At 39.9% G+C, this 71,848-nt stretch overlaps 4 protein-coding genes and 1 long non-coding RNA gene across 10 annotated transcripts; 3 read left to right on the top strand and 2 right to left on the bottom strand.

The window, feature by feature from the left end:
* The first annotated feature begins 7,058 nt into the window (after positions 1 to 7,058).
* Positions 7,059 to 11,702, top strand: slc35c1 (solute carrier family 35 member C1). Of its 2 annotated transcripts, XM_058089703.1 has the most exons (3): positions 7,059 to 7,110; positions 8,041 to 8,546; positions 10,043 to 11,702. In XM_058089703.1, exons 2-3 carry the CDS (start codon positions 8,072 to 8,074, stop codon positions 10,615 to 10,617), a joined length of 1,050 nt encoding a protein of 349 aa, XP_057945686.1. In that variant the 5' UTR covers positions 7,059 to 7,110; positions 8,041 to 8,071; the 3' UTR covers positions 10,618 to 11,702. The 2 variants fall into 2 exon arrangements, with proteins under 2 accessions (XP_057945686.1, XP_057945685.1); XM_058089702.1 differs by lacking the exon at positions 7,059 to 7,110 and having other exon boundaries at positions 7,138 to 8,546.
* A 3,289-nt stretch (positions 11,703 to 14,991) lies between these two features.
* Positions 14,992 to 19,382, bottom strand: LOC131139805 (uncharacterized). Its single transcript, XR_009132300.1, has 5 exons — positions 19,013 to 19,382; positions 18,882 to 18,938; positions 15,781 to 15,840; positions 15,510 to 15,564; positions 14,992 to 15,399 (listed from the first exon to the last, which is right to left on the bottom strand). It is a non-coding gene; the product is annotated as an uncharacterized LOC131139805 (long non-coding RNA).
* A 6,001-nt stretch (positions 19,383 to 25,383) lies between these two features.
* Positions 25,384 to 47,342, top strand: LOC131139799 (excitatory amino acid transporter 2-like). Of its 2 annotated transcripts, none has more exons than XM_058089699.1 (11): positions 25,384 to 25,395; positions 38,737 to 38,876; positions 38,993 to 39,145; positions 40,083 to 40,333; positions 40,424 to 40,532; positions 40,636 to 40,762; positions 40,865 to 41,098; positions 42,223 to 42,417; positions 42,498 to 42,632; positions 43,263 to 43,473; positions 44,299 to 47,342. In XM_058089699.1, exons 2-11 carry the CDS (start codon positions 38,747 to 38,749, stop codon positions 44,368 to 44,370), a joined length of 1,617 nt encoding a protein of 538 aa, XP_057945682.1. In that variant the 5' UTR covers positions 25,384 to 25,395; positions 38,737 to 38,746; the 3' UTR covers positions 44,371 to 47,342. The 2 variants fall into 2 exon arrangements, with proteins under 2 accessions (XP_057945682.1, XP_057945680.1); XM_058089697.1 differs by lacking the exon at positions 25,384 to 25,395 and adding an exon at positions 36,031 to 36,289.
* Positions 47,343 to 47,843: 501 nt separating this feature from the next.
* Positions 47,844 to 51,582, bottom strand: LOC131139802 (uncharacterized). Its single transcript, XM_058089704.1, has 5 exons — positions 51,386 to 51,582; positions 49,683 to 50,069; positions 49,528 to 49,602; positions 49,358 to 49,436; positions 47,844 to 49,279 (listed from the first exon to the last, which is right to left on the bottom strand). Exons 1-5 carry the CDS (start codon positions 51,468 to 51,470, stop codon positions 49,111 to 49,113), a joined length of 795 nt encoding a protein of 264 aa, XP_057945687.1. The 5' UTR covers positions 51,471 to 51,582; the 3' UTR covers positions 47,844 to 49,110.
* Positions 51,583 to 54,519: 2,937 nt separating this feature from the next.
* Positions 54,520 to 69,510, top strand: apip (APAF1 interacting protein). Of its 4 annotated transcripts, none has more exons than XM_058089706.1 (8): positions 54,526 to 54,584; positions 55,949 to 56,014; positions 59,096 to 59,196; positions 61,766 to 61,814; positions 61,897 to 62,014; positions 63,524 to 63,659; positions 64,556 to 64,723; positions 64,809 to 69,510. In XM_058089706.1, exons 2-8 carry the CDS (start codon positions 55,952 to 55,954, stop codon positions 64,906 to 64,908), a joined length of 735 nt encoding a protein of 244 aa, XP_057945689.1. In that variant the 5' UTR covers positions 54,526 to 54,584; positions 55,949 to 55,951; the 3' UTR covers positions 64,909 to 69,510. The 4 variants fall into 4 exon arrangements, with proteins under 4 accessions (XP_057945691.1, XP_057945689.1, XP_057945688.1 ...); XM_058089705.1 differs by having other exon boundaries at positions 54,555 to 54,637; XM_058089708.1 differs by lacking the exon at positions 61,766 to 61,814 and having other exon boundaries at positions 54,520 to 54,584.
* The last annotated feature ends 2,338 nt before the right edge of the window (positions 69,511 to 71,848 follow it).

Here is a 71,848-nt window from a genome sequence, read left to right as displayed (position 1 = left end):
TGCTGCTGTATGTGTTCCATCAACAAAGATGTCTGCTGTTTGTCACTGGGACATCATGTGGACTGGCGCATGTCTCCACTGTCCTCATCATCATCCATCCGGTGGGTGTGCAAGGATGTTCTCTACTGCCATGTCACTAAGCTATTTCAAAGAAAATACTCTTTCTTAATTATGTCGACAGAAAAGAACTCCACCATACACTTTAAGAACACAAATAGAATTGTTTTAATTTACTAAAAATAATCATGATCAAGATGCAGCTGCAGGACTGCCGCAGGTATGTGGTACCACCTTGGAACATCACTGATGGCCTCCAAACCTTCACCTCCTTTGGCTTCCTGCACCTCATCATTATTTCACCTGCCCGCCAACTTGATACAGTGCAGGATGCTGCATTGTTATACTAAATCATATAAGTCATATATGGCATCAAATCATACATATACTCAAACGTGTGTTGTTGCTGATCAGAGTGTTGTACAAATGAACAAAGTAGCTAAAAAGTAATAATAGTAGGATTCAGACTCCGAATTCAAACACAGCCATAGTCTCTCCAAAGTGTCCTGGGTCTTCCTCGAGGCCTTCTGCTGGTTGGACGTGCCCTAAACACCTCCCAGGGAGGCGTCCGGGAGGCATCTTTACCAGATGCCCAAGCCACCTTATCTGGCTCCTGTCAATGCGTAGGAATAGCGGTTCCACTCCGAGTCTCTCACGGATGATAATGCTTCTCATCTTATCTCTAACGGAGAGCCCAGCCACCCTGTGAAGAAGACTCATTTCGTCCCCTTGTACCCGTGATATTGTCCTTCCGGTCACTACCCAAAGCTCTTGACCATAGGTGAGGGTAGGAACGTCGATGCACCGGTAAATTGAGAGCTTTGCCTTTCGGCTTAGCTCGCTCCTTACCACAGTAGACTGATGTAGAGTCCGCATTACTGCAGATGCCACGCCAATTCGCCTGTCGATCTCGTGTTCCATCCTTCCCTTACTTGTGAACAAAACCCCAAGGCACTTAAACTCCTCCACTTGGTCAAGTTTTGCTGAGCAAATTCTTAATACTCCCCATTTTCCTCTGCAAAAGTCAAAAAGAAAGTTTAACCTGAACTTCAGTGGACCTTTAGTCTGTAGCAGAGAGACGAAAAGTCAAAGACAGAAGAGAGTCAAAGTAAGTGAACTGAAGAGAAGCAGCATGGGATGTTGAATAGAAAAAAGGGAAATACTGGAGGACATGAAGAGAGACAGTAGGATTTTCTTTACCACTTTGCACGAATCCTGATATTGATCAAGCACAAAGTATTCATTCAGCCCTCTAACAGCACATTCAAGGTTGATTTGAGCACAATTTTGAACAAAAGAGATAATTAACCAAGCTCTCACGCAGTGGTGCAGGGGAATGGAAGCGTGTGCAGAACACACCACTTAGGCTTCATTAGCAGTGTTGCACTCAGTGAGTCACCCAGAAAACTAGTCTGCTGGCAACCTTTTTAGTGCATTCAAACACATAATGTCCTGTGTGTCGCTTCACAGACTTTACCTACACATGGGCAAACAACCATTCACACTCATGTTCACACCTACAGAATATTTGTGGTGGTTGAGGCTCAGGGGGTAGAGCAAGTCATCCAGAAATCCAAAGGTTGGTGGTTTGATTCTCGCTCTTCCCACCCAGTCATTGTCGTTGTGCCCCTGGACAAGACACTTCACCCACCCTGCCTCCAGTGGTGTGTTCACTGGTGTATGAATGTCAATGAATGTTTGGTGGTGGTCGGAGAAGTCGTAGGCGTGAATAGGCAACCACGTTTCTGTCGGACTATTCATTTTTTTTATTCTATAGTTTTGGTGTCACAAGGTTCTATCTGAGTGTCTGTTTACTCGGGATGACCTGGATACTCCTTATAAACGAGTATCCGTTACGGATAAAGCAGTTTTGTCGATACAGGTATGAAATGAATACATTTCGTCATTATTCGTATTTGTGTTTAAAGCAAATGCTCATGATGTATTTATTCATCACGCTCTGTCTCTTGTTGGTTTCTGACCATCTGCACACAAATAGGAACATATTAGGAAAGGATGGATTGAAAGCATCGCTAAGGATAATGACAGCAGTATTGTTTGCATATTTCTACACAGTAAAACTGCAACTCTTTGCTGTGAGATGAGTCTTCTGACTCAACTTGGTCTCTGATGACAGCAGCCTGCCAGCCAACTGAACAAAGGCAGCCATCATCGGTATGTGATAAGTAGGCCATTCGACATACTGTATGTCGTGCAACTGCATTTGGTTTTACCAAGCTAAAAGAAGACCAACTTATACCAGATAACTAACTATGTATTTATATGGCCCATCATCTACAATCCTGATGTGAAACATGAACACACATCTTTCTCTTTTCTGTGTTTTAAATATGGAAAAACTGGTAGCATGAGGCAGCTAATAATGCATGTAATGGGATTCCCCCATTCCATCTTTAAATCCTCATAAATCCTTCTTAACAACTAAAAACATGGCAACAATGTTTTATTGTTGTATATACATGCTGTATATACATGTACTAACAGCCAATCATAGGGCACACATATTAAATGATTGTACATTCATAAATTAGATTAGATTAGATTAGATTAGATTAGATTCAACTTTATTGTTATTGCTCATGTCACTGGTACAGGGCAACAAAATGCAGTTAGCATCCAACCAGAAGTGCAATTTTATAAGTACCTTAGTAGTAAGTAAATGTAGGGGAAGAAAATGGACAGATCTATGTAAAAAAACTATACAGGCTATGACTATAATACAGTGAGGATATGTACAGGGATATAAATGACTATAATATGGCTATTGTAGATTATACAGATTATAAACAGTATGGATGTGACAATATATAATAACAGTAATATGTACAGTATTGCAATGGAGTGACTAGAGTATGGCTATTTCAGATTATATAAATTATAAACAGTATCTATGAATGCAACAAGATATTACAGTAATATGTACAATAGTGCAATCTGTACAATAGTGCAATGAAGTAGTGCAATGAAGTGATGGGGGAGGCATAGATCAGCGGGGGGATGTAAGTAGTGGAAGGGGTGGACAGTGGGGGGCAGAGTTCAACAAGGAGACAGCTGTTGGGAAAAAAGCTGTTCCTGAACCTGGTGGTCCTTGTCCGTAAACTCCTATAGCGCCTCCCTGAGGGTAGGAGGGCAAACAGTCTGTGCGCTGGGTGGTATGAGTCTTTAGCAATTTGTGATGCCCTCCTGAGACAACGCTTCCTGTAAAATTATACGTAAATACTGTAAATTATATGTACACTGAGAGCTAATTTTACCAAAGTCAAATTCCTTCTTTGTGTAAATTATACTTGCCTTTTTCTACCACTAATCATGACTTTGGCAGACTTTGTGAAAGCCGCCACCGATGACCACTTTGGGGAGCACAAGACTTGTGCTCCCCATTAAGCTGGTAAATTCAAATCAAACTCACAGGCGATGCAGCAATTCCAGTAGTTTTAAGTTACCTCTTGATAGTGACGTGAGATGCTGTGTCACATTCTCAGAAATGGGATGTCGGTGTCATGACAGAATTAAACAATCTTTTAAATGGAATACTGGTACCTTTTTATTTGAGGACTTGAGACGGTGATCATTTTAACCATTGTGATAGTAAAGTGAAAAAGCACGAGAAATTGGATAAAGCAATTCCTCAGTCCTTTTAAATGAATGAATTCATCAGTTAATTTGTTGAAAGTGTTTCACAGTTGGTAAAAGTGTTTTCCACTACCTGGCCACCGTAACATCTGGTATTTATCTACCTTTGCCATTCACTCAGATCCATGCAAAGGTCAATAGATTTATGCACATCTTCAATTTCACATCCCAGTCCCACCGTTACTGTATTCCTTGAGACCCATCCTAACTGGTACAGCTCTGATATTACCTCGAAAGGCAGTATACGGTGTCTATTTATGTCAGTGCCACTTATGCATTGCAGTGACCTGGAAAAAAGGCATCTTGAACCACTCGTTACTGAAGGCAGTGGTTATATTTACATGCTCTAATGCATTTTCTGCTGGGTCTTTTTATGCCACTTTTGGCTGTGCATGCATAATGTAGAAACTTTGTCTACACTATTTTTTTGTAACTCTACCTTTTTTTATTGTGTGCACACCTGCATTGGAGCGAGCCTAAAAAAACACAATCACCTTATTTCAGCTCTAACATGCAACTAGCCACTGGCATGGCAAAAAATGTCTGCTTTTGTTTATGAATAGCTTTAGTGTTATTTATAAGTTGCCACTTTCCAAGTGAGTAATAGACTCTAAACTCTCACAATTCAGAAATCTAACAATTCAATTCAGACAGGATGAGGAAAGTGGGTCCCGACCGGTGTGTTTTGATTAGCAGGATCTGCCTCACAGAGCGGAGATGTGGGTTCGAACCCTCGTGGCAACATCTCTGTTGTGTATTGGCATGTTCTCCCAGTACTTGTGTGTTTTTCCTGGGTTCTCCAGCTTCCCACCACATCCCCAAAACATGCATTTAAGGCCCATTGGAGCCCCTACATTGTCCTTAGGTGAGAGTAATTATTATCTACATTAGACTTTAAGCAAGAATGCAGCTATTAAACTCAAGATCTACTAAACTTTCCTATATGGGTGATATTAACTACATAGTGCATAGTAAAGGTGTTTCAAAGCCAGTGACCCAGGGTGCCACCTTCTGAATATTCTCTCAATTTTTTGTCCCTACTAATAAAGAGTTGAAATTGCTCCAACTGGGAGAGGTCAAGGAAGTGGAGCATCAAATGAATATCAAACTCTGCTTCAGCCAAACTTTTCTCTCTTCCAAAAGCCTCACTAAAAGAAGGAAACTCGCTCTGCATTTCTGGGAGGTAGATTTTCCTCCCTGCTGCAGGCAGAAATCTGACTTTGAGCTGACTTGCTCACCAATGCCAATATTCTGTCCATCAGTAAAGTGACTGTGCTGTAGCGGGAAATGTGACATCAAACATGCATTTGTGGAAAATTCAACTGTAAGGCGGGCACGAGCAAAAGAGCAGAGGTGACAAAATGAAAGCAATTGTCATAATTTATTGCAAACTAAATGCCATGTGTCTGTGTTATTGGCAATTCAGCCACTGCAAAATGATGTTAGTGATGTGATTCTGTTCTCCACATTGGCTGTTCTCACAGGCTTTCTTTCCAATCTGATACGGAGTACAATTTAGGCTGGTATCGCAATACCAACCCTATACCGACGCTTGTAAATCCACCTCATGTCTTCTTCTTCTTTCAGCTTTTCCCTTCAGGGGTCGCCACAGCCAATCAATCCTCTCCATCCAACCCTGTCTTTCTGCATCTGTCTCTCTCACACCATATCCTCCTTCACTACATCCATAAACCTCCTCTTTGGTCTTCCTCTACGCCTCCTACCTGGCAGCATCCTTCTACCAATATATTCACTATCTCTCCTCTGGACATGTCCCAACCATCTCAGTCTGGCCGATAACTGACTTTATCTCCAAGGCCTCTAACATGTAATGTCCCTCTGATGTACTCGTTCCTGATCCTATCCATCCTGGTCACTCCCAATGAGAACCTCAGCATCCTCATCTCTGCTCCCTCCAGTTCTGCTTCCTGTCTTTTCCTCAGTGGCACTGAGGTCTTTAGACCAAACAACATACATAGCTGGTCTCACCACTTTGTATACCTTTCCTTTCATTTCAGCTGAAACTCTTCTATCACACATCACGCTTTTGCAGCGTTCACACTTTTCTCCACCCCTTCCATCCTGCCTGCACACCTTTTCACAATCTCCATTGTTCTGAACTGTTGACCCCAGGTACTTAAAATTCTCCACTTTCTGTATCTCTTCTCCCTGTAACCTCACTCTTCCACTTGGGTCCCTCTCATTCACACATATACTCCGTCTTGCTGCGGCTAATCTTCATTTCTCTCCTTTCCAAGGCAAACCTCCACTCTTCTAGCATCTCCTCCACCCGTTCCTTACTCTTGCTTCAAATCACAACGCCCACCTAATGTGTCTGAACATTTAAATACAAGTACTGTATTTCATATACAAATAACATGAAGAATACCATCAATCCACCCATTTTTACAAGAGATTTAATTAATAATTAATTTATTAATTCAATACATTATTATTTTTAAAGTTTGTTTAAGTATTTTATTTTATTTTTTTATTTTAAATCCTGATGGTAGCAGGGGCCTCCCGGCCTGTGAGGTATACCGGGCGTATGAGGCATATGGACTAGATGCCCAAAACACTTCAACTGGCTCCTCTCGATGTGAAGGAGCAGTGGTTCCACTCTGAGAAACTCCCGGATGAGTTTCTCCTCACCCTATCTCTTAGGGTGAGTGCAGCCACCCTATGGAGGAAACTCATTTCAGCCGCTTGTATCCGCAATCTTGGTCACGACCGACAGCTCATGACCATCGGTGAACTAGATGTACCAATCGATTTGGAGCTTTGCCTTCTGGCTCAGTGTGCAAAAATTCCAAAGTTTTGAGGTCACACAAATTGACCGTATAGTCATTTTACCTAAATTGTGAATGTCCCTTACTTTTTATGAGTAGTTTATGTTTTTATTTTATTTTTAATAGTGAGGTAAACAAGGAAGTGGTGGGGTCAAAATGAGAAAGCTTGATGCATAAAAGTGCAAATACCACTTCATTTCCCAGCTGTGCTTTCAATTCATATGCTATACACTTCAACCATTTAACGACAACCCTGACATGAGGATCACCCTTGAATCCTGTGGGGGTTTTTGAAGAAACAATCATTTGCTGCCACCTGCTGTCCTGATGCTGTGTTACAATTAAGTTGAACTTCATTCGTGTTTCAAATACATTGATTGCATTTAAAAATACCTAAAATTCGGTTTAGTGAGTTCAAATAAACAATATTTCTTTAATAAAACTCAACAATAATGGAAAATAAAAATCATAGTGTTCGTGGATGTGTTTGTTGTTCTTTTAAGCAACGCACTGGCCCTTTAAATAAAAAGCAAAAATGTCAACAGGAAGTAAAGTACATTCCGGAGACTGGTTTGCCCATACATAAATTGTACACGAAATTACATCACTGGTAAGTACAAACAGTTTTTCTTTCCATGTTAAAATTATGTTAAAAGGACGCTGAGGCTTCTTTAGAACAATATTGTGAAAGTGCCGGGACTGTCACTGAGACCATGATTGACACGCTGAAAAACGAAACGCGATCTCAGCATGATAGCAATGCTACCTATGTCCAATCAAAGCCGTTTTTTAACGTTCCAGTTACATGAGAGAGAAGAGGGCAAACTTACCTCCAGTGCAGAGCTAATCCAGATATAGTTTATTTCTTGTGATTTACTTCGTTCATTTATACATGATCACTTAAAATCGTAGGACGTTTACTTTGTACACATTGTGTGCTCATGAGCCCAGGCATTATCACCGATGTGTGTGGTTTTAAGACCGTGGTACAGAACAAATATGTATTCAAAAGATGAGCGTTGTTTCGCGCTTCAGGGAAATTACGTTTTGTACACTTCCGGTTGACGTTATACCTCCAAGATAAAATACCCGACAACCCTTAAAGTTGAAACAACAATTTGCACTTATTTAATGAACAGAACCCTACGTGAATTTTTGTGTTACTATACAGCTGTCCTCACTGTTCCCTCGTTTTAATTATGACAAAATTCACATTACAGGGACCGTGAACAAGATAAGCCGTACAAAATGAATAAAAGGAAGATCACATAAATATGACAGCATTTTCATTAATAAGCGCCACAAACTAATTTATTTAAATAATCAGAATAATAAATTTACATATATTACAGCATAGTGAAAAATAATGCTTACTTTCTGCAAACCGTCAGTCTTATTTTTGCAACCTGAATTTACACCGGATGTTGAAACAAGGATAGGCGGAAAAGATGTTGCAGCTGGGATAACAGTCGCGTCTGGTTTGGTCTGTTTCGATTTGTAACTAATTTATACGTTTAACGTTCCATTCAACCATGAATAGAACGCAGCTGAAGCGGTCCAGCATTTTAAGGATGGCCGGCACGGAAATTGTGGACCAAGACGGACTCGAGGAGACCTTCACTTTCCGGGCTCTGAGGATAGCAGCTGTGGTAGCTTTGTATTGGTTCGTCTCCATAACAATGGTGTTCCTCAATAATCACCTTCTGGACAACCGAGACCTGGATGCACCGCTTTTTGTGACGTTCTATCAGTGTGTGGTGTCTGTGGGACTCTGCTGGATTATGCAGTTGCTGTCTGGTCTGTGCCCGTCGTTGATTGACTTCCCGTCGGTCAAATTCGACGTGAAGACTTCTCGGGAAGTTCTGCCTCTGTCGGTAGTCTTCATCGGCATGATCATCTTCAACAACCTGTGCCTGAAACATGTCGGGGTGGCCTTCTACACCGTGGGACGCTCCCTCACCACAGTCTTTAATGTATTGATGACGTACGTGATCCTGAAACAGACCACTTCCTTCAATGCCATACTGTGTTGTGGAATCATTCTTGGTATGTATGTGGTACTTGCCACACTCATCTCCTGCATATTACTTTATTGTGTCATTAAGGTTCATACATTTTTTTTTACTGGGAAGTGTAGGCATATCTCCTGTAGCCTCATAACACTTTCTTTTTCTTAGCATTACAGCATTTTGTTTACAAAGTAGCTCTGCACAAAATATTGTAAAATAATTGTTATCTCAATGACACCCATACATTTACAATCGAGTTACTCGACAAGCCAGAGTTGTTTATTTAGGCCTGCTTCCTCAGGATAAGCGGAGAAAATGAATGAATGAATGAATGTTCAAAGTATTTTTGAGTTGCTGCTCACATTTAAAACGGAGCATATTTTTTCATATTTTGTGCTTTTAGTATTAGCTGACGTTTTGAGCATAGCTAAAGCATTCATTCATTTTTGGGGGTGCTGGAGCCTATCCCAGCTGTCTTCGGGCGAGAGGCGGGGTACACCCTGGACTGGTCGCCAGCCAATCACAGGGCACATATAGACAAACAACCATTCACACTCACATTCATACCTATGGACAATTTGGAGTCGCCAATTAACCTAGCATGTTTTTGGAACGTGGGAGGAAACCGGAGTACCCGGAGAAAACCCACGCATGCACGGGGAGAACATGCAAACTCCACATAGAGATGGCCGAGGGTGGAATTGAACCCTGGTCTCCTAGCTGTGAGGTCTGCATGCTAACCACTCGATCGCTGTGCAGCCTAAAGCAGAATTATGATTATATTTTGTTTTTTTGTATATATACAAAATATATTGTATATGCAGCAATTTTGTATACTTTTTTATACTTATTTTATTTTAAAACTTTGCACGCTTTGAATTTTTGTAAAAATACTGTGATATATATTGCATATCGATATTCAACATCAATATGTCAGGGTGTGAGTTTCAGTCCATATGACCCAGTCCTACACTGTATTGAATGTTGTGTGTCTGGTATTTCAGGTATCACTTCTGGCAGATCTCGTTGCTTTTCCATTCATGGATTTTACCTTAATTACCTCAACCAAAAGTGGTGGAGCAAGTCCGTTTAAACCTTATCCACTCAGCAGGCTAGTTAAAATTTTCTAAAATTCTCCAAACTGACAATATTGCATTTCTATATGACATACATTTAAAACCTTTTTAAGTGAAGCTAAGATAGCTTTAATTTTGGAGTAAATCGGTGCCATCTCTGTGTGGAGTTTGCATGTTCTCCCCATACGTGGGTTTTTCTGGGTACTCCGGTTTCCTCCCACATTCCAACAACATGTGAGGCTAATTGTCGATTCTAAATGGTAATCAGTTATAATCAGTGAACTGATTATGTGATGCCCTCAATTCTAATCTGATGCATGTTCAAATGAAATTAAACCATTACCATAAATTGTCCATAGTGTGTACCCTGAATTTACCCTGATGAACCCTGCCTCTTGAAAAAAAAAAAGCTCTACAATGCTATCTCACTCACTCTCTCTTCCTCTCACTCTCTCAGGTGGATTCTGGCTCGGAGTGGACCAGGAGGGCATAGCAGGATCCCTGTCCTTGTCGGGTGTTTTCTTTGGAGTGCTCGCCAGTGCCTGCGTATCTCTCAATGCCATCTATACTAAAAAGACAATGCCCGCGGTGGATGAAAATATCTGGAAACTGTCCTACTACAACAATGTCAACGCTTGCATCCTCTTCCTCCCACTCATTCTTCTTTCCGGAGAGATGGGCCGTGTCGCCAGCTTTAGTCGTCTCACTGACATGGGTTTTTGGGGCATGATGACACTTGGTGGAGTGTTCGGTTTTGCCATCGGTTATGTCACAGGCCTGGAGATCAAGTATACGAGTCCACTGACACATAATGTCTCAGGCACAGCAAAGGCCTGTGCTCAGACTGTTATAGCCGTGGTGTACAACTCTTCTAGTAAAAGCCTGCTGTGGTGGACCAGTAACATGTTGGTTCTTGGCGGTTCTTCAGCCTACACATGGGTGAAAAGTCAAGAAATGAAGAGGACTCCTAAGCAACCTCAGGATTCCACCAAAGAGAAACTTATTGGGGAGAAAAGCAACATGGGCGTGTAAAACTCCCCATTTAGAAAATAGTTTTAATGTAAATTACTTGAATTTTTGCGGTGATCTGGGGATGATCTGAGGCTTTTGTTGTGGGTTTTATAGAGATTATATTATGGAGTTAAAATCATGCCAAAACCTCACAAAGACTAATCATGGTGAGAAGGGAAAGTTCCTGTGGGGAAGTATTTCCCCAGCTGGCCAATCAATCGTGGCAGAATTTTCTTACAAACGCTGCTCAATATAAAAGGCTGAAAATGAGCATTATAGGGTCCCTTTAAAACAGAAAAAAAATTATTTGAAAAAAAACAGATTTCATAGGGTCCCACAACAGGCTGGCAGTAAGACAGGGACCTTCTACAAATGAAAAGAAACAAACGATTATTGAATTTCACTTCCGTGAAGTGTAGTGCCACCAATCTCACCTCGTGCCAAAAGTCACATGACAGTGGTAAGCTTGTGGCAAAAGTCACTTGAAAGTTTGCCATAGTAGTGCTTTTTCTACTTGAAGGATATTTGGCACTTCAAGGATGTTTTTTTTGTTGTAATTATAGTAATGTTCCTTTGTATGTGTAAAACGTGTATTTGTTTGATTGGTGCGTTTATTTGCAAAACAAAATGCATTGGTTTGCGAATGATGTTTTTTATTTGCAAACCACACAGTTGTTGGGCATGAGTAAAATGTTTAGTGTTTGTGAGGTTTTTACATCATTTTAACTCTGTATCATGTCTTTTATATATCTTTGTATTTAATTCAGTTTACCGGTCTTTGTGTTACTGTACAATTACCTATACCATAACCAAAATCTATGAATGTAACAGTTTCGACCACCACAGGGATACATATGGTATTTGCCACAAAAAAAAAAAATCATGTGACAGGTTTTAGGAAGTAACTTTGAGGATTTGGATTATCACCACTTAAAATAGTAAAATGTTTTTTGTACCGTACACAGTCATCCAGTGCTGATGAGGTTGTGTAGGGAAAAAAAAAACATTCAGTAAAGCTTATTCATTTTTAAGTTCCCAAACTTGTATTTCATGATCAATCTGCAAAATACATGAATGTTTGATGAAATAAAACATGGTGTTTTGGTCCAGAATGCATTTTGATGGCTTTTCAGGAATATAAGTCACACCTGCCAAAATGCACAATGAAGAAAGAGAAAAGTCGTACTGGACTATACTGTATTTTGCTTTTTTTTGGGGGGGGGGGGGGTGTATAAAATCAGAGAGCAACAACAAACATTTAATCTTGAAAGGCACGTTGTAGTCATAACAATAATGGAGAAAAATAGGCTAAATAAGTGTCTGTTAATGTAACATGAATAGGTGATACATTAATGTGACTTATTGACAGATGACTATAGCCATCCACAACATCTAACTGTAATAGTAACTAGCCTGTAAATCCGCAGAATATGATTTTCTTTTGTGGGACATTTTTGCTGCATCTTTCCCCGTTGTCTTAAAAGTTGATGATTACGTTGTCAATTTGCAGTAGTAAAAGAGTGATCGGAGTAGATGGCACACAAGCTTCTCGTGGTTGTCAGTTTGAAGAAAAACATATGTTGCTCCCGGGTGCAAGTCGCAGGACCAGGCCAAACCATGAAAAAGAATGCAACATAGTCCGGAAAACCCGATGACTCGAGTTGAATGATGAATCGAGTTGATATATTCCTCATATTCTGTCATATTCCTCATTTGGGTCACGTGAGGTCCAGACCATCCCAGTTGATTTGGAGGAGAGGCAAGGTCACTCTTCACATCCATGGACAATTGACAGTCTCCAGTTTAATATGCATGTTCTGGCAATGTGCGAGGAACCTGGCAGGCACGAAGAACAACATGCAAACTCCACACAGATGTTACACCAGAGAAGCCTCTGTCTCTTCACTCTGAGGCTGATGAGGTAACCACTCGGCCTGGATAATTTATGGCATGAAATGAGCTAAGACAAACCTGACAGCCTCGCTCTAAGCAAAATGTAGGGAGCTTGACAGCTACTGCAAGATGAAGCAATGGTAAACATATTTGGCTTAAAGGACAAAATTAAAACACTGTATAGGCATATTTTGGGGGGGAATATCAAAGTTTTAGCTTCAAAGTAATTTTTGAATTATCCTTTAAACCTTTTTTGTAATGAGACACATGGATATATTTCCTCTGGACTTTCTACATTTCTTATCACAGTTTTCCTCATTAGCATGGCCTTATTATTCTCATATACACCCTCAATTTTAATTCATATTTGTGTACTAGTTCAGGATTCACAACATGATCGCAGCCATTTGACAGTTGTCAGCCGTATAAAATAGATAGATAGATAGATAGATAGATAGATAGATAGATAGATAGATAGATAGATAGATAGATAGATAGATAGATAGATAGATAGATAGATAGATAGATAGATAGATAGATAGATAGATAGATAGATAGATAGATAGATAGATAGATAGTTGCCTGGCTCCCATATAATAACAGACACAAAAGAAGATAAGTAATAATAAATAATAATAATAATAATAATAATAATGTGGAGAATAAATAGACACCAAATATGAACAACATAATGTAAAGTGCAGCGTGAACAGTAAATTGCCCAAATAATTTAAATAATTAAAATAAATAACAATAATGTAAGTAAGCTAGAGGGGCTTATTTGGCATTCAGCAGTCTGATGGCCAGGGGGAAGTAGCTGTCTCTGAACCTGGTCGTCCTACAGCGGATGCTGCAGAGCCTTCTCCCCGATGCCAGGCGAGAGAACAGTCCATGCTGGGGGTGTGTGGGGTCAGAGTAGATCCGATGGGCTCTAGATACACACCGGCTGTTTGCTATGTAAATAAAAGAGGTATTGAGTAAAGGGGTTCTTGCACAGGGCACCTGGGTGTGGTCATGCGGACGCGGTTCCTGGATGTCTTTGACAAGCCCAGTAACCCCTTGCTCATTGCAGTAGTTGGGGCATAGGAAACCTGTTTACAACATTCTAAATACCTTAAACATTATTAGAGCCCATGAGACATGAAATAACAACCCTATAGTCACCTCCCATCCATCTATTCATCCATCCATCTATCCATGGCATATCCGTGTCTTTATGCCCCAAATGGTCTTCCCTTCTTGCACTGAAGGCAGACTCCACAGCCATACTCACCATTAAACTGCCTAAAAGTCTGTAATAATCCTGTGCTATTGTATCACAAACACACCACAGTGTGTGCACTTTTGTTTCTCAAAGACTGATCATTAGGATCCTGCCAGTCAAAACCAGCCTGTGAAAGATTGGCACATTCCTCAACAAATTATTACAAATAATTAAAAAAAGAAAACAGGGCATGTCTGGCACACAAAAGTACATGCTTATATGTACTCCTAGGTAGTATCTCATTAACGCAACATAATATTAGCCAAATACTACATTTGGAGGACTGAAAAACTGGTACACCATCACAATTGAATGTAAGAGACAGAAACTCCTCTTTGTTGTCAGATATTTGTGTCATCACATCCTGTATGTCCATTATTATTCTTGCTAACGCAGATCATGCATACCCTGGTCTCAGGAATATTATTCAGCTAATCTTGTAATGGTACACTAATAAAGAAATGTCCTTCCTGTAAAAGCTTTCACTGTTGTGAACGAGGAACATGACGCACATTTAAAGTAAGTGTTTCTTCTAGAGATTGTATGTACTTTTGATGTACTTTGTACAAACTCCACAGTAATGGTGGACTATAACTATAAAAGCAATCTTCACTTGCTAAATGTACTGCAAAAAAGGTCAGTAAGGATAATTCATAATGCCGCCTACAGAGAACATACTAACTCCTTATTTCTAAAATCACAAATACTTCAACTTGCTGATATAGTTCATCTTCAAACAGCTAAAATAATGCATAAGGCTAAAAATAACCAATTAGCTAAAATGTCATCCAATACTTCTCTACAAGAGAGGAGAAATATGATCTCAGGGAAGAAGTACATATGAAACCCTTCTATGCTAGGACTACGTTATGCTAGCCATAGCATTTCAGTATGTGGAATCAAACTATGGAATGGATTGAGTAAGGACCTCAAACAATGCACAGCGATGAGCCAATTCAAGAAACAATACAAGCAGTTGATGTTTGCTAAATACAAGGATGAAGAGTCTTGAACCAGTCATGATGTGCTATATATATCACTATATTGACACTTACTATGGTACCCATTATGGCATTGGATGCTCATATCACCTCGTAATTCGGTACGAGGTGCATTATTAAAACAAAAAAAAGATAAATATATATATCCAGCTGGATATATAAATATATAAATATACTCACAAATAGAAATCATATTATTATTTTTTTTAATTAAATCAAATAAAAAAAAACCTTAAACTGTATTATGGAAAGCAGGAAGTGAACAAATGTAACCGTTACAGATTGTAAAAGTGCCAGATGGAGGGGTAGGATTTAATAAGCTTTGCTTCTTCCTACTCCTTTTGGACATGTGGAACTGTGAACTGATTATGTGATGCATGCAATTGTAATCTGATGCATGTTCAAATGGAATAAAACCATTACCATTACCAATGGTGTTGTTCAAACTGGTATCCATAATGTCTAATATCATCCAATGGGTTCTGGAACTGCTCTAGTCCCAGCAGAATGCAACTTTCAGAAGGCGGTTTCAGCAGGTCTTCCATTGATACACCAATGGTGTTGTGTCTCGGTGTAAAGGAGCTTTTGCCCTTCTGTTAGTCCATGAGAGGAGTGATCATCATCTACTTCTGGAGGGACATTGTCCTAAATGGTGGAAAAAGAAGCACTGCAATAAATTCTACTCAAACCTGTTTTGGCAGACTGCACTTAGCATGGACCAAAAAACAAAAATGTACGTTTTGCCGCATCTGTACCATTGTAAAGGATTATGCTCTTTTATCTTGTATTTGGTTGATATCTGTCTTTTTCCTGAAAGAAGACAAACATGAACAACTCATCAAGAAAGACAGGGATGGAGGAAAAACAGATTTTGACACTGAAGTTTTGTCTCACTAGTTTTACTGTATTGTCTCTCTGGCCATCACCTTCATCACGTTCTTAAGAATGATGAATAATAAGACAACTAATGTAACTGTATGGGTGAGTAGAAGAGTTGTTTTGTTTAATACTGTAGTTTTGTCTCACCTGTAGCGTTGAGAGAGGTTCTGCCGTCAGCTCATCTTTTTGGTTGGTATCTTCGTTTTCCTGAGAGGAACACAAGTCCATCATTTTCTGAATAGATGAAAGAATAAGAGATGGGACTGAACCAATCCAACAGTGGCCTAATTTATTCAATGGGGAGTGTATGCACACACAGACATCTGTCAACTCTTTCTCTTCTGCACTGTGATGGAGCAGGTAGAGGAGACTCAGACACACATGCATACATATACATATACACTACACTATACTACACTACATAGCTGTATAAAAGGAGGCAGACATACGTAATTGGAAAGCAGTTCTTTTGGCTCACCCCAATTAATAATATAACTCAAATATTTCACCTTTTGTGTGAACATTTTGCAGTAATGTTTGGGGAATTAGATCATCTGATGAGTCTGAGGCAGACAGGTGATGGAGATCACTTGTGTGCCGGTCACTGACGGTCTTTTTTTTTTGCCCCCCATCTGCGCACTTTGGCTGGTGAGATAAGTCACTTGGAAAACTTTGCTTCAAGTACTGTCTTTTGAGAAAAATACAGTGAAGAAGGCTGACAGAGGATTTCCCTTTTTGCCATCATTGCATGTTCACACAGATCCATCCATCCATCCATTTTCTATATCGCTCACTCATGTCACGGACATGCCTATCCCAGCTGTCTTCAGGCGAGAGGCGGGGTACACCCTGGACTGGTGGCCAGCCAATCACAGGGCACATATAGACAAACAACCATTCACACTCACATTCATACCTATGGACAATTTGGAGTCGCCAATTAACCTAGCATGTTTTTGGAATGTGGGAGGAATGCAGCCTGTTCACACAGATCATTAAAAAAATAAATAAGTCTTACAGATAACTTGCACATATAGCAGGATAATAATAAATATAGCGACTTCTGATCAATCCATGTCAATTTCAGACTTAAAATAATGTACAGATGTAAGCCCCACACTTTTACGGTTAAACCACGCCCACTTTATGTCCCACCCACCCACTCCAAGTACAGATAATTTAGATGGGTGAAGAGATACAGGTGTACTCGCTCATCCCTAGTCAGTATTTTATCATCATAGTTCATATTGCATATCACACATCCTCAGTGGTGGAGCCAGAAGTCTCATTGGGGTGGCCAAGGTAAGGCCATTACTTTAATAACTGCCATCAGCTTATGCAATCATTGCAAATTCTAGCAAGAGCATTCACCAGCTCCAATACATCCAGAACAGCGCTGCTAGGATCCTGATGAGGGTGCGGGAATACGATCACATCACCCCCATCCTGGAATCACTGCACTGGCTCCCTGTGGAACTGACGATTGAATATAAGATCACCCTCCTCACCCACCAGTGTGTCCACGGTGACGCTCCAGCCTACCTAAAGGAACTCCTCCTCCCCCAGACCTCCTCACGCACCCTCCGCTCTAGCACAGCCAACCTCCTCAGGGTCCCCAGAACTGCACAGCATGGGCGATCGAGCCTTCTGCTCGGCTGCTTCCAGTCTGTGGAATGCTCTTCCCGACCATCTGAGAGCGCCACAGACTGTGGACTCCTTTAAATGGAGCCTAAAGACTTACCTTTTTATAAAGGCCTTTTCTTAGCCTTTTTAAAAAAAAAAAAAAATATATATATATATATATACACACCTTTTGTTGTGTTGTTTTATTGCTTCACTGTAGGTTTTATGCTTTCTTTGTAGCACTTTGAGATTTCTGTAATGTAAAGTGCAATATAAATAAATATATAATATAATAATACATTTATTATTATTATTATTATTAAATTCAGCAACAGTGTTTGTGAGGCATCTGTTCACAGCAGTCATCCCGATAGAGATTCTATTGGAGATCAGTCTTTGAGGGGGGAAACGAGGCAAAGGGTTTTGGAGGTTCCCACTTTCTCTATTTCAAATGCCTATGAAATGTTTGTTTTTTTTTTTGTCCAGCAGTAAACACACAAATTAACACATTTTGGAAAATAAGTATTTTTAATAGTGCGCAGACCTCACAGCTAGGAGACCAGGGTTCAATTCCACCCTCGGACATCTCTGTGTGGAGTTTGCATGTTCTCCCCGTGCATGCGTGGGTTTTCTCCGGGTACTCCGGTTTCCTCCCACATTCCAAAAACATGCTAGGTTAATTGGCCACTCCAAATTGTCCATAGGTATGAATGTGAGTGTGAATGGTTGTTTGTCTATATGTGCCCTGTGATTGGCCGGCCACCAGTCCAGGGGGTACCCCTTCTCTCGCCCAAAGACAGCTTGGATAGGCTCCAGCACCCCCGCCCCTCGTGAGGATAAGCGGGAGAAAATGAATGAATGAAGTATTTTTAATCTGACGTATCTTGCATTAAACAGAGGCTGAAAAATGATAGAAAATGTATTGCAGCTTCAGTATAAGTTTGTATGTTCGTGTGTCGTCAGTATAAGGGATGAGCGAGTACACCATATACATCTGTATTTGTTCACCCATCTAAATTATCTGTATCCTTAGCTGTACTTTGAGTGGGCGGGGTAAAAGCCGGAAGTGGGTGTGGTGTAACCTGACATGGGTGGGGCTTAAATATGTACGTTATTTTAGGTCTGAAATTGAAAGAAGTTGCTATAGTCATTATTCAATTATGTGTACTGTGTATGTGTGCGAGTGACCTGTAGGCTTTTATTATTTAATTTACTAAACAATGTACTCATTTTATATTTCTATTCTGCAAAAATGCCATCTTTGATAGAGTTGCATTTTAAATATAAAATGGTCACTGGTCACAAGTAGGTAGGAATATTAATGTCGGACTAACAATACTCAGTGATTTGCTGTTACAAAATAAAACTAATTCTCATCAGTCATACTCTGGGATGGATGTATTTCATTTTAGGTAACTTCTCCATGCATCTCATACAGTGCAGTATGCCACCATTAGAAATTTAACATTTTCTATGCCACTTATCTTCACCAAGGTCACGGGTAGGGATGAGCAGGATATTCGTTATAAAAAAAGGTTTTCCCACGCCAACGAAAAGGGAGATCAAGCACCAATGGGAAAACTGTAATGATGAAACAAAATCACACAAATGGCTGGGACACATACCTGTCCACTGGAACACCGGGAGAAGGAGACCACCTGAAGCCACAAAGATGGTGGGCACTACAGGAACAGTAGCCACAATATAACAATTAACCCACACCTTTCTACATAATTGGCATAATTGTTATGCTAACCTCCTCTCATTTCCTGAGGAGCCCCGGAACACACGAGGCGACCAGGAAGGGACGTACCTACGTAGGAACAAGCACGAGGCCGACACAATAACACGCCCCCTTTTTTAGGGGACCCTTTAGCCGTGATTGGCCCACAGTCTCAGCAGACAACACGCATGATGAGCTGCAGGACTCCATCCTGCTACAATCGCAAGGCAGTCATGCATAACAAGGCAGCAGTGGATCACTGAAAGACGAGACTAAACAGCCCACTACAAGCGTGAAAAAACGCAATATGCAGAAATACAAACGTTACCGTCAATGCTTCTGCCACGGCGCAAACAAAAGCAGCAGAAGCGATTTGCACTTCTCTATTGCCAGTGACACGCCACGCCACGCCAATCAAGCGAACAATAGACCTACACGCTTTAAAAACAAGCTAATTAGCGCAGCTGTGCGCCGTGGCTGCAAGTGATGCGTTCGTGGTACCGCCGACTGTAGGATTTTTGCACTTCCAAATGACACACTAGAAGAGTGAACTAAACCACCCCATTACAGCCACCCATCTCTTTTCTATGCCGCTTATCCTCATTAGGGTCCTCATTAGTATGCTGGAGCCTATCCCAAAGGACTTTGACACACTGGACTGGTCGCCAGCCAATCCCAGGCGGCATACAAACAAACCACCATTCACACCAGTCAACAATTAACCTAACATGCATTTTTATACAGAGATGTGGACCCAGGTCTTCCCCATCTCCTGACTGTGTGGCCAACAAGTGAACCCCTGGAACTCCGTGCCTCCCCAAGAGTGTCCCTTTAGGTACAATTTAATCATACGAGGTTCTTTTATTGTCCATTCATATAGCTGTGTTGCACCACCACTGTCCACCTTTATTTTTCATGGTTATATTCACATGAATACAAGCCTCAACTCTTGAATAAATGTATAGCTACTTTAGTATAAAACATTATTTTTCTGTAACTGTTATGGCATTTTCTCTCGAGCAACTATGAGTACATTCATTCAAACTGCCACAAACAATTGCCCAATAAGTACAACCATAGAACACAGAAAACTAATTACTTCTTCATAATTCACCATAATTGTGCCCACTGACCCAATATAGTACACATAATAAAAATACATAAGGCATTTAAGACATAAATAAACTCATTTGTGTGTGTTGCCATAACACCAGCCAGGAAGGTTGGGTTGGGTAAGGTTGGGGGGTTCAGAGTTGAGTTTTAGCTTAGTGTTGATTACAGCCGTCTTTTTATTAGGGTTTCTCATGCCTGCTGTGAGATCATTTAAACTTGCAATAAAAGCCTGTTTTTTTTTCAGTGCTTACGTCTGGTGCTTGTGTGTCCCACAGAACATTACATGGACATTAGTGACACCTAGTGACCAGTGCAGAATACTACAGCATCTTTGATTCCATCTTCTGAATGCTTTACATTCATTCATTCATTTTCTACAGCTTATCCTCACGAGGGTCGTGGGGGATGCTGGAGCCTATCCCAGCTGTCTTCGGGCGAGAGGCGGCGTACACCCTGGACTGGTCGCCAGCCAATCACAGGGCACATATAGACAAACAACCATTCACACTCACATTCATACCTATGGACAATTTGGAGTCGCCAATTAACCTAGCATGTTTTTGGAATGTGGGAGGAAACCGGAGAAAACCCACACATGCACGGGGAAAACATGCAACCTCCACACAGAGATGGCGGAGAGTGGAATTGAACCCGGGTCGTGCAGCCCCGAATGCTTTACATATTTTAGTTTATTTCACTTAGATTATTTTTGTTTATTGTTTATGTGTTTCTGCTGGGAAATGCTTAAATTAAGCAAATAAAATACATAAAATGTGCTTCAATGTCTGTAATTTTTGACCGTAAATTTAGTCAACCACAAAAAAATGTTGTATGCATGCTGATCCCCCGGAAATCTGTACGGGGGTAACTCAGCTACAATTTTATTCTTCGTATTTGATTGAATTAACAGATAACAAAAAGAAAATGTTATTATTTAGTTTTAAAGATAAATCATGAAAAGCACAAATCGTTATCCGTTTTTTAGTGTTGGTTTCAAAGGGAAAAACAACTGAACAGATATGTATCATGTCAAGAAAATGTTTATTATATATTTGACAGTGTAAATCAAAACCCAAGCAGAGCATTTAATAAAGTTGATGCAGGGTTTTAGTATGTGTGTAGTTGTACCATACATTGTTTAGTCACTTAGTCACTAGAACAGAGCCATATCAGTTGAGAAACAAATCAAATCTTAAATGACTGCAGTTGTAATTTCATATGCTGACACTTGATGGCGCCCACACTTAGCTGTAGACTTCCAGTCATCTCAGTGGGAGGTAAAACCACAGATAATTGATGATATCCGCAATATCCTGAACATGCTGAAATATGGAGGACTTTTACTGGATTTTCCTTTGAAGCTCAGAGCTGGCATGATGGATGTTAAGTTGAAAATCAAGCAAAGGTGGTATTAAAAGTGCTATTAAAGAGTAAAGCAAAGACTTGTGTATTATTTCCTATTTCCTATGGTATCAAGAGAAATTGCCGCTCTGAGGTCCATATGTCATTTGCAGTCAGGTTAACATGAAAGGAAACATTATGTAACATTCCACAGAAAGTGGCAATCATTTGTATGATTGTTTACTTTCACCCAAAGTCTGGATTCCTTATAATTCATGTCTGTATGTTCCAAGAATGGCAGGTAACAAAATGAAGGTTTTTCATTCATTCATGTCTTTTGGAAATTCTCATCTTTGCATCAATTCTAATATGTTTTAATGACTACCATTATTGGATTTATTGAAGGAGCTGGCTATGACCCGTCTTTGCATTGGTTTCAGTATCATGGTGTGTTTTGTTCCATAGCACACCGGCATGAACGGTGTGGGTTGAAGGCGGGGCCATTAGCATACACATAACATATATGTAGAAGAGTGTAACAACCTAAACCTAATAACTGCAATTGCTACAATTGCTATCAACTGAGTCTCAAGTGAGTCTCTTACGGTGCTGTGGAGGAATTTTTGCCCACCCATCTTTCCAGAATTGTTGCAATTCAGCCACATTGAAGTGTTTTTGAGCATGAACTACATTTTAAAGGTCATGCCACAGCATCCCAATCGGATTCAGATCAGGACTTTGACTAGGCCACTAGGCCACGTGTTTTCATTTGGTTTTTCTTCAGTCATTCAGAGGTTGACTTACTGGTGTGTTTTGGATTCCTTGTCCTGCTGCAGAACTCAAGGTGATTTCAACCTGAAGACATTCATTCATTCATTCATTTTCTACCACGGGGGGGTCGTGGGGGGTGCTGGAGCCTATCCCAGCTGTCTTTGGGCGAGAGGCGGGGTACACTCTGGCACATATAGACAAACAACCATTCACACTCACATTCATACCTATGGACAATTTGGAGTCGCTAATTATCCTAGCATGTTTTTGGAATGTGGGAGGAAACCGGAGTACCCGGAGAAAACCCACGCATGCACAGGGAGAACATGCAAACTCCACACATAGATGGCCGAGGGTGGAATTGAACCCTTGTCTCCTCGCTGTGAGGTCTGTGCACTAACCACTAGAACACCGTGCCACGCAACCGGAAGACATGAACAGGATTTTTGTGGTCGACAGCAGAATTCTCACAACAAATCTTCCAGGTCCTGAAGCAGCAAAACATCCCCAGACCATCACACTACCACCACCATATTTTACTGTTGGTATGATGTTCTTTTTCTGAAATGTGGTGTTACATTTAGGCCAGATGTAAAGGGACACACACCTTCCAAGTTCAATAGAGTATTTCCCCAAAGGTCTTAGGGATCATGAAGATGTTTTATGGCAGGTCGTTTTTGCCTAGTGTCTTTCATATGGTGGAGGCATGGACACTGGCCTTAAGTGAGGACAGTGAGGCCTGCAGTTCTTTGGATGTTGTTGTGGGGTCTTTTATGACTTCTTGGTTGGCTGGCTATTCCTGGGAAGGTTCACCACCGTTCCATGTTTTCGTGGATAAAGGCTCTCACTGTGGTTCACTGTTAAAAGCTATTGAAATGGCTTCATAATCTTTTCCAGATTGATAAATCAAAATTAATATCAGTTCATGTATGTTTGAACAGGAGCAATCACTTTTGTATTTTTTTTCTCTTAATAATAAAAGGTTAATTTAAGAACTGCATTCAGTTGTGTTGTCATTGACTAATATTTACATTTTTTTGGATGATCTGAAACATATAAGTGTGACAAACACAAAAAACTTTGAAATCAGGAAACACTTTTTCACACCACTGTATTGTTTGTATACATTTTTAGTGTACTTTTCTCTAAAGTAATGTTAAAATCTCATCTCATCTTGTAGATCCGATTGTGTGTACCGTGTTTTCTCATATGTGTGTGTCTTCGTGACACCCCATGAGTAAACCAGTGGAAGCGCTGTTCACTGGGCATGGCGTCACTGACCCTGCACTACAAAACGAGAGCATATGCCACATTCAGTAGTACGGGTGTGTATTCTTAGTTCTTAGTAGAACGGGTGTGTGCTGTATTTCCATGCAAAGAATACTACTCGACATACATACTTACTTTGTCATGTTGGGTTTTATGACTAATTATCGCCATTGGTTGTTGGCGTTACTGGGACTGTTTCGGAGTCTTCAGAGAATGTCAATTAGTGATGGTAAAAGAGTGGTTCTTTTGGCACGGCTCCCTAAAAGGCTCTCAAATGACTCCTCATATTTTTTGTGGTTGCTTCAACTGATTCGCGTGTAACATCTTGCTCCCCCTTCTACTCAGTGTTGACACATACGACACCACACATTTTGACATTGCAATTACCTGGGGTGCATACCTATACCATATTCATGGAAACATTTTGTCAAAATAAATAAAATGATGCTTCGTCTTATTAAAGATGAAGATTTTTGCTGTTCACATGAACACCATAATAAATCCCAAATATCACTGCTTAACAGTTTGTAGTGTAAAACATGTATATGAAATGACAAAACACATTAATACTGGGTTATCATGTCATTACACCGCTGCTCGGCGGCCGAGTGGTTAGCACGCAAGCCTCACAGCTAAGATTCCCCCCTCGGCCATCTCTGCATGTGTGGAGTTTGCATGTTCTCCCCGTGCATGCGTGGTTTTTCCCAGATTCCAAAAAAAGCCCTGTGATTGGCTGGCCACCAGTCCAGGGTGTACCCCGCCTCTCACCTGAAGACAGCTGGGATAGGCTCCAGCACTCCCCATGACTTGTGAGGATAAGCGGTAGGAAATGAATGAATGAATGAATGTCATTACATGTTTGCCTCAAAGAGCCGTATCTTTCATGAACGACTCATGAACTGGATTATTGAAAAGAGCTGGACGATGACGATGGTTGCCTGGTGTATGAAGTGATGTATTGATGTGTAACTATTGAATTGACCAGTTTAATGGGGAAAATTGGTCATCAATTGAACCTGTTGATACAAACATATTTAAATTATTTAAATAGCGAATACAATTAGTGTGTGCAGTTGTCCATATTTACAAGCATTACCAAGCAACCCCCCCCCACCCCCACCCCATGCAAAGGCATGTGTGTCCACACTGCGGACAAAATCTTAGTTTGTTAGTAAATACGAGCGATACGTGCGCATCAAGGCGTGTTTGCGTTTGAGTCATGCTTTCCTGAGTTTCCCTGCAGACTGTCCAACATGTGCAGTCATTGAGAGGATTTGCTAAATATAGATCTTACTCCTGAGATGCAGACACCTGCTATACTCCTTTGCAGCTATGAGCAGGACGCTCAGACCCAGCAAATGAAACAATAACAAACTCCCAAACCATTGCAACAACAACAATAAAAGGAATGCAGTTGCATACATTTGGTGTGCCATTATCCAACACAAAATGTCTTGTAATAAATGAGCTAAGGCAAAGGAGTGTTGAAAATGCGTATGTATTTATCATTAAACAAATGCAACTGATGGTAGCTTTTGTTTTTTTTTTAGTAATGTGATTAAAGAGTCAGGGTCTGGTAGAGTAAAACTGATTATATAATGAAGCTAAAATTGGTTTAAAAGTCTCCTAATCTATTGTAAAGGAACACCCCACCCACACCTAAGAAGACGAAGTGTTCTCACGTTTGAACTCTCTACTGTACGTCTACACATCAGGGTACATACGGTGCATAGGCAGTCAGCTGTTGGTGCTGTTGGAGTCTGAAAAGGGGAAGGTGGAAAGATTTCTGCAGCTGCAGAGGACCTGCTGCGTCACCAGAGTTATTCCTCCATTTTTAAGTAAAATAAAACTTTGCAACATTGCAAGTAAAGTTGCGTCCATCCAAAGTCAACTGAAATTGAAGAAGAGAAGACACCCAGCAGGTGAGCAAGTGGCTAACGGTGAATAAATATGAATCTAGCACCGTGTTAATGATAGTTGGTTGTAATATTGGGGAGAGTGTGTGGAGTCTCCTGTATTTATGTTATCCAATATGGCTAAATATACCTTGTCATGATGTTAGCAAATCTACTGTACTGCATTCTCAGCAGAGATAAGATAATGACAGGTCAAATCAGGATATTTACAAAACGCCTACCCTTGAAATCATTGAATCTAGGGCTACAACTAACAATTATTTTCATAGTACCGCAGTATTAGTATCCACATTTCACATTTTCTCTTTGCATTGTGCCTTTTTGCTCCATTTTCCCCATTTAAACAAATAAAAACAAATCTTCATGGGCCACAAATGCCCCGGGCCACACTTGATTTACACCCGTTTTAGTCAAAATCAGAAAATTTATTTTGATTAATTGAGAAAGCAACTCTTTAGAGCAGGGGTCTCAAACATGCAGCCCGCGGGCCAAATGTGGCCCGCAGGACACTAGTTTGAGGCCCCCGCCTTGATATGAAAGTTTAATGTTAGTGCGGCCCGCGCAAGTTTGATATGGATGCTGTATGGTATCATGTACCCAGAAAAAATTATTACGTTTGATTAATGTTAAATGTTAAAGGTTAAATAACTGTTAATAGTTATCCTCCCTATCCGTGTGGAAGTGGTAAGTTTTTGGCTATTTAAGTTTAAAGGAAATAACTTGAAGGCTACCGTTTAGGTCGCTAGCTCTCTAGTTTGCGAGTTAGCATGTGTCTCAAGACCCTGCAGTTGCGCAATATGTTGTAAATAAAAGTATAAATGTGACTATAGTCTATAGACTATAGTCATGTTTTGTCATGTCTACAGGGCTCTAATAATGCTTTGTTAATTTTAATCTGAAAAAATAATTTGTCTACCCACCGACTATATGTGGTTTTTATTATTTGCCGTTTTATTATTATTATTATTATATTTATTTTTTCATTACTGATTGATTGATTTTCTTTATTCTTGATTTGTTTATTTATTTTTCATCTTATTTTGTGTAGAAAAATAAAAATTAAGATATTTGAGAACAGTGGAATGTTTTATCAGAGCTTTTATTGTAGAAAATCGAACCAAAGCAAAGTTTATTCATTTTTCTGTTTTTAATAAATGCGTTTTTTTTTTGTAAAACCTGTCTCACCTAGACCCGAGCTCCAGTGGCCCCCAAGTAAATTGAGTTTGAGACCCCTGCTTTAGAGTGTAGACCAGGGGTCTGCAACCCGCATATGACTCTTTTCATTTGTTATGCTGTGGCTCCGGATGGTTTTATGCTTCTCTATAGTCACTTCATCTCTTCTGAAGCCGTCATGAGTCTTTCAAAGCGAATGTGTGCCATGAAATTCTTTGCTGAAGTGTAAGGGGCGTGTAACGTTTGTCAGTTATTTCGCTTCCTGCTATTTAACATGACAGCAACTAAAGCGGCATGCAGAGTGGTACTGAAACTGAAATTAATTGATTTGTTATAACACCTCCATTGCAAATGTTGATCCGAAATCAGTGGAGAAGACTTAAGAAACATGACCAACTGCCAGGCCACTGGCAAGAACGTGACAATGTTGTGGATCTAGAGGGTTTTAATTGGGTGGAAACAGGCTCTTTTGATGCAAAAGGTTGCCGACCCCTGCCTGAGACGGCCGAAACCTATATGAAACAAACACAAACAGGTAGTGGTTTGATCCACAACATATACAACAGAAATTAATCAAATTAATCAAATTAATCACTGTTTTCCAAAGTCAAAGCTGATGTGTGCGAATGTCTTGTTTTGCCTAAAACACAAAGGCAATACGTCTCCTTTCATGGTTGACTGAGGAAATTAAAAAAAGATATACCATTAGTGGCTAAAATCTGTGGATATTTACATTTTAATCTGGCTAAAACTCCACAAATGTCACTAGTTAAGGCTGATAGAAGGGATGTCTTTAGGTAAATCACATAAATGTTTAGTGGGGTTTACATTATACTCAGCAGTTTTGGCTGTAAGATGATATAAATGTCTTCATTCGCTAGTGCAATTATAACTATTACAAACTGCATGGTTATTATCGTTATTAAAAACAATAACTTAAGTTGGCTAATTTGTTAATTTTGCCATTTGGAGTCAGGCAATTACTGGAAAGAAATTTGACAACTCATTATATTAAATGGCTTTTTTGTCCCTCTTTGACTACATGGTCATTCATTAGTCAGCATATTTCACAACACAACAGCAACAGAACCAACACCGGCAAGGAGCAAACTGCGAGCATTCATACCGATGATATATATAATGATGAGTTCACTGTAAACAACACGACAAGTGAAACATGCATGAGTTTCGCACAACCGCTGATTAGCGCAATCAACACTTTGAAAGTGCATGAAGCTTCTGGATGCTGACTACTTATGATGCTTCAAAAGCATCTTGTGGCATGAATAACAAGTACATCAGGCGGTTGCCTACAGCCACAGCTGTTGGGTTATTTACTTTTCTAAATGAGACAATTAATCAGTGGCAGTTACATTACAGTAATTGGAGCATTTGGTGGTAATCAATCACAGGACACATACAGAGACAGAATCATTCACTCTCACTTCACTCAGTCAAGTGAACCAATGCCGGATGCACAATGACACTATTGGTGTGACATGGGTGGTTTTAACAATTTTAATAATATATGTTTATAATAACATCATGCTTTGAATTTAGTGGCAGTCTCTTTCCCACGGGCATTAGGCCCGAGACGAATAATTACAATAATCGCACAATAAGTTCATATGAGCTATCTAACAATGTACATCATTGGGAACTACCTATTTCAACTACATGGTTAATATACAAGTCAGTTATGTCAATAGCACACTATTGGTGTTTTTTTTAATTTATTAATATAAATGATCTAACATGTCCAGAAATATGACCAGTCCACGGCGTACCCCGCCTCTTGCCTGAAGACAGCTGGGGTCGGCTCCAGCATGCCCGTGACCCTGATGACAATAAGCGGTATAAAAAATGATGGATGGATGTCTAGAAATATGATTATAAATCTTGGCAAGCGGCAAATAATTAGCAGTGTTATGGCAACATTTTAAGCAGCAGAACCTTAAACTTTAAAGCTGCATTTGTGACATCAGGTTGGTGTTGCTGATGACAATGGGCCTCATAATATAAATATGAGTTCTACACCCACAAGACACATAAATCAGTTCTAAACTTTAGGTGTGTTTAGAACTGATTTATGTGTCTTGTGGGTGTGAACAGCCACAGGGTTGTTGTTGTTGTTGTTGTTGTTGCCCAGTGTGGCTGGTGATGGACCGTCCTGCATAGCAATAGGTTGACCGACTGTTTAAAGTTGAAGACACCTTTTGGGTGAATGGTGAAACATCTAAGACAGGGGTCTCAAACTCAATTTACCTGGGGGCCACTGGAGCTAGGGTCTGGGCGAGGCTGGGCCGCATCAGGTTTTCCAAAAAAACATTTTTTTTTAATTCATTTATTTATTTATTAAAATCAGAAAAATGAATAAACTTTGCTTTGGTTCTGATTTTCTACAAGAAAAGCTCTGATAAAACATTCCACTGTTCTCAAATATCTTAATTTTTATTTTTCTACACAAAATAAGAAATAAGAAATAAAATAAATAAACAAATCAAGAATAAAGAAAATCAATCAATCAGTAATAAATAAATATAATAATAATAATAATAAAACGGCGAATAATAAAAACTTAAGAAACCACATATAGTTGGTGTGTAGACAAATTATTATTTTTTCTGATTAAAATAAACAAAGCATTATTAGAGCCCTGGAGACATGACAAAACACGACTATAGTCACATTTATACTCTTTTTATTTACAACATATTGCGCAACTGCAGGGTCTTGAGACACATGCTAACTCGCAAACTAGAGAGCTAGCGACCTAAACGGTAGCCTCCAAGTTATTTCCTTTAAACATAAAAAGCCAAAAACTTACCACTTCCACACGGATAGGGAGGATAACTATTAACAGTTATTTAACCTTTAACATGAACATTAATCAAACGTAATAATTTTTTCTGGGTACATGATACCATACAGCATTCATATCAAACATTAAACTTTCATATCAAGGCGGGGGCCTCAAACTAGTGTGCTGCGGGCCAAATTTGGCAAGACAAACAATAAGAGTTCAGTTGCCTCGATTCAACTTTTGCAATCTACGCAGACAGTACAATTTGGAGTCATTGTGTGGTTATGCTATATGTTTAGGGTGACCACATACAGTGTTTAAAACTCCCTTTAGGCATCCCAGAAAATAATCCTTGCTAGTAAAAAAAGAAGAGTTGGTCATTATCCCCGAGTGAGACCCAGGCAGCCAAAAGAACACAACTTGACAGTTCAGCACCGGCACTGTCCCCTCAGTTGAACAGTTTACTGTGGTCACGATACACAGAAACAGACACAGCGGTCACCCTATATACGGTATGTTCAGTGATAAATAACATTTGCAGCAAAACTTGGTCAAGTCTCTATTGTTAGCTGACACCACACACTGCTAATGTGCGCGCGTACGTGCGTGCATGTTGCATGGTTTGCAGAGTCAGAGCAGGAATTGGGAGGAATAGGCACGTAGGCAGGGCTTGAGCACTAAGCCAACAAGAGACGCTCAGCAGCCTCATCTAAAGTTTCTTTCCTGTATTTGATCAGGAAATTCTGTAATTTTCACATAAGAAATCTATTGGAATCATAAGAAAATTCACTTATAATGCAGTTCAAAGGACAAATATAAATATATGTTCTATGTTACCATGAATTGTTATCATCATTCACCTGCCTCCCTTGACTGCAAGTCGGTGATGCAATTATATCTAACACTGGCCAGTCTGCTGCAACACCCCCCCCCCCAACCATGCTTCTCCTTCCTTCAGCTATTCAGCACATCCTTACATTTTTATTGGCTTAACTTTCAGCATTCTAGCCTGCTGTTAGAGATTTGATTCCTCTTAACTGTGTAACAACTCTCTCCGAATTCAACTGCAGTCATGTCCTCATGTGGGCAACAGAGCGTGCTATCTGAATGCTAATTAGGAGTTGCTGGCACACTGTTAAATTGTGCACATGTTAATAACATATTTTTTTTTCTCGAGACTCTTTCTAAGAACAAAGTTCAGTCAATAGAAAGAGCGTATTGTTTCTACCATCCAAATTTAGTTTTTTACTTAGATTTTTGTTTGGTGCACACGATGGCTCAAATTATGATTCATGAAGTGCAAGGTTTTCAAATATGGAATCAAAATGCATACAAGCTATTATACACACAACGTACTGTTACAGTATATTCCAAAGCTGTGAGAGTTTTTGACTTCATCCGCTGGTCTACATGCAAACTCCACATCTTATCATTTTGTCCCCCAGAATATTAGTGACTATGTGCTTTTTCTCTGATTTATGAACCTATGCACATAAAATGCAGCAAAATGATGTTATGTTATGAATTGAGATGAAACAGGTTCTTTGATTCAAGGGACTATTTTACTACAGCTGCAGAGCTGCAGCCCTGTTCTCTCGGTGTGTCTATCATCTGTGTGTGTGTGTGTGTGTGCTAGATTAGGGTGGCTCAGGACAGATTAGTTAATTATAGGCACCTGCTGTCTAAGCGTGGTTTGTGTTGTCAGGTGTTGCAGCATGAGGTTGGCCTGTTGCGGCGTGCACAGGGGAAAGGCGGAGCGAGGTGTGAAATGGCATGGACAAATGGTTTGCCATGTGCTCTGAGTTTGACGGGTTTTTTTAAATCTCTAATCTCTGACTAGGGATGTCCCATAATGATGGCCGACGGATATTAACATGGAATAAAAAAGGAGATTTTGGTCATCATTTTTTTCTGCTGATATTGATATTAGCACAGGAGTGTGATCTTGTTCATCTGAACTGTGCTTTAAAGCTTAGTTTGTTCGCAGTCTGGATTTTTTTTCCAAGTTTCGCTTTGAGATTGTAAATATGCAATTTCCAAAGACTGCAAAGCGGTTGTTTTTTTATTGTCCTGTGGTACATTGTAAAAAATTTAATTTTACAATAAAAAAGGGGGGGAAAAATCAGTAGTAATGAATAAAAGCTGTAGTTTTACAAGAAAAAGTCATAATTTTATGAGCATAATGTGGTAATATTAGGAGGAAAAATAATGTCATTTTAGTTGCACAAGGTTGAAATATAAATAAAACACAATTTATAATGGTATTTTAGTCATAATATTTTGAGAAACAAAAATAAGGTTGTTGCAGAGGGAGTTCAAATGTTGAAAAGTTCAAATGTTAATAAAAATAAAAATATAGGACTATTTCATTCTCGTAATGACACTTTTGCTCCTGGACAATATCAGTATATCGATATCCGTATCCTAATATCATATCCTCATATCCGAGAAACAAACATTTATACCAAGACACAAAACTTGTCATTATTATTGTGTATGTACATCGTGATTAATGAATCAAACGTGATATATTGTAGTACCGAGACTGAGAGGCAGAAATATGCAGCAGGGCACCCAGACGCCTTGAAAATAAAATAAGAAGCTCGGCTGGCTGTTATCTTATCTGTTTTTCTTAATTTCTTATTGAGTCTTCTCATTGTCATTTCCAACCAAAGTGAGGAAAAGCCTGATTATTAGTTGACTATTTAAGACTTTCCTGACTGATTTGGTGTGGGGTGATCAAACAAATCATAGCTGATGAGGTACTCCGGGTACTCCGGTTTCCTCCCACATTCCAAAAACATGCATGCTCAGTGAATGGGCAAATTGTCCATAGCTATGAATGTGAGTGTGAATGGTTGTTTGCCAACATGATAACCATGCGGCCCATCACATATAACTTCATTAATTAATTCATTTTTTACTGCTTATCCTTACGAGGGTCACGGGGGTTGCTGGAGCCTATCCCAGCTGTCTTTTGGCAAGAGGCGGGGTCGCCAGCCAATCACAGGGCACATATAGACAAACCATTCACACTCACATTCATACCTATGGACAATTTGGAGTCACCAATTAACCTAGCATGTTTTTGGAATGTGGGAGGAAACCGGAGTACCCGGAGAAAACCCACGTATGCACGGGGAGAACATGCAAACTCCACACAGAGATGGTCGAGGGTGGAATTGAACTCGGGTCTCCTAACTGTGAGGCCTGCACGCTAACCACTCACCCACTGTTTATTTTTATAAATAACAACCTTTCCGTAGGAAGTTGCGTATTCAACTTTCAAGCCCCATGTTGTGCTTAAGCAAGTTTTATAAAAGAGGCCCCTGGTCTGGTATAATATAACTTGTATTTCAATATTTTGAAATTTATGCTGCAACAGGACTCTATTGTGCTACATTAATATACTGTATATTAAACATGACCAATTACACGTAATTATTACATTACTTTGAGATTCTTGCTGTAGCTGAGGTGTTCAGTGCCATGTACCTGTGTGAGACAGCTTGACACTGCACTGTAGCCAGTAACACTGTCTACTCTGTGGGCGTACACCATTTTGCACTGTTTTGTTTATATTTGCCAAACAAATGCCAGATACAAAGCACTGACTGCCAGGATGAAAGCGCCACTGCCCGAGCATCTCCATCAGTACTTTTTTTTTTCCCCAGTTGAGAAAACTGTCTGTCACTGTCTGTCTGCTCACCGTTTTCACCGTCCGTTTACATAAAACCAAAATATTCCCACACTGTGGTTGTGGCATTCACCTTTAATGGAACCTACTATGCTGTTTCCACTTTTCTGACCTATAAATGTAGTTAGAATGTTGTATTCTTGTGTTAAAAGATGCCAAAGTTTCAGATAATGAGATTTGGAAGTGAGCCCAGAAAGAAGTTTGGCATGGCTCAAAACGCTCAGTTTGAAAAAGCGTGGTAAAACCGTGCCTTTGTGACATCACAAAGGGCCCTCTGCCCTACCCAAAGCTCTGCTTCCCCCGCCCTCCCCCAAGCGCTGCTCCGTTGTTTACTTGCTAGCAATGCCTCCAAAAGGAAACCTTTGTTTCCAATTCCTAAAGATGCCACCATCAGGCACAAGTGGTTGGAGTTCCTGATTCCCTACCAGCCAAAGAAATGTATTTTAATCCGTCAACGGCATTTCACACTGGACTGTTCTAAGAACATGGGCCACTATGCAGCTGGACTAGCCAACAAACTTGCTGAAGTCCAACGCCTTTCTAACTTTGCGTGGCTGTGTGGAAGAGTCAGGAGGGCTAGCAGTAATTAACAGTTTATCAGTGTACAAACTGTTTATTTTGTGTAAGTCGTGGAGCAAAAGCACTTGTCTGTGTAGCATTATAGAATAGAAGCGGGGGTTGCTAATAGCTAACATGCTAAAGCTACTTCCCATTGAGAGACGTAACTTTGGACTGTAGACAGATTGGGGTTCCAACACAAATGGATGTATGTTAAAAGCAGACATTATAAAAAGATAAATCGCCATTTATCAACTCCTAAACAGCTAGCAACACAAAGCGGACGTCTTTCTATATACTCGGCAGTGTGACCAACCACAGCAGAGTGGGCATGCCTGGAGGCGGGCCGTGGGTGGAATGCATTCAAACAGACCATTTTCGCGGGAACTACGAAATACAGCTGAATAGGTGCAGATTCTGGAAGAACTCCAACGCCTTCTGTGCTGGTTATTGTGCGTAGCTTTAAAATCTATTTGTGTTGTCAGTCCAGCATACTCAGAGTCACGGTGCGCATGGAAAGTGGCTATCATAGCTAGTAGCTAGCATCTAGTACAGGGGTCAGCAACCCGCGGCTCCAGAGCCGCATGTGGCTCTTCAGCGTCTTTGTTGTGGCTCCCTTTGCAATGCTTGAATATTTTTTAACACCTGAATGGGGAAAATGCATGTCTTTTGTAATGAGTTTTAAAAAAATCCAACTTTGTCTGAGACCATGAATGCATCCTGAGTGAGTTCTGACTGCTATTCAGTTCAGTACATGAAGGAAAATAAGTAATTATTATTATTAAGTACTTATTTGACAATTCTAATAAATAAATTGGAAATCATTTAAAAACAGCGGCATGGGAACTCTTTTGCGCCAGAGTAAACAAATCAGGTAAGTTTATAGTAGTTTACACATACATTTATGTATGTAAGTTTATCTCCAATACTAGCAAGAGTACTCCAACTCGTCTTTTCTTATCTGAACTACTTTGATACCCCCAAATTCCCTCCAATGTTGTTTTAAACATACTATATGCTTTGCGGCTCCAGGCTATTTTTGTTCAGTGGGCATTGGGTAAAATGGCTCTTTTCATAGTAAAGGTTGCCGACCCCTGATCTAGTATCTAGTAGCTAGTAGCTAGTATCTAGTAGCTAGTAGCTAGTAGCTAATATCTAGTAGCTAGTAGCTACTAGCTAGTAGCTAGTAGCTTGTAGTATGAAGAGTGAACCCTGTTGTCATCCAGCTTGCGTGTCACAGAGATATCACAATTTATTGAGGTCGTCATAATTATTGACCTGTTTTTTTCTGATCGTTTGATAGATCGATTTGTCCATTATGACATGCCTAATTGTAGTGATTGAGATATATAGCAAACATGTTGGGGGATTTTTAAACTACTCGTTAAAAAAGAGGATAATAATTCCCTTTGGCTAAAAACTGTTTTCATTTGTTTCTTATATGTATTTGTATAAACTAAAAAAAAATGTGTTTTGATCTTTTATCTGTATATGAAGTACATGCAGCATTTCCCTGTCCAGGAAAAGTTCTGACACTTTGTTGTAAAAGTCTGTTCACTTCCTGGTGAGTTTTCGAACACAATCCTCCATATTGGCAGTCAAATTCATTCATTCTTTCAGCAGAGCATACAAATATGTAGAATGCATTTGATATTCTGTTAGCAAGTGCTTGTAGAAAGAAAAAAAAGACACTGACTTTTCCTCTGTGGAAGGACTTCAGTGACAAGCACCTTCCAACTCTTGAACACTTGACACCTTCTGGGTGCAGCAGTACTGCAAGTGCCTCCCATATGAGATTTCGGTGTATTTAATTAACATAGACAGTGATAATGAGGCCATATACTAAGAAACATACCTGTCAGCATTTGCATTTGTAAATAAGGGAATATTTTCTGCTATTTTAGTTTTCAACAGCACCTCCCTGGCTTTCTGTAGACATCTACCCTAATTAGTACAAACGGTATGTAACATATGTGGATGGAAGGTCATTATGTCATCTGACTCTTTAATAATGAGGCCCAAGCCTGCATACCACATTCTTAGCTTGTGGAAATCTTGGTCATATTTAAAGGAGCAATATTTGTCTCAGCAATAGACAATAAAAAGCAAATCAGAGCAGGTAGAACCGAGAGAAGGGAAGTGTCACCAGAATTATCAACAAATCTAAAATATGCTGATTTTTTTTCATGCTCACCACTCACAACAATTGTAGAAACGCATCATTGCATCGTTCTCTGGATGCGGTGAATGGCATGCTTTGGCACAGCCGTGAATGCAACCGGCATGGAACATGCATGGATGTATTTCAGTCTGGAAGAAGACTGGCAGAATGATAAGAGTAGCAAGGATTTGGTTCTCTCCCTCTCACTAATCTTGGCAGGTTGACTCCACCCTTCCTGTCTGGTTGTGTTCCCTCTAAGCTCCACGAGAGCCACTTTACCTTTACGAACATCTCTGCAGCTGCATACGCTTGCGCCTGTGAATCTGGATATATTTTGTATGCTGAAGAGTCGCCATTGACTTCTTTTTAAAGGTTGAATATTTTGTTTTTTTGAGGCCTCTGATGGGATCTACAATGAGTTTGTTGTTTTCCCCCTAATGGACGGCATTGTGGTCGCTCTTAAATACACAAATACAATTTAGATTCCTAAAAGCTCACCAATCAACAGGTAAGTGTTGATCATTTCCCTGCAGTGATATTGTGATGCATTTGTTCCTCGGATGGGTCAATCAAACTTGAAATTATTGTTAAAATTTAGTTGCAAGGCTGCAATGCAGAGGTAGTTTAAGATTTTTTTGGCCACGGTTTTACATCGATAGTACTAGTAAGGGAAATCAATGTTTTGTGTGTTATTTTATACAATTTCCTAGCATTATCGATTCCTTCTCTATGTGTAGCATGTCTGTCACTTTTGTTATTCGCCAAATGTACTGCAAAATTCACAATGCCGCCTACAGAGAACATACTAACTCCTTATTTCTAAAATAACAAATACTTAAACTTGCTGATATAGTTAATTTTCAGACAGCTAAAATAATCAAAAAACAACCAATTAGCTAAAAATGTCATCCAATACTTCTCTACAAGAGAGGAGAAATATGATCTCAGGGAAGAAGTACATTTGAAACACTTCTATGCTAGGACTACGTTATGCTAGCCATAGCATTTCAGTATGTGGAATCAAACTATGGAATGGATTGAGTAAGGACCTCAAACAATGCACAACGATGAGCCAATTCAAGAAACAATACAAGCAGTTGATGTTTGCTAAATACAAGGATGAAGAGTCTTGAACCAGTCATGATGTGCTATATATATCACTATATTGACACGCACTATGGTACCCATTATGGCATTGGATGCTCATATCACCTCCTACTTTGGTATGAGGTGCATTATTAAAAAAAACAAAAAAAAAACCTTAAACTGTATTATGGAAAGCAGGAAGTGAACAAATGTAACAGTTACTGATTGTAAAAGTACCAGATGGAGGGGTAGGATTTAATAAGCTTTGCTTCTTCCTACTCCTTTTGGACATGTGGAACTGTGAACTGATTATGGGATGCACTCAATTGTTCAAATGAAATAAAACCATTACCATTACCATTATTTTCTCCTGCATCAAAACACAAACATTCCTGTCCAAATCTCAAATTGCTAATCTCCCACATGACCTTCGTCAGGCTCACCTAGGTGGCACCTTGACTTTTCCCGGGAATCCCCTTTTCTGTTACATAACACAATCACCTGTGTGCTGGAGGTGCTAATTTTATCCTCTTTAAAAGACTTAACTGTCATTAATGCTGGAGGAGCGTCTATCAGACAGGCGTGATTGACTTGGCAGTTCTCTCCTCACCTCAAATGGTCCCTCTATCAAAGTCATTATCCAGTTTAGAGAATGATACATCATGTTTACATGCCTCTTACAACTACAACTCGTTTATTTTTATTTTTTATTTGTTTATTTTACCTTCCCCACCATCGCATCATGTTGCAAAGAAGAACCTTTCTTTATTACATTTGTTAATCAAAACAAAAAGCATCTCCGCCGACTTCGCTGTCAGAAACTGTAGTCCAGGTGTTGAAGTCATGAAGGTCAAGCGTCTCGGTGACATGAGCTTTGTTACGTAACTGTGAACGTCTGCAGTAGATTTAAAGGTTGTACTGAGGAGAGCTGATCTTTAAGTCCAAGAGGCTTTACGCCACACCACAACAAACCAAGATGTTACATTAGTGGAGTGACCAAGCAGCGTGAGCAAACGTTTGGCTCAGCAGGATTTTAAATGTGTGATTTGCAAGCAACAAATTCGCTAGAATCAGACATCGGAAAATGTGGCTTGAAAAACAAAATTCAACATTAAATGAATGTTAAAGGTTATAGTTTCCTTACTATTTAGTAGCTTTGGTGGTAAGTACCATGTTGGAAAAAGGTATCAAACAAGGGGGAATCCATCAATATAGTTTTTTTACCCTCCCCATTTTCGTTTTTTTTTTTTTTTTTTTTTTCGTCAGTGAATCTAAATGTGTAGGATGCTATGAAGGGTTGGTGATGATGGAGCTCTGCATCCCATTGCCATTGCAGTTGATTGCGTAATGTGTAAATGATGATATAGAATACCACCCGCATATTCCGTTTCTTTTCTAGTGTTCTTTACAAAAAAATGCTTGGTCACCACACTGCTAACCATGCTAACATTCAGCTAAACACAATCAACTAACATTACGGACATCACTTCCCAGACCCTGCCTCTTATAGGCACACACAAGTCCCAGATTTTGCCATTTTTATGATTGAAAATACTTTGAATACACACAGTTTGCTTAAATCGGCTTTATTTCACGCATAAAAGGTCATAGTCAAGTATTCAAATGAGCAATCATATATTAGTTGATTAATTTTTGGAAAAAATGCAGTTAAGTGAGGGTGTGATGTTCGAACCCAAATACAACATAGCAGGGATAACTGTATAGGACAAAAGTGCTTTGCCGCTTTTAGGAATAAGCAGCAAAAATGACTTATTTTCTGGAATATTGCTTTTATTCCGCAATAACTCTTCTAATAATTCTTGTAGCCTGTGGTAAAAATTCACGTTTCTTCTTCTGTGTTCATGACAGTGCCAACAAGATGCAGAAGCACGTGGAGGTCAGGATAGATGAAGGCCACTTGGAGCCTCCAGTGGACACGACCGAGAGCTTTTGCAGCAATGTATGTGATAAAGTCATGAAGAACATGGTTCTAACGCTCACAATTCTTGGTGAGTTCAAGGTCTTGTTATTGTAAATTATTGTTATTGTATACAAGCTGGTATTTTTGGATGAAACAATGCCAAAAAAGTCTCAAGGGTTTGTTTGTCCTTTGTCGTTCTTTCAGGTGTGTTTCTCGGTTCCATTGCTGGAATGCTGCTGCGACACATATCGCCTCTCCCTCCTGATGTTATTTTGATCATAAGCTTCCCAGGGGAGATCCTAATGAGGATGCTAAAGATGCTTATTTTGCCACTTGTTGTTTCAAGTCTGGTCACAGGTGGGTGAAGGAAATTAGTGGCTATAAATGTCCTGCTTCATTTGCCACCAAATGCCCTGAAGTGAGATGTATGGTGCTGTCAGAGAAAAGAGAGGGTGTGTTTTAGACAAGTCAAAGGGAAAACAAATTGAAAAAAAAAAAAAAAAAAAAAAAAAAAAATTATATATATATATATATATATATATATATATATATATGGTAACATTTATGACTAATAATAGGCCGTATTCAGCCACAAAACACCCTTACTTATTAAAAGGATAGTTTGTATGACATCCCCATCAGTGGTGTAGTGCATCAACAGTGACTTACCGTGTGTTGACAAGAGTATTGAACAGAGAAGTAGAGTGGAGGGTTCCGGGGCTGAATCAAATCTAATAACTGTCACAGTCTACAACAGACACTTTTATTGCAAATGTTGATCTGAAATGGGAGGAGAATGTCAATGTTAAGCTGTCAGGAAGGTTTCAGGGGTTGGAGACACAAGCCATATGTCAAATTGTTTTACGAGCGTATCTAACATTCATTTTTTTTACCATTTGCAAAAAGTGTGGCTATCCAGTACTATGTATACACTATATAAGAAAATACACACTGTTCTTTACCGATTTGAGCAAAACACTGTTATGAAGTCACAAACAATGACTTTTAACAGCCATATTTTTACATGTGCAACACATTTATTAATATGAATAGGGATGTCCAATATCAGCATAAAAATGTGATATCGGTATCTGATGATTTTAACCGATATTTGAAAAATGCTGTACACATCACGTGTTCATTCCACTACAGGAGATACAGTATGTCATGTTCGGTATTGGAAATTGAGAGTTGGAAAATATCGGTCAAAACCGATATGCCGAAGACCATAGATCAGATTATCACACTCAAATGAGACACACGTTTTATGTTGTTGCCACGTGTGCCTACGCAGGACTGGCCGGCTTGGATGCTAAATCAAGTGGTCGTCTCGGCACCAGAGCTATGGTGTACTACATGTCCACAACCGTGATTGCAGCTGTCTTGGGGGTGATCTTGGTGCTGCTCATCCATCCTGGGAACCCCAAACTGAGAGCTAATCTTGGACAAGGAAAGAAGAATGATGATGTCTCCAGTGTGGATGCTTTCTTTGATCTCATCCGGAATCTGTTCCCAGAAAACTTAGTGCAAGCCTGCTTCCAACAGGTACGTCTGACAAACACGAGCACCATACACGATGCACCACGGAACTCATTTTCTTAGTTACAACTGTTTTGTTTTGTACTTCTCGGGCAGATACAAACGGTGACCACCAAAGTACCCGTGCCCACTAACAGAACCAAAGCACCCCCTCAATTCACGATCAAGAGGTCCCTTCAGTTCAAGAGTGGGATGAATGTCCTTGGTAGGCTCTTGTTTCTATTCTGGATTAAAAAAAGTATTTGGAGTATTCTGACTACATTTGCAGTGTCCTTCAATTTAAGCCAAACTTGTGTGTTGTCTCAAAGGTTTAATTGGATTCTTTGTTGCGTTTGGAGTCATGATGGGGAAAATGGGGGAAAAAGCCAAACTGATGTTGGAGTTCTTCAATGTCCTGAATGAGATCATCATGAAGATTGTTAGTGCAATCATGTGGTAAGTGTGCCTCTCCAAAAACACTGAAATCCAAAAATCGGAAATCAGTACATAGTCACAATATGAGGGTCTCCAGAAGTAATACTTGTTGATGGGCTTCAGGTACTCTCCTGTTGGTATTGCATGCCTAATCTGTGGAAAGATCATCTCCATTGCTGACCTGGAGGTGGTTGCCCGACAGCTGGGAATGTACATGGTCACTGTGATAGTGGGCCTCATCATCCACGGAGGCATCTTTCTTCCACTTATATATTTTGTCATAGTCAGACAAAATCCTTTCAAGTTCTTCATGGGAATGTTCCAGGCCTGGGTCACAGCACTTGGAACAGCATCCAGGTATTACAATGTTTGTGTTTTCCACTTTGTTAGATATTATTATTGCACTTTTAGGCTCAATCCAATCCATGACGACCGAGTGGTTAGCGCGAAGGCCTCACAGCTAGGAGACCCGAGTTCGATTCCACCTTCGGCCAATTTTGTGTGGAGTTTGCATGTTCTCCCCGTGCATATGTGGGTTTTCTCCGGGTACTCCGGTTTCCTCCCACATTCCAAAAACATGCTAGGTTAATTGGCCACTCCAAATTGTCCATAGGTATGAATGTGAGTGTGAATGGTTGTTTGTCTATATGTGCCCTGTGATTGGCTGGCCACCAGTCCAGTGTGTTCCCCGCCTCTCGCCCGAAGACGCTCGTGAGGATAAGCGGTAGAAAATGAATGAATGAATTTAAAAACCTGTTCAATTGTATGAGCAATGGCTACTTCTCAGATAGCAATGGTGTCCCAAGAACTAACATGAAAACAAATGGCTGATAACCTGACACCGCTTACCTAGGTTGGGTCAGTTGGGTTTTTTCTCAAATGAACCGTTTGCTCATAATTGCCTGTTCATCTCAGGCCGTACGGCAAATAAGAACAAACTTTTATTTCAAGTGGTTACTTATATATTCATGTCAGCAGCAACTTCTAACTTTGCTTCCATGTGGGATGTCTTTCATTGACGCTGTGTTTTATTAATGACATAAGGTGCTCTCGTTCCCCTCCTGAGGTGAGCTCACTTCCTTTAAGTTGCTGCTTCCTCACCGCTCCGTCATCTACAAGCAGCACTAATTGTCAAACAAAACAAACACAGCAGCTGCTAAGACACAGCGGATGTTTTGCTCTGAGATTCACGCCAAATTCCAAGTGCTCTCCGTGCTTGTTCCTTGAATGATTTAAAGCTCATTAAAATTCTAGCCTATTTTATCTTTTGCATATGAACATAACAATTAATAAATGAGCATAGTTTAGAGTAATATTTGTTTGCGAGAATGGGGGAACTCTGTAATTATATTCATGAGCATTGTAATTATGACCCATTTAAATGAGGTTTCCTGCAGACCAAAATCAAAATTGAACCAAATCACAACGATTATGCTAATTCAACTTTGTTCTTTTGTTTTCATCTTTGTGTCACGCTCTAGTGCCGGAACCTTGCCTGTCACGTTCCGATGTTTAGAGGAGAACCTAAAAATTGATAAGAGAGTCACCCGCTTTGTCCTCCCTGTGGGGGCCACAATCAACATGGATGGCACAGCGCTTTATGAGGCCGTGGCTGCCATTTTCATCGCTCAGATGAATGGAATTGTTCTGGACTGGGGCCAGATTGTCACGGTCAGGTGAGTCATGCAAAGATGGACATATCAGTGTCAGTTACTACCGCTAAGAACTTGTACAAACAGTTTTATTTTCTTTACAGTATGACGGCAACCCTCGCCAGTGTTGGAGCGGCCAGTATTCCCAGCGCTGGACTGGTAACCATGCTGCTAATCCTTACAGCAGTCGGCCTGCCCACTCAGGATATTAGCCTCCTCGTGGCTGTCGACTGGCTCCTGTGAGTGAGACGCTGCAGATCATATTATACAGTACAAATGCCATTATTATGCATTGTTATATTTTTCACTGTTAATATATTCCATTGCGGATTATTTCTAAATTGAATTCTAACCACGCCTACTGTTTACTTTTCCACATTAACTTGTGCTGTTTTCATGGCAAAACTTTCAAACTCCAGTGAGCAAAAGTTATTTTGACTCCCAAAAGACATCATTAAAATCTGTGTAAAATGTGCAGCTGCAGAGGATTCGCACACTTCATATTTTTGATTCATGACTTCAAGTTTACTTACAAATATATTTTTTTCAGATTGACCCGTAATTGCTTTTCTTGAGGTAGCACTCCATGAAGTCAGGTGGTCAACCTTGGTTAGAAATTATGAGCACGGAAATGTTGACAAAAGAATCCATCCTCATTCCAGCCAACATTGCGGTTGACAAGCAAACCGAGTCCGATTCCGATTGTACATGGAGGGAAATAAGAACATTGTGAAATTCCCATGGACTTGTATCGTTTTACTGCACGGGTTGGCTACGATGTGATCAATGTTGCTGGTCTCTCTGTGATTTGTGTCATTCTTTGTCTCCTCCTCCCTAACCGGACTGTCTTTACTCTTTCCGTTATGCAGAGATCGCTTCCGTACTTCAGTCAATGTGGTTGGCGATTCATACGGAGCGGGAATTGTGTACCATCTTTCCAAAGACGAGCTCGACTCATTCGACGCCCAACAGTCCAGACTGGATGACTTTGAAATGGCTAAAACAAAATCCTTCTTTGAAAATAGCACCAACCAGAATGTGTACGCTCACCACAACTCAATTTTGATAGACGACTGCAAGGTACATTTGACGTTAACGGATATAGAGACCTGTATGTAGGATTCTTCCCAGCTGTGTTCGTGTTTGTCTTTCGTTCTCTGTGACTTCCTTTGCTGGTGTATGTGAGAATGCTGAATGCCATGTTTTCATTGACGAAAACGTGGATGAAGCTAAATAAATGTGTATGTGTAAATATATATTATAACAGTCACCATCTAATCATACGAAAAAGCAGTTTTTGTGGTGCCATGTTCACGAAAAGTCAACGTTGTCAGATGAATACGTGTTGCTTTCCTTTTACATTAATTTGTATAAGATATCTGTCTGACATCCCTCTGGATTAATTGGACATGTATTGATGTATTCAAGGCAGCCCTAACCAAATTACAGTTGAAATGATCTTCATATTTTTAGGGTTACATGAAGACTGCTTATTCACTATGTTCACTCCCAAACAATGTGTAGACTAATTAAATGCTCAGATCCTTCATTAGACCATTGAAAAGCTATTTTCCTAACAGCAAAACCGCTGTTGGTTTACCATTCATAGTGATATTTCTTTGCAACTTTTATCCGATGCTGCATTGTAATTCGGTTGGGCAGAGAATCCATTAAATACATGGCCAACTCTTACAAATGGACTAATGCTTTTTGATGTAATTATGTAACCATAAAACACCCACTGGTTCCTTCCATGAGTATTTATCAAACACATACTACATCCGTGTTGGGAAATCCCATATGACAATGGCCTGGAACCTCTGGCTTCTCTGTTCCCAACCACTAATGGTTTGTCATGACAGTGCCTTGGGCCCTTAGTTAGAAACTGTTGGTAATTGCTTACAGGTCAACATGGGCAAAAATGGCAAGACGACAGATTTCTCTCTTGTTGAAGAGGAACCATGGAAATGCGAGTAAAGCAGACCCCGAGGCTGCTGCGCCTTACCTTGAGTTCCACAAGTCCTTTTGATGACAAAACTACCGAAAAGACACTCAAACAACAATTATGGCAGTGCAAGTCCAAGACGACCACCCTTTCCTTTTCAGTCCTTTTCAGTCTGGATAGCTTCAGCTCACCTCACATAGATTGTGCATTTGCACAAAAATTCAATGAACTGGTGCATTTTAGGCACTGATAAAATGAACATTTGGTTGAGAAGACTCAGGGCCTTACTCGGTGCTGCTACAAGCTTCCTGTTTTGTCAGCTGCAGAATTCTTCAACCTTTTGTAAGATCTCATTACACTTTTGTATTGAAGCTTTTCTTAGGTTTAGAAACATTGACTGTTTGTTCACAATGCTAACATGGTCTGTGAGAGCAGAATGGAAACAGAAGGTATCTGCATGGTGTTAGGATGCAAAATCAAGACTGCGCTCCCTTTCACTTTCTGACTAATGGGATTATACCCTGAGGTCGTACATACAAACAAGCTGAAGCGCTTAAGTTTTAGACCATAAGAGGTAAAGGTGTGGCCTATAATTACGGCAACAACCAGCACATGATGTCTTGTTTTAACAGCAAGTACATGGGGGTGCCCTCCAGTTTTTTTATGTGTTTTTGACTGAAACACAGAATTTTTGGAAGTAGTTACAAATGTATGTCTGGCATGTATGTGTTCGTATGCGCCGTTCCTGAGAGCAAGTGGGGATGATCAGAGAGGCAAACAAGTTGGGTTCAGTAAGTGGGATTCAAAAGGTGGAAATGACTCTCATACTCTCCAGGCCAGTGCATTGATGTTGTTCTTTTCAAATCTGGTGTTTTCTTTACTATTTATCTAACTTGCCTTGAAGACGTCAACTGCATAATGCAGTCAGTGTGGTGAAATTTAAATTAAAAGTTGAATGACTAGAGGAAATGGTTTGTACCCGGCTTTATGGCTGTATGAGGACGGCTGGGTCCCTCTCATCAGCTAGACTTTCATTTAGACTCATTTCATTTTGCTTAAGTGACTACAGTGGTACCTCGGTTTTTGGTAATAATCTGCTCCAAAAGGTCTGACCAAATTCGAATTGTACAAAAAACTAATATTTTTTTTGTCAATAATAAACAATGTAAACCCAATTCATCTCTTCTAGATACCCCAAAATATTAATAAAAACACATTTTATAGTGAATAATTACAGTTTACATGCAGAAAATAACAGTGAGGGAGTATTTGAAAGGACATCCACTTTTGACCACCTTTGTGATTTGCTATGACTTCTTTCCTGAATGCAATAGGTTTTTTTTTTTTTTTTTTTTTTTAATTATTTTCCTTATCAAAGTGCTGGCACTTGCAACTATCTTCGGTCCAATGGTGGGTTTTTTGGCAGCCGTACTTGTTATCAAACAACTACAGACACAACCAGTGATGACATAATAGAGGGGTCAGAGTTGAGCACAGGCTAACATGCACATTTTGTGCAAAGACACTATACAAGATTGATTTCCCAGAATGAAACGCAAAAAAAAAAAAACAACTAGTTTACTAAGCACAAAACCCAGATATATTTTTGCCAATAGTTTTCGTCACATACGTGGGCATAAGGAAACCGAGGGACCACTGTACATACTGTACCATAGCACCATTGGGTTTGTTCATGTTTGTTTTTCAGGTGTACAGTCTCAGCTTTAATGTTAAAGTTGTTCAACAAGATCATTAAATGGTAACTTTATGTAGCTGGATGATCCAGTGTAGCATCTCTTCGATTTTAGTCATTTATTTTTGTCTAAAATAAGCAACATCTAAGACTATATTCATGTTTAAAGTGCCTCCTTGCACTTCACGTATATACAGTAGATCTATACTCTTAAAGATAAATGTGGAATATGTATACAGACGGTTGTTCTTGTCATTGGTCTAAATTGTTTTTGTGATGCTTTCTATTATGAATTACCAATGATAGAACTAGATTTATAATCCCCTCTATGAGCCTCTGGTTTTCTCGTTTGTGAAAATGTGTCTATGTGACACGTTCGCCGAACCTGCAGACATTTTTACAAGGATCTTCTGTTCCGTGTGTATTTTGAATTTGTTAGTCATAAGTGAAATGGAAATTTCATGGTTGTGAACAATTGATACATTATTGAGGTGTAGTGATGACAAATTCAATCTTAGATGATGTCAGGTCCTTTCTTGATCGATATCTAAAAATCATGTGGTGTCCAGTCATCACCATCGTTATTACTGACATGAACGTTTTGCGAGTATAAGGTTTATCTGTCACTATTTTCCATAAATGTAACATTTTGTAGTTATCTTTTTACATGTTTTTCATGACGTGACTTTGACTGAACACTGCAAAAAACATTCTCTAGTTTTTAGTCAGCAAACTCCGAAGAACGCGTCATATAAAACTGATTTTCATATTTCAGAGGAACTACTGTGCCCCAAATGGACCCATGTATTTCTCCCTAATTTTGGAGAGTATGGTGTTATTGTTTCATGGTTTGTTTTTTAAGGCTCATGAGGGGGGATATTACTGACATTATTACTGAAATTACTGGGGGATATTTGTTAGTAACTAGTTAGTAACTGACAACCAAAACTCATTGCAGAATACATCTCTGAACTGAAGGCATCATTTATTTTATTTTATTTTTTATATGATAAGGAAAATGTTTTTAGTCAACTGAGCTAATGTAGCAAGTATTTTTCATGAATATGCTAAATCTTTAGACAATTCAACATATATTTTGTATTTTCTCTATTATGTATTGAGTATTCATTTCATGTTTAACATTGTTTGTCATATAATTTGACCAAGACTGTCCGATGGCGCAAGACATTGCAAACAGACAACAACTGCAGGCCGAACTGCAGGTCTTTGTCAGGTGAAAATAAAGCAAAAGCATGTAAATGTTTTAATACATGTGTGTAAATATCAAAGGATACAAATAAATTATTACTGATGAGCTTGCTGCTGAGTTTATTTTTGAACGTATGTTTCATGATAAGGCTCCAGCATACCTCCGCGACCCTAATTAGGATAAGCGGCGTAAAAAAATGGATGGATGTTTCACACACAAGTTAAACTGGAGCACATCACGTAGCATAATTCGGTTTTGTATGTCCAAAAGGAGTAGGAAGAAGCAAAGCTTATTTGAGCCTACCCCTCACCAGTTCCATTTGTTCACCTCCTGTTTTCTAAATGTACTTTTTGCCTTTTGGAAAGTTTTAAAACAGTATTGCAACAGCATAATGCAATGGCAGTCAATGTTTATGCTGAAACTACAGACTGAATAACAGTAATATATTGATAATATCTGATGAAAAATTTGACATAATCAGAACTTTGCAATGAGTGAGTGAGTGAATGAATCAATTAAATAAATGAAAATACAATGTGAATGTAGTGTTCTACATTGGCCACTAGGTGTCGGTGTTTGGGTGACAAAAGGACCAGACGTGATCGCAAGAAAAGGCTTTTATTACAAGTTATGTCAGGCACAATAATAATAACATCCATCCAAATTGGCGCCGGTATGCTGGAGCCTAACCCAGTTGCCTTTGGGTGAAAGGTGGATAATAATAACATAATAATCATAATCATAGCTACAGGAGAGTATCCAACAGGAACAGCATCCAATTCCATATTATGCCCTGGACAGGTTTGGCCGCCATGGTAGTAGGCAGAATCCAAACAAATTGCATTGAAAACGCCATCACCCTGATCAGCCATGAACTGCTAAACCAGACAGGCCAGATTTGTCATTTTTCAAATGTTGACACAAATGTTGTAGATTTAGAACACTGGTTGTTATAAACAACAATAAGTAAACACAATATTGGAAAATACCTAAGTGTATATTTTGTGGGACTCCCACACAATATATCTTTCAGATCATTTGTTTCTTTGGATGATTAGCTGAATTCATGACAGGTGATGATGATGATTTAGACATGAAACACATTTTTATGGGCCTGTGGACGGCACATTGTAGAACCAAAATATAAAATAAAAGTGGAAAAAAATGAAAAAAAAGCATCAAGTTACTAGAAAAAACTGTAAGTCGTAGAAGAGTTCATACTAAAAACGTACACACATACACAGTACACATATAGTAGAAATAAACAATAAATACCGAAACTTCAAATCAATCCATGTCAATTTCAGACTTAAAATAATGTACAGATGTAAGTCACGCCCATTTCCGTATAAACCACAAATATTAATACATATAATTTAGATGGCTGAACAGATCCACAACAATCTGGTTGCGATTGAGTCAATACCCTGAGAATACGATGACCTGGATGAATGAGATGTTCACAGGCACACTACCTCTGATACTCATAAGGAAAATATCTTGTATATTTTACTAAATGAATTTCACAAGGCCGCTGGAAGCCAGAAGACATCCGCCCACCGAGGGTGTGGTGAAGATTACTGAAGGAGTCAGGTAGGCGGATATGGCATGGAGTCTTTAGTTTGGGCTCTTTGTGAATCATTCACTGAGGTGAATGGACAGAGACCTCAGCAGGGAAAACATTCCACATGTTGTACTCATGTGAAATTGATTGATTGACTCTTGGGTCTTCCATAGACTCTTAAAAGAACACTGACAATAAATAACTAGAAATAATTATTGAAATGTAGTTGCAAAGCTTTCCTGATTGTCATTAGTAAGCCAGAATGCTCAGATTCTGTTCTCCATACTTGGAAAAGAGAGTTAGTTTCACTGTGAATATTTCTCTGGAAGCTCATCCAGCGGGATGACTGTGTACTCTTCTGCCTTTCCATTTTCTCTGGGTCCATCTTTTTGCAGGAACGTCTCAGTCTCTGCCTCCTTCTGCTGCTTCGTGGAGCCAGTTTGGGTTTGTGATGCCTGATTTGGGCCATTCCACCTGACATGAACAAATCAATGCTTGATATTCATTAAAATTGCTCAATTCAATGTATTTTCTATGAGGTTAATGACTCACTTGTCTCTGGTAGCGATGGCCGCACATAGCATAACCAGTGCTGCCACACCAACAATGAATCCTACGATGATGATCCAATCTGATAAGATAAGTGAGAGCTGGACTTCATCAAATTGATCTCTTAAAATCAGCTGGAATTTAGTTTATTAATGTATTCGTTTTACACACACCTGGTGTCACATGTCCTTTGTGCTCCTGTGGCGCCTCTGGGCTTTCCGACTCTAGAAGATGATGAGGTTTATCACCTGGGGGAACAAGGAAGGAAATATATCATATATCATATATCCTATTGTTACAATATTACAGACCGGTTTTGGATGTTTACCTTGGATTGATGGAAAGTCAATGATTCTCTTGGTTTTGAGATTTACTTTGACATCTTCTTGCCCTGACCCAATATCTCCACCCGAGCCAACATCTTCATCTGCTGGAGCATCTTTTCCCTCCTTAGCACCCGTGAAAGTCGTGCTGGGCTGGAATTGCCCGTCACTGTTATCACCTGATGCACTCCCTTCGCTGGCGTTCTCGAGTAGGGTTCCATTATGACTCTCATCTGCGCCAGACGATGTTTGGTCGGACTGTCGAGTGGTTGTGTTTTCTTGAAGCGATTCAGATTGGTCTGATGGGCCAAAAAACTGCTCAACAAGGAACCCGTCCGTCACAGCTTCTCGGAATACATCTTCGGCAGCGTTCATGGGAATTTGGGTCACAGCTGGGAACAGAGATGGAAAAATACAAGGATCAGCACAAATATTTACCTAGCGGACTTGACATGGAAAGTTTTCTGTGACCTCAAAGGAGACGGCAGGAATTCTTGTATAAACTTGTGTTGTCTACTTGCTAAGGTGTGACAGTAATGATTAACCTGGGTGATTACTCATAGGTGAGTGGGTTTACAAGAGAGGAAGTCTCTTTGCAGCCCATCTATTACACAATGGCACACCCAATGATGGTGACTCAGTCACACAAGGGGATGCAAAAATTGGCTCAATGTTTTCTTTTTTTATTGTCATAAGAAAAACAAACAAACAAACAAAGACAAACAAAAGTCTGTCATTCAGCTTTGTCTATAAAATATAAAGGTTTTCTACCGTTTTTCTACTGTTATGACGTCCAAGATATCTGATCAACCTCCATGTGCAATATTAAGGGCTCTAAATGCAATATACTAAGTTCTATGTGAAGTATTTCCATAATGCCTCATATTAACGCACTAGCAAGATCTCAGTGTATAGACTGGTCATATATCTCATCTCGTTTCATATTATCTACATACTGTATTGTATATAACTCTGGGAAAAACTGTGGGTTTTGTTAATACTTGGGTTGTTTATATTGTTTATTTTTCTATATTGTGTATTTTTGTACTGCTTAGCTGATTCTGTATGTGTCCCTTTGTGGAAAAAGTTTGGACAACCCTGATTTAGGATAATACCTACTAATTAAATTATTTCTTTCCTGCCTTATAGGTGATCTTTTGGAAAAAAAAAAAAAAAAAAACGACTTTCCTTTTCTGGCCAGTCATGTTCTGCTCCAGTTGCCTCTTTTCTCATCGTTAGTTTCACCTTTTTTCCAAACCTAGCATTAACTGGAACATTTTACAAAGGCCTTGGTGTGAAATGTGGAGCTGCCAGTGAAACCTGAACTGCGACAATGAAACACAACACTTCACTCCGTAGGTAGAGAGAACGATTAGGAGCAATTCAGATGGTATCAGCAGAAGCACTGGCTCATTGGGTACGGTTGGAGACAAGTATAATATTATACTGGTTTGGTTGCTTTACTGAAAAATTATTGTATCTATTTTTTAATCATAAAATGTAATTTATCATTATAACCTGTATTTTTTTTGCAAATAAATACAATTGACAATGAACAACATCTATTTAATTATTGCTCTATATATGTATATTTTGGTATATTAAGGTATAATTAAAAATATTCTAACACTCAATCAGTTCCCCGATGAAAGGTGTAAGCACAGCCACCAAAAAAGACGTACATTAAAGAAAAAAAAATGACACTTACAATTAACCAGCATTGAATTGACTGTTGCCCAAAGTCCAAGATAGATTCCAAGAGGCAGTGGGATTCTCATCTTTGTAGCGTACATTTCTGTTGCACTCTTTCTGTGCGCTGTTGTTGTAGGAACCCTGACTGGAGTGTTCTCTGTCAGGGTTCTGAGTGTTCTGATGAATCGCGTCTGCCTTTTGTAAATGTCACCAGGTTTGGGTATGAGTGCAACAATGACTGGCAAATCAAGAAGAAAAAAAGCTTCTACGTATGAACACCTGTGAACACACCCTCTACCTCACTCTTTCCCCAATCCATTTCCTCCTTGTGCAGCACAGCAGCACGGTGAAATTTTGTGGTTAAAGTTTGCGTTGGTGTAGAATTTCCCGACATAAATCAATCGTAGAGAGAGCTCTTTCAAATGCTTCATCACGCTACATCCATATTCCTATTGTCTTTGAAGAGGGACAATTTCCAGATTCCAGATATGAATGTGCCCTGCCATTGACAGTCCAGGGTGTACCCCGCCTCTCGGGATAGACTCCAGCATACCCGCGACCATTGTGAGGATAAGCGGCATAGAAAATAGATGGATGAATAGACTGAATAGAATGGTATATGGTTATAATAAAGTTGAAATAACGTAAATTCTCCCTCATTGCCTCCATCATCTATTAGACATTTAATTTTCTCGTTTATTGAGAAGTCTAGAGCTATTTTGCTCAATAGGGAATGTGTGTACACTAGCGTGAGTGAGAGGTGCAAAGTAATGGTGACTGATGCGTCACAGGCGTGTAGCCTCAGGCTATCAAGCATAATCAAGAATTGGCCAAGTTTGTTTGAATTGCTCAATGACTTGGTGAGCGCTTGTCCGGTCTTGCACTCCACACCTAAGAAAGTCTGATTATGTTACATTGGGCGATTATATGTAATATATCAGAAACACCCTCAAGGGAGCATTTACAGATTAGTTATTCTAATCGGGGTTAAAACCACGGCCCATCAATAGGCGGCCTGTGGGCCAGCTGCGGTATTCATGGTCCCCGAACTGTTATTCTATGTGTTTTGTTTGGGTCAGTACACATATACTGGTACCCAACGATACCCAGACAGCCTGTTCACTGTTGCGTGCACTTTTTACATTTCTTTACTGTAGGAGATAGCTTTAGGTCGCTGTCCGCGGGGGTGTGGAGGGCATGGTTGTGTAGTCATTATAGTAGGGATGGGCGAGTACATCACTATCTGTATCCATATATTCGTATCTGTACTCTGAGTGGGCAGGGTATAAACCGGAAGTGGGCGTGGTTTCAGATCAGAAGTTGCTACGTTTATTATCATATGTGTAAGTGATCTGCAAGACTTGCACATAGACATACACATTCGTCTTACACAGACAAAGTTTAAGATTCCAACGTGCATACGAGTGTTTGATGCAGCTATTATGGAGGTGTACCTAATGTTGTGGCCAGTCAATCGGTTACTGTTACCACTGTCTGTGTACTGCCAACTGAAAATTAACAACATACTGATATTGTAAGTAGTACATTTGTTTTATGATGACTTCATGGAATAAGACCGAAGTACATTTCAAGGTAAATAGCGCTCTCGCTTCCCCTGATGGATAAGTGACTGACGTCACATATGCCTGCATACGTTACGAAATCAGGATCGCATTGACGTCACAAAACCCAGTCTGAAACCAAGCGTTAAGAGCCATCCCAAACTTCTTCCAGGGCTCACCTCCAAGTGCAAACCTCATTATCAGAAAATTTAGCATCATTTAACACAAGAATACAACAGTCAAACTATATTTATAAGTAAGAAAAGTGGAAAAAGAATGACTGGTCCCCTTTAATAAATACACCAACTGCATTCTGAAGAGGAGCGTCTCTTTCAAGTGTCACAAACGCAAAAGGAGGCTGCAACATCTCTGTTTTTGGAGTAGTTCACCAGCAGTCGGAGCCTCAATTACACCAAAATGTTGCGTTCCAAGTTCAATGCTCAAAGAAAGGTGTACATGAAAACTGGTAGTTAAAAGAAGAATGGCCTGAAACATTTGCATTAATTGTGCCTCCATCAAGAGGCAAAGACAAAGCATCGGATTTTAAGAAGCTTTTCCTTAGAAGTAAGAGAAGGGAGAAGAACAACAAACACAGTAATCATCCCATCAAGCTGCAAGCAGGATTCTTGTTACATTTATGACGCAACAACAAAAGTAACAGAGTGTACACTTAGAGTACTGTGGATTTTTGTGGATGAGTCCACTGACACCATTGATAATGCTCAGTTGACGGTTTGTGTGGTCACATGATAAAGTCAAAAAGGGAGTTTATTGAAGATGTGTTGAGCATTTTGAGTAATTTTCTGGGCCACACTCAGAAAAAGGGTAGATCAGGTCATTTGTAAGAAGATGACATTTGTTAAAAGTTGCATCAAACTATGTGCACCTTTAAAAAATATAAAAAAGTTTTATTAAAGGACAAGCGTACCAAAAGACATGACGTGAAAAGAAAGACTTATATTATATTATATTATATTAGAGATGCCACTAGATCTCACAAGAATAAAAAGTGAACAGATTCAGAAAAAATGGTCTTGCAATAATAAAAAATACAAACAACAATTCCAAAACTTTAGTCAGCGAAAGATGATGTATTAAAGGACACGTTGCATTATTATGATGTGTTATTATTACTATATATTTTCATAACAGTGGTTTATTTGGTCTCAAAAACTTAAAAATATATAATTCTGCATACATTTGTAATGCAATAAACATTTCAGAATGCACAGACTGTATATACAATCACAAAATCTTCAAATGTCACAAAAATAATAAAACTGCTTTGTAGTATATAAATATTTTACTCATAGTAAAAACTACAGATAGGATTGTTATTATTATGGTTTGTAGTGGTGCTGAACTGAACTTAATTATTTATTTAAGATTTGGAAAATATTTATTTTGAGAGAGATAGTGAGTTCTAAAAAACATGTTGTCTATAATGCTATAAAACAAGTTAATTTGAGAGCGGTTGTATAGCGTGGCGGGTTCTGAATAAACTGAAGAGCACATTGAGAAGTATACGTCATCAATCTACAGGACCTGTACTACTTAAGACTGACCTGCAGGGAGCAGCAATGTGCCGTAAGGCATCCGGGTTGCCGGAAACTCCCCAAAGAAGAAGCTGATAAGGCACATGCGCATTCCCTGGTAAGCGGTATTTTTTTTGTTAGTTTTTTTGCAGCTTGTTCCTCTTTACACAGGTAAGCGGTTATCTTGTCATTGTTATTCGTAGTAGAACTGATACTGGTCTATCTGGTGATGTTTTCTTGCTATGGTAAGGCAAGGTGTGGCTTCTTTTATTGAGTATATGGAGACTTTATGTCATGAACTTCACAATACTTGCCTACCCAACGCGGCAGCTGTCACAATGATACAGTGCAGGCTTTGTAAAAGTTCCGTGTACGTCTGCGTGGACATTGGCGTCATTTTCCCGCAGTAGTTATATAACAGGGCCAACCAAACCACTACATGATGCGTAATGTAATAAACAGCACATGTGCGTAATTTCTGACATACTTTACAGCAAGCTAGCTATCAACGGTTACGTCACACGTTTGTGCCACTTGTTGCTGGGCAGGTTTGTGCTCCGTTGGCCAATAGGAAAAATGGCTCTACACTCGTCTCACCCGCTATGCCGTCTGAATGGCAAAAACGAGGGTCAGAGAGGCAGCAGGGGAATCAGTAACACAATTGCTCTTCAACAGCAATATTGTGATGATGATGCACGTTTATTTATTTTTTATTAGTTGTGCAGTTTGTTAGGTAGGTAGATACTTTATTAACTGCTAAGAGTATTGAATCAAAAATTTGCGTTTGCATTGAAGAATGATCCACTGGATGTGGTGAAGCATTTCTCTCACCTCTGCCCAAAGTGAAAAATCAGTGATGATTATGTTCAAGCACCTATAAATTGGGGGGGGGGGGGGGGGGGGGGGGTGCACTACTGTGATAAATATCTACTGGCCCATGTGTAGTTTTCTGTGTAAGCTATTGTGACTATATTTACTACATTTGTCTTTAATTAACAGAACAATACTGCATGATTGAGTTCGATGTGGTTACGCATCTACACATTGTGTTTAAGACTGCCATAAAATCTTAATCAATAGATTGAAAGGACAATGAAGGAGAGGAGATATTCAGAAGTATAAAATGGGTTTTATTCCAACCTTTATTTTGCTGTTGCATATATTTGCAGTCTAACAACAGCTTCTGCAACAAAAGTGTGTTTTTTTTAACTGTCTTGGTTGGATTTGTTTTTATTATACCATGTCCCACCGTGCCATTGCGCTGAATCTGTCTGCTCTCTGCCCTGGTCTTGTACCACTAATAGCTGTGTTCACTGTGGGGGGTAAAATGCAGCTCAAATTTTGTGAAATACATGGGCTGTACCTCATGTTGCGTACATGCTAAAAATAAACTCCAATGTTTCTGTGACATTTAAACAAATTTTAAATGTCATTTGTTGAAATGTTTTTCTAATATTTCATTGTGTTCATGTTTTCTGACAGGAAATGTCATCTTTGTGTGTCACCAATGATGACCAAGTCACAGGTCGATGCTCGGCAACAGAAGAGGTAAACGTCATCACTTGACAGAAAAATGAAGGCGTTGGGAAAACAATTTGTTTTAAATGATGCGAAACACATGAAGTAGGCACATAAAAGTATGAATAATTTATTTATTCTCCTTCCTTAGAATAATATCTAAAATGACTTTTTATTGTAACCTAAACCTTTTTTTGATGAATGTTCATCGAACATTGCTTCTAGGACAATTCCAAGCCTTTGTGATAACTTGTAATGAGTCTCGTACAGCGCTGTGGAGGAATTTTGGCCCACTCCTCTTTCCAAAATATTTGTAATTCAGCCACATTGGAAGGTTTTCCAGCATGAACTACCCTTTTAATCGATAGGATTCAGGTCAGGTTTTTCTTCAGCCATTAAAGAGGACCAATTGTGTTTTTTCCATTTTTATGACCTATAGATATAGTTAGATTGTTGCATTATCATGTTAAACTATGCCAACGTTTTCAGATAATGAGGTTTGCGTATTTGGAAGTGAGCCCTGAAAAAATTTTGGGATGGGTCTGAACGCTCTGTTTCAGAGAGTTTTTTTTCTAACACCGGCTCACTTTGATGTCACAATGATGGGCTTCCTTATATGGGCGTTTCCCGGTACAAGCTCTAGGCTTGCCCTCTCCCGCTGTGCTGCTGGACTGTTTCACTGCACTGATTTCACCCTGTCAGCACAGAGCTAACGCTAATGGCTTCCAGAAAACATTTGTTGTCTGAAACATTGTTCAGATTTGAACTTGCTTAAAGGGGCAAAGAGCCAGAAGTGGTTAGAGTAGCAGATTCCTGACCAACAGACGAATAGGGACTCCTTTGTGAACATGGGCAAAGCTGGACAATCCACCAAACTATTGCCTCAATGCCTTTCCAAAGATACTTGGACATGGTGAAGAGTCACAAGCGCAAGCTGCAAGTAACAGTTTCATTTCATAGTGTCCTAACTATGTTTATTTTGCTTAAGTAAGCTGTTGTCTGTGTAGCATTATAGAGTGTACATATAGGGAGCATCTTACCTGCATGCATGCAAATTACAATCTCACCGATGTATGCAGTTCCCATACTTGCCTTTTCCACCACAGTCGGGTCTAACTCAGTTTTTTTAAAAAGATTGGTGGTCCCGCAAAAAACATTTAATTATCAAATGTTCACTCCAGATGTGTCAAGATTAGGGCTGCAATGATTATTAGAATAATTTGAGTACCTTGATTACAAAAACTATTCAATGTTTTTTTTTCTACTATGAGGGATCACTTACGTCACCAATGCACGTACGTACGTTACCTACGCACAAGATGAAAAAGGAAGCGGGTGTTTGAAGACACGGGGCGCTTGAAGAGGCAATAGAAAGCGACAAGGCAATGAAAGAGAAGGAAAACATGCATCCATCTATTTTCTATGCCGCTTATACTTGCGGGTTGTGGGTATGCTGGAGCCTATCCCAGCTGTCTTCGGGCGAGAGGCGGAGTACACCCTGGACAAAGCCTGGACGCAAGCCCCACTTGCTGTCGCGGCTCCGCTCAACGATCTTCAGCTGCTTCAGGCACTGGACGGGTACGAGGACGCGGAGGTCTCCAAGGCCGCGACAAACAAGCTCCTCGGCCACCTCTGGTACCTCTCGGAAGAGCTGGTAGCCCTGGCGTTCTTCGACGACCGGGTTTCATCAGAAACAAAGAAGAAGATGGTAGCGGCGATTGAGGAGAAGGATGGCAACGACACAGCCCAGAAGCGAGTGACCATTCCCGCTTCAGCGATCAGCGGCTGCAGCCTTGAGGACTTCGTGACCTCCAATACGTCCTCGTTCTTTGACAAGATGTCCATCGACAAGGGATTCCTGGCGTTGGAACCGGCAGACTGGAAGAAGGATGAGGCGTACGGCAAGGCGTGCAAAGCGCTGGGGAAGCTGTCGGTCACCAATGACCACGCGGAAAGAGGCGTCGCCCTGATTCAGGAATATAACCGGCTCCTGACGAAGGACGAAGAACAACTGCAGTTCCTCGTCCAGGTCGTCGCGGACCATCTGCGCCAGTTCCCGGACACCAGGAAGGGAACGCTTGCACGGACCGGGCGACAATGAGTGGCTAGCAGCCACATAACCCCCGCCAGGAGAGGAAAGCGGCTAATACTTCCACGAGAGCAACGTGGGAGGGGGACCCGGAGTGCTTGTGACTAGCGTTCGCTGAGTAAAATTTCAGAGTCGTTGAGCACCGGTTAAATATATTCCGATTTCAACGAAACTTTGCACAGCACGTTTCTGGGTCAAAAGGAACAAGAATCCGGGTTTGGAGCATAGACATTTGTTTGAAATTTCACCCCCTTACAGAGGGCCACCCTACTGGACTGGTCACGAGCCAATCACAGGGCACATATAGACAAACAACCATTCACACTCACATTCATACCTATGGACAATTTGGAGTCGCCAATTAACCTAACATGAAGTATTTACAATTTTCACATTTGGAACTGAAGTGTGTATATTAAAATTTCCCTTCATTGCATAACCTTGTGCACACTACACGGCTCCACGGCTGCTTTTTCACGGCTGATTTCCTGCTTGCAGCAGAGCGCTCTGTTCCATGGGACAAATGCATGCTCAGCTTTTTAAAAATTCTTCCACCTTGTGGCCATTTTTAAGGTTTAAAACTGTGTCATCACCTCACCATGCCTCTCACTCGAGAAATACGTCTTTGGTAGCCAATAGGTTAACAGAGGCGAGTGAGGCCTGCAGTTCTTTCGATGTGTGGTCTTTTATGACCTCTTAATGAGTCGTTGCTGCGCTATTGGTGTAATTTTGGTTTGCCAGCCACTGCTGGGAAGGTTCACGAGTGTTTTCACCATTTGTGGATAATGGCACTCAATGTGGTTTGCTGGAGGAACCTGTTCAAGACTGATAGAATGCAATAAATCTCGGTTTTTACAGGGAGGGCAATCACCTTTTGTGTTCTTTCTCATTTACATAAAAATAGCATATAGAGTAAAATGAAGATTCTGTTTCATCACTTGTGTACCAGTTTACTGAACTTTGCGTTGCCACTTAAAGACTCTGAGCAATAATAGCTTGTATTATGTTTCTGACTGTTTTAGGACAAGGAGCATCCTCGTGTACTCATTCCAGAACTCTGCCGGCTCTTCTATCAGCTGGGATGGGTGACAGGGACAGGAGGAGGCATCAGTTTGAGAAGAGGGTTTGTATTTCATGACCATGAGTTTACACTGAAAGTCCAGTGGAGATAATGTATCAAACAACATAATAACAAAAAACAAAAACCTTTTTTTTAACTGCAGCTCATGAATTCACATGGAAAAATGTTTAGAATTCTGTGCTCCCAACCCTTTTAACTGTGTGCATAGCTGGCTGAGTTTTGTTTGTGTCTTTGTCCAAATGGTGTATCATAATTTGTAACAAGACAATGACCCTAAACACTGCTCAAATTCTATTAAGGCATTCATGTAGAGGAACAAGTACAACATCCTGGAATGGCCTTCTCAGTCCTCAGACCTTAATAGTATGCTTTATCCATGCTTGGAAACCATCAAACCGGACTCAACTTGAGATGTTTTGGAAAGAGGAATGGTCAGAAATACCTTCAACCACAATCTAGACCCTCACTAGAAGCTATAGGAAGCATTTGTTTCTGCAAAAGGAGGATCTAATAAATATGTTTCTGTTGGTGTTGGCACATTTATGCAACTGCCTACTTTTGTTTGAATAATTATTGCACACTTTCTGTAAATTCTATAAACTTCACTTCTCATCTATCAGTGTCTGCTCTGTGATATATTTAACTGAAATTGCTGGTCCCAAAAACCTGTGATTTATAATGGAAAATCTTGAATGAAGCTATACTTACATTACAAAGGTTCTTGGGATATGGCAGGCCAGTGAGGATGGTCACATTGAACACTTGAAGCTCAAGGCAGAGGAGGGCTAATTTGTCGGCTGCATTTTAAGGGCCCTTGGAGCTTTTTCAAATCGGGACAGCCTTCGCACACCGCGATGATGTCATGTGCCTTACAAATGTGCACTTGAAGGGTGCAGACCCGATATGGGACACACAGCAAGTGTCATCAACTTGTTGGTCACAAACTTAGCTAGAGAAATATTAGCAAACATAGCCAAAAGAGTATCAGCGCTTGTAGCTGTTTCCACACAAGCAGCTATCCTTCTCACTTGCGCCATAACAGGCACCTGACGTGTTCAGGATGGGTTCTTGCACGGCACTGCATATGTGGAGACCACTACTTTTGCTGATATTGTTCTAGCAACATTTGATGATATTCTTGTGGTGTGGTTGCAAACAACCCTGGTAATGTGGATCAGTGCATTCCTACCTTCTACCTGTGCTTGTGTGGTCAGCGGAGGTAATTATAGCACTCAGCCTACCTTTAAAACCATTATCGTAGTATTGTGTGACAGTGTTAAAAATATCAATTTGTATACAGAATGTACTGCATATTCAATTCATCTTTCATCAGGCACTGCAGCTTCTTGAAACTGCCCTTTTAAAAAAAAATTCCAGCTGATGTTATTTGTGCCATATTAACATTCAGATTTTTTTTTTTACAGCTCTGAAATGTGTTGATGTTTTTTATCAGCTGGTTTTCTAATCAAAGCTCCAAATACATATTCACTCTCTCACCCATTATACTGTGCATAATGTTGTCGTAATGGCAAAAACACATTATCAAATAAAAGGGGGGATTTTGTAAACGAAATATGAATATTTTACACCAAATTTTGACGGCTTATTTTTTCTCCTCTGTGAATAAAACAGGGTGATACTGAGGAAAGGAATTATCAATAAGGTTTAATGTCGCAAGTAAGGCCAAGTCGCACTTAAAAACTGCGGCTAAAGCTTCATAAATTCTGTTATTACCCATTACATTGTTGAGAGTTGTTAACGCTGCCATCATGAAAGCCATTTCCAACTTTGACCAAATACTCAATAAGAAAGTCATTGAACTGTATTTACACAATGCACAATTCCTTTGCACTTGGAACAAGCAAACATATAGAAAATGGTTTACATCATTCATCCACCCATCCATTTTCTATACCGCTATTCCTCACTAGGGTTGCGGGGGTATGCTGGAGCCTATCTTAGCTGACTTTGGACGAGAGGCAGGGTACACCCTGGACTGGTGCCAGCCAATCACAGGGTACATATAGACAAATAACCCTTCATACCTATGGACAGTTTGGAGTCGCCAATTAACATATCATGCATGTTTTTGGAATGAGGGAGGAAACCATCGTACCGGGAGAAAACACACACACACACGCACAGGGAGAACATGCAAACTTTACCCAGAGATGCCCAAGAGGAGATTCGAACCCAGGTCTTCCCGTTCTCCTGACTGTCTCCTATGTGCTAACCACTCGTCCACTGTGTGGTGCGGTTATCATAATTTCCATGGAAATTGTATGTTTGTTGAATCATTGTTTTAGTTGTCCATCAACCATGAAACGTACGTTAAAGCAAGGAGGACAGTCGCTAATTTTGTAAGGGCTTTTCTGGACGAATGGAGTCGTGAACAAAGGATTTTATGTTTACCATTTTCATATCTAAGCATTCCTAAGAAGCTTCAAAACAAATCGCCAAACAACACGGATGCTGACAGTGGTCCAGCTATTAATTGTTTTGTGACAGACAAACACTTGCGTTTACTGCAGTATTCCATCTGATCTCTGTGAGCTATTTAATCTCCTATATCCGTATCAACACACTGCGTGTTTGTTGTTTTGTTCTACAGAGACCACATCTACATTGCACCTTCAGGGGTTCAGAAAGAGAGAATACAGGTCAATAGAAAAAACAATGTAGTATATTAACATTCTTTGTGAAAAATGTGCCAGATCGTACCTTATTTTGTGTGTCACGCAGCCAGAAGACATGTTTGTCTGTGATGTGGAGGAGAGAGACATCAGCTGTCCACCCACCTGGAAGAAGTTAAAGAAGAGCCAATGCACTCCTCTCTTTATGAATGCATACACAATGAGAGGTGGGATTATTTTATCACTATCCATTGGTAACAATTAACCTATTGGCGGTCCGAGTCTTGACGCAAGGAGAAGGTTTTTGAGAAGGGCTGTTTCTGTACTGTGGTGTGAGCGGAATCCATTTCAATCTGGATTCCGCTCACACCACAGTACAGTCCTCTCAGACTTCTCCAACTCGGACCACCTCACCATCTTTAACCTCTTAGACCTCACTGCATGCTCCTTTCTCACCTTTCACCCACCCTCAACATCACTGCCCCCCTGTCCAAGGTGTCCCCCATGGATAGGTGTTTGACCTTCTCCTCTTCATCCTGTATTTGCTTACCCTCCGTAGCATCATCCATTCCATTGTCATGGACTTCAGTTTCATTGTCATGCCGATGATTTCCACTCTACATATCTCCCAAATCCATCACTGCCTCTACACATGCCACTCGCCCTCCTGTCCCTCAGAAATAAAATCATGGATGCAACTCCAATTTCTCAAACTAAACTGTGGTAAATATGATATGATAATTGGTCCAAAATCTCTCACAAATACAGCCACCAACTTTTCCCTCCTCCCCAGCACCTCCCTTACTCCCTCAGCCTACGTCCAAAATCTTGGCCTTTTCCTTGACAGTACCCTTTCTTTTGAACACCGCATCAACCCCAAACCGCCTTTTTTCATCTAAAAAGCATTGCCTGTCTTTGCGCTTCCCTCTCCCTTTCTACTGCTGAAACCCCCATTCACGCTTTCATCATCACCAGACTTGATTGCTATGGACCTCCAAGCAAAACTCTCAAAATTCACTATATTCAGAACGCTCCTGCCCATTTACTCACTCACACTTACTCACACTATCTATAGACTACATAAGTGCATGAGTGTAGGTTTCATTGAAGGTTTTTTTTTCCTATATAGTGTAGCATTACTGGGGCCTACTTTCCGTTTCCTGACGTGCTTCGCTGTTTTTGTAAATGACTGGAAAGATGATCTGAGCTCACATACACTTAGTAGTTGGTTAATAATCAGAATTATGTATACATATGTTGGTAATGTCTCTTTTATTCACCCATTGCGTTGCTGTGTGTAGTTGTTTTGACACCACGACTAGGACTAGTGTGTGAGCTGGTGATTGAGGTCGGTACCCAACAGGGGCCCCCACCCCTCACTAGACAAGCAAGCGGTTGTAGAGATGCGGTTTGGATGAAATTTTCAAGAATTGTTGGAAATGGAATATGGAAACATTGCATTACATTACATTTTTGGGGTGATGCTGATCACTGCCTGGATCCAGGATTTTTTTAAATTATTCTTTAGCTTTGCGAGAGAGGACCATTTTGTGAATTTATGCATATAACAAAACAAAAAATGGTCACTTGGTACTTGGGAAAAAATACAGGACAAGGTTCCAACATGTTCTACAAAGTATCAAAGACTGATCCAAAAAATGTAGGAATATTATATCCAGTTCTTCTCTAGCTCAATATGGAACACCATCAAACTCAAAATCTTGACTTTTCTACAGGAGCACAGGCCGTTATCCACACCCACTCCAAAGCTGCTGTCATGGCAACCCTTCTGTACCCTGGCAAGGAGTTCAGAATAACACACCAGGAGATGATCAAGGGGATCCGTAAGGGCACCACAGGCACCAACTACTGGTATGTAATCAAGATGGAACAATTGGGCTGCAGTTTCTAACTGGTTGATCAGTGAAGGGTAAGCTTGAACTGCCGTCGAGGTTGGTGAACAACTGGAGGTAGTTTATTAGAGCAGAGTTGGAGGATGAAATTTCAACATTTGTAAGGATTATCTTTAGAATTTCATAAAGTTGTACTTTAATATAAATGACCAGCACAGGAATATAACACAAATAAATGCCCATGTCTGTCTTAAGCAAATCATTCAATCTTGCCCACACGACTGCTATGTATCTGTGGCATTGCGTTGTTGGAGAGAGGGCGCTCGATGACATTGTCATCGAATATGCATAATTGTCCATGACAAATTGTTTGTGTGTGTGAAGATAAAACTCAGCTTTTTGCTGTGCGTCATAAGAATGCCCATATCATATTCTGTGTTTTTAAAACGGGTGTTGGTTTCCTTTTGTGCGAGAGCAGACATAGCTCTTTATGTAAGTGTCTAAGGCTTAGACACTTACACTTAGACTCTAAGTGCTCATGGCATCATAACACATGTTAATCATGTTATAAAAGATAACATTAAAAGGCATATGCAGTTTCAATAATACTTTAAATGGACTGAGGGAAAATACGGAACACGGATCCTACCAGTTAACTGACAGCCATTCTATGACCTGATCTGCCCTCTTAAAAATAACATTTGCATGAACCCGTATTGATAATTTTTTTTCAATAAAGTTCTCAAAAGGTTTCATTGGTCTGGTGTTCATACACAACCACTGTATGTGATTTGGTCTCTTCACTCGACTGTGTGACAGCACAGTCTCAAGCCTTGAGGTGAATAGCTGTCAAGTGTGGTCGAGACTGCCTGTCAGTATTGACTGATGGGTGAAATGTCTTATTGTGTGCTCTAGCTATGATGACACACTGGTGGTGCCTATTATCGAGAATACCCCAGAAGAGAAGGACTTAAAAGGACGAATGGTTCAGGCCATGGAGGAATACCCCGATTCATGCGCCGTCCTTGTTCGGAGACATGGAGTCTATGTATGGGGGGAATCATGGGAAAAAGCCAAGACCATGTGAGCATTTACCATTCAGTACTTTCAACTTTGTGAATGTTGTTATGACTTCAAATGTTGAAATGTAATTTGCTGCATTTTGTAGGTGTGAATGTTATGACTACCTGTTTGACATCGCTATCCAGATGAAGCAGTGTGGACTGGACCCTTCAGCTTTGCCAGCAGAAGAGAAAGGAATAGTTTGACATTCCCTGACACCTTTTTAAAGAGACATTTGTTCCAAGAAGGTCAGTTCAATCATGGAGCAAGATTTTAATAATTTTCCTTTCACGCCAGCCCTCCACAATTCTGATGTTGATTGCCGATTCAGAGTTGAAGCCATGTGATCCAGAAGGACCTGGAGGGGTATGGTCCTGAGCACTGTGGGGAAAATCACTGTCTTCAGTGTGAATATACTGTTACAGTTCAGTTGCTCTGCAATGATGATTACTTGCATTTACCTAAATGCATAATGTACTTTTTCACAAGCAGAATAAACCAGTCCTTGCCTTTTGCCAAATGCAAATCCAAAAGTACAGTACAAATGTTTTTGGTTTGTTTTTTTAAACAAAAAAGATGTTTTTAAATCCACTGAGGAACTAAATGATCTACTGTATATCAAATTGTGTTAATTTAATGGCTGGAGGACAGGTCAACAATAGTACATAAAGCACAGCACCGTCTCACTTGTAGACTTGAAGGTAAGAACTGTGGCTGTTCGGCAGGCCTCACCACAGCAAGTATACCCTTGCACAGCATCCCTCTAATGCTTACTCTAACTAGAGTGAGCTCCTTTTACTCCCCCGATCCCATTTCCTCCACCACTGTATCTGCTCCAAACAGACAGGAGCCAAATATGTCACTGGCTTATATAAATTTAAATTGGAAGAATCCTGAAATGTTCCGTTGTATTGATGAGGAATTCTTGCAAACTAATTTGCAAAAGAAATGTAACACTCTCCCATTAATTGAAATGACATTGAGAGGCCCACAATGTCACAAAATCCAATGCCATAAAAAGGCAGAAAACGACGGGTTGTCACAGTTTTGTTTACTTTGATGCTTTGGTGCTCATGGGTGACTTTCTGAGGAATTATCATGAAAAAGCACATGACAACGTTTTAGAAGAGAAAAACAATCCCTCAAGCGTGCAGATATTACAAAGTCAGGCGTCCCTGGCGCTGATTATGTGCATTTGAAATGTTAATATTAACACTTATCAGTTGACATTCTTATTCACGTCTTTATTTAACAATTCACACATTACAAACAGTACAGTATGATGTTAAGACTGGACAACTTGAGAGCAGTATGTGGGTTACCACAAGTCTATCCACTATTGGACTGTAATTGAAAAAGGATTTGGGACATTTCTGTGTGATAGCATTAATGAAATACGTTTTTTGCTTTTTTTTTTTTTTTTTTAGTAATTTGTTCGGCAATCGTTCATGACTTCATATGGGTCACTGATCATATAGTGGTTAACTTGGCCGTGCAGGATGGGTTCCTGTATGAATGTGAGTATAGATGGTTGTCTGTGTCCTATATGTTCCCTGTTAGTGACTGGCAACTAGGATACAGGAGAACATGGATGGACTTGGACAGAGGCAATCTCTTTAAATTGTACATAAATGAGGGGCTGCATCTTTGGAGGGGCGGTCCCTGTGTGTGACTGGCCAATCACAGAGCATGAAGAGTGAATACAGCATTACAGATAATGAAGAGATGTACTTATTTCATGTTCATACTCTGCAAAAATGTATTATCCTGAACTTGTTATAAACGAGTATCCGGCACATCCCTACTAGCTATACCGTAACTCTGATTTCATCAGTTCATTGATCATCTTACATTATTATTCATGAGTAGGGGTGTCACAAGACACCCAACAGGCCCATAAAAAATCTACAAAGCGCGCATAACAAGTTGTACCTCCCTTCCCTTCTTGGCTCAGTCCCTAGACCTAGTCAGGGATTGTGTTGTACTGTGGAGGTGTTTATGTGGGGTGGGGGGGTTACAGCCACACGCAGAAACTGGGACTACCAAGGTAGGTTTGATTGCAAAGTTAATAGTGTGCGTAAAACACAGAGCTCTAATTCTGTGGTGTAGCGCAGGGAGGCAGAATGTGGTGCACCCCACACAATGGTAATTTGGTTGCAGCCAATTAGGTACACTGGTCTGCGCTGAAATGGCCGTGGCGGTGCACCAGGGGGGGTGTCCACATGTTCAACTTGGTGCAGTGACAATTTTGTGACAAAACATTGCGCCAAATGTGCCCTGAAAGATCACCAGGTTCGACCTGGTCTGTTCTTCGTGCAGGCAAAGCACACCCTGCAGTGGTAAATTGGCTGACAGACTATTTAATGTAACCGTCTGAACCAGGATGTACATTTTTGTATTAATTGTCCCAACACGTCTGTTGTCAGATCAAAGACACAATGGAAACTCAACCTGATGGATGCTGTAGGATATTTTTTACCGTTAATTTTTTCTCTAGGAGGATGAGTAGATACAAACCATAAGTCTTTATATGCACTCGGCAATGTGACCAACCACAGCGTGTGTGGGCGTGTCTAGAGGCGGGCCAGGGGTGGAATACGTTAAAAGACACCCTTTTCACGGGAACCACCAAATCCAAAGAAATACAGCTGAATAGGTGCAGATTATGGAAGAACTAGAACACTTTCTGTGCTGTTATTGTGTGTAGCTGCTCTGTAGGAGTCCACAACTCAATACAAAGGGCTGAAAAATAAGCATGATAGGTCCCCTTTAATGATGAGTGCCTATGCATTTTATACATTTAAATTTGTTTAAGTCTGTGAATCCTAAACCTAGATTGTATCGGGACTGGACGCTAATTGAAGAGAGAAGGGGAGTGTTCTGAGGCTGAATCTAATAATTACGCAGTCACTGTTGTTGCAGATGTTGATCTGAAATTGGAGGACAATTAAAATGTCTAACTCGCAGGAGGATCTTGCAGGTGTATCATGTACTTCACTGGTGCCATTCACTGGTGGTCCTAGAAAGTGACCCTCATGAGGATCTACTATATCTCTGGTTTTCTGTAGTAGTGTATGTTGGCGTATAATCATAAAACATTGTGGTCACTATTGGAGGAAAAAGGTAGATAAAATCAAAAGTTTGTTAGTTAAATCATGAATCAACTGACTTAATTATCTTTTTTCTTAAGCAAACAAAAAGACGCCTCTAAGCCTTCAATGACGCAATCTTAAATTCCTCTCTTGATGTTGGCACTCCATTTGAACTCCCTAAAAAAGCTTATTTGTGTCCTGTTTCTTACTAAGTTTATTATTATTATTTTTAAATACTTTCTCACTAAACCCACTGTTTTGGAGGATGTCTGTGCATGTGTGAGATTGCTGATGGAGGTGCTTTCAATTGGTAGCGTGTATAACATGACCACAACAGAAATGTTTATTTTTCCAAAGTGTTTTAAGTGAGGGATGCACTCGTGCTGTAGTGGCACCACTGAAACCCATAAATTACTCATCAAGTCGCATTAATGTGTTTGCCGCTGACATCTGAGGAGAAAAGGAGCACTCGTTGCTGCATGATATATTTACAGGTATTGATTCACTTGCAAATGTGATTAGAATTATAGGTTGAGTGAAAGACTTTTGATGATCATGGGGTGATGCCAATTCAAAGTTCATGTTCAATTTTATCATGCTAAATGCTAAATTCTAACCTTCTAGTCACTTAGATTAAATGCAGCTTAATTACACCTGGGGCAAAAGTATAAATGATACATAAATGCACTAATACACACATTTTTTCCACCATGATTATGGATTGTGCATCTCCCAGATGGAGTAAAGAAAAGAGTATTTCTTCCAATCAAGAGAACATGATGACTTTTTCTGATGATTAACAGACTACCAGAGACAAGGTCCCAAGACTCCATGTTTAAGGTACTACATATGCTGTATAGTAATAGTATACTCCATAAGGTGAGTGTGAATGTGCTCTAATTTACACAGCATATTGTAAATAAATAAATGAAGGACTGTGCAGCCAGTTATGTTACACGCACGATGGTCGCAGCCTATCGTACTAGTTAGGTCAGTTTTAGAGGGGTTCTGTATGGTGCACACTGCTACCGCAGGTCTGTATCTCCACTCTGAGAAGATGTATCGTTTGCTTCCATTTGCTCTTGTCCTCTGCAAAGCTGTAATAGTTTTATGTCTGCCAACTTCCAATGTGAATCAGGCTCTTATGCATGCTTATCACACTAGCTGCAGCACTTTGCTCAAGGCCTTCTTGCTTTAATCCTTTCACCCAGACCATACTTTGTTTTTGTGCCTGCTCTGACTTTGCTGATAGAAATGTATTAAAAAAAAAATAGGAGAAAGAAGCTCTATCAACACATTCCTGGTAAAACCCGCATTCAATTATCTTTCACTAAACTTATGAAATGTATGCAGTTTGCCGTCTGTTCTGAAAACAAACATGCAAGAAAACAAGCCATCTCTAGTTTCAAACAGTATTCATACTGCATCCAAGCTTGTTTATGTGAAGGTCTTGCACAAAGATACAGAAAAGATTTTTCATATCTCTTCTGCATTACTGTCAGTCATTTAGTTAATTAGGACTAGTAATTAAACCACTTCCTATGTATCCGTCGGAAGAGTCCTAACACAACAAACAGTTCTATACAAGCACTATGACAACAAACTTTGTAGTGTAGTGTTTGCCTTATAAATATAAACATGACATACTACTCTATAGTCACAAGGTACTCTATTAATAAAACATGTCATTTGTGCATTCATTGTTACTGTGTCGGTTTTTCGTATCACGTCTTCACAAATATTCCCCCAAAATGTTTAATACAGGCAAAATGTACAGAATATATGTACCACTGTTATTAAACTAAAAGCCCACAACTTATACTATACTTATGTTTACGTTGTAATGCTTCACAATACTCCACAAGCACTGAGATTTGGCACTTTGCTCTGCAGTCCTTGAAGGTACCATAGTTGTTCCGAAATGCAAAATTAAACTTTTAGTATGACTCTGATTCTCACTCTGTGTGTTCATCCATGATCTAAAATGATCATTCAGCTGTGGTGCGTAAAAAAATGGGCATTTTGTGTGGGCGTTTCAGTTACTTGCAGTTATGTACAGTACATGCCATTCACTGGTGATCCCGGAATGTAAAAAAAAAAAAAAGACAACATAAAAACAAAATAGCTTGGAGCCAGCCATAAAAAACAAAAAAACATTTGTCTTAAAAGTTGAGTAAAAAGTTGAGTGTATCCAGTGTGACTGATACAGTATGATTTTAGTGGAGTGATGCTACAGCAAATGTATTTCCACAGGAATGGTATGACATTTTATAACCTGTAAAAGTTTTAGTGAAGTGCAACCTCTGAAATATTGTTTTTAACCATCCATCCATTCTCTACACCGCTTATCCTCACTACTGTTGCGGGGGAATGCTGGAGCCTATCCAAGCTGACTTCCGGCTAGCCAATCGCATGGCAAACAATCATTCACACTCACATTCATATCTGGACTATTTGGAGTCGCCAATTAACTAAATCACGTTGAATCAAGTTTTTGGAATGTGGGAAGAAACTGGAGACTCTGAGAAAACGGTACACACGGGGAGAACTAGCAAACTCCGAAAGATTCGAACCCATGTCTTCCCAAAATCCTGACTATGTGGCCAACATGCTAACCACTCGTCCACCGTTCGTCCTAGTCCGAGTGGCAACTTTAAAAAATTAATTGTTGCTGTCCAAAACGGTGTGCTTTTATAGTGGAGTTGTTTGATTGTTTTGGTTTTTTTTTTTTTACCGAAATCGATATGCCGATATTGTCCAACTGTCAATCACAGGGCACATATAGACAAACAACCATTCACACTCACATTCATACCTATGGACAATTTGGAGTGGCCAATTAACCTAGCATGTTTTTGGAATGTAGGAGGAAACCGGAGTACCCGGAGAAAACTCACGCATGCACGGGGAGAACATGCAAACTCCACACAGAGATGGCCGAGGGTGGAATTGAACTCGGGTCTTCTAGCTGTGAGGTCTACTGCATTCCAAAAACATGTTAGGTTAATTGGCAACTCCAAATCGTCCATGAATTGTTGTTTGTCTATATGTGCCCTGTGATTGGCTGGCGACCAGTCCAGGGGGTACCCCGCCTCTCGCCTGAATAAAGCTGGGATAGGCTCCAGCACCCCCACGACCCTCGTGAGGGTAAGCAGTAGAAAATGAATGAATGAATGAATGAATCTTAAATTGGATCAAATTCGTATTTCCCTATTCTTTATATACAGTATATATATCATTTTTTATCTTAATTACCTCCCATCTTTGCCTTGTCTTGTTCCCGCACAAGGGTTCAAATTCAAATATGTTAATGCAAATATGATGACTAATCATAATACATATTTTTGTGTACAACAGGTTTAGTTTCAATGCTGAAAGGTGTGCACAGTTCTTGAAGTTATGATTTTACACATTTGCAGCTGGGACTGTTGTGCCAAAGCTTAGTGTAAACAGTGTGGAAACAGATAGGTATAAAGGTGTAACAATGTCATAAAAGACACCAGCTGGAGTTTACAGCGATATAAATACCGATGCACAGTACCCCAATGGGACAGCTGCTACAATGGAACAGCTCATCATTTAGATTCAGTAATACAAATAGTCAATAAAGGTTCCACATTATAAATTTTCAACAATTTCAAATATGTTGAGGTCCCACAATAGTGTATTTGAAGTGTATTGCTAAACTCAAGCCGTGATGCTGGAATTAGGACAGTTAAAATAGTTTTTAGTAAGCCCTACTGGAAACACTCCCTTGTGTGTGTATAGCTTTCATGCTAAAGAGCTGTGTTTGTTCACGTCTATTTGTGACTGTGTGGTTCAAAGAAGCGCTACTGCGCACTTTATCTGCTTTTTACTACATATATTGTACAGTTGTCTCTCATTTATAGCGGTTAATTGTTTCCAGACCCAACCACGATAACTGAATTTCCGCGGTATAGGATTATATGTTAGCAATTGGAATTGTTCATACTTAGAGCTTTGAAAACATGTTTACGACTTTCTAAATGCGTTTTTTAATGTTATTAAAGCCCTGTAGACATAAAATAGCACA

The sequence above is a fragment of the Doryrhamphus excisus genome, chromosome 12, assembly GCF_030265055.1.
Source record: "Doryrhamphus excisus isolate RoL2022-K1 chromosome 12, RoL_Dexc_1.0, whole genome shotgun sequence".
NCBI classification, from domain to species: Eukaryota; Metazoa; Chordata; class Actinopteri; order Syngnathiformes; family Syngnathidae; genus Doryrhamphus; species Doryrhamphus excisus.
Note: the sequence above shows the minus strand (reverse complement) of the source record. Positions and strands in the feature narration are given on the sequence as shown.

Bases quoted from the DNA above. Each gene is read 5' to 3' on its own strand.
- slc35c1 (XM_058089702.1), top strand. From the start codon at position 8,033: ATGAATAGAACGCAGCTGAAGCGGTCCAGCATTTTAAGGATGGCCGGC. The intron at 8,547-10,042 runs GTATGTATGTGG...TCACTCTCTCAG, and splicing joins GTGTTGTGGAATCATTCTTG to GTGGATTCTGGCTCGGAGTG.
- LOC131139799 (XM_058089699.1), top strand. From the start codon at position 38,747: ATGCAGAAGCACGTGGAGGTCAGGATAGATGAAGGCCACTTGGAGCCT. The intron at 40,533-40,635 runs GTAGGCTCTTGT...GTTGTCTCAAAG, and splicing joins GAGTGGGATGAATGTCCTTG to GTTTAATTGGATTCTTTGTT. The intron at 42,633-43,262 runs GTGAGTGAGACG...TCCGTTATGCAG, and splicing joins GTGGCTGTCGACTGGCTCCT to AGATCGCTTCCGTACTTCAG.
- LOC131139802 (XM_058089704.1), bottom strand. From the start codon at position 51,470: ATGTACGCTACAAAGATGAGAATCCCACTGCCTCTTGGAATCTATCTT. The intron at 50,070-51,385 runs GTAAGTGTCATT...CTCTGTTCCCAG, and splicing joins CAATTCAATGCTGGTTAATT to CTGTGACCCAAATTCCCATG. The intron at 49,603-49,682 runs GTAAACATCCAA...TTGTTCCCCCAG, and splicing joins TGACTTTCCATCAATCCAAG to GTGATAAACCTCATCATCTT.
- apip (XM_058089706.1), top strand. From the start codon at position 55,952: ATGTCATCTTTGTGTGTCACCAATGATGACCAAGTCACAGGTCGATGC. The intron at 59,197-61,765 runs GTTTGTATTTCA...TTTGTTCTACAG, and splicing joins GGCATCAGTTTGAGAAGAGG to AGACCACATCTACATTGCAC. The intron at 63,660-64,555 runs GTATGTAATCAA...TGTGTGCTCTAG, and splicing joins ACCACAGGCACCAACTACTG to CTATGATGACACACTGGTGG.